The following is a 72,089-nucleotide window of genomic DNA, read 5'->3' as shown; positions in this document are numbered from 1 at the left end:
CCAGAGAGAAGCATTGCTTTGTCTGGATCCTATCAGACTAAATATGGCAAGAAGTCTATCGATGGGTCTGTAATGTGGGATGCAGACAGAGACACATCCAAGAAAATTGGTGCCAGTGCCAGCCTTACTCCTCAAGGAGACTCTATGAAAGCTGATGTGTCCTTTGAAATCCCAAGCATTGGCAAGGTAACTACTATTAATTGTGAAAATATCGTTTTTGAACATTTAAAGACTGAATCAAAATTGTTTTACTAACTGATAAATATTAAATGTTTCTTTTTTACAAGGATGTGAAATTAGACTCTGAAATGACCCTGAAGCAAGGAAGCGTTGTTTTCGATGGGAAGACAGAATTCAAATATTCTAAAGACGAAGACAAGACCGTTGTCATCAACTCCAGAATTGAAGACATCTCAAGAGGATCCAACAAAAACTATACCTTTAGCTTCGGACTGAGGCACATCTTCAGCAGTGTTGATGTTCAGTTTAAATCACATGTTGGAATGTCAGATGAAAAGTACTCCAGCGGAATCAAGGTTGACTACCTAACATCGAAACGTATCAATAAAAACTTTGCTCTGATGGGAGAAATCGACAGCCTTCGTCGCCAAATAAATGTTGAGGTAAATAGTAGGTTAAATTAATGGACTTCCTTCCAATATCTTTGCTTCTATTTTGTTGTAATTATTTTGCAATATTCTTTTATATTCCAGGTGACCTCACCCATTAAATCGATGATTATGTCCGGAAAGATCGAAACCAAACCATACAGACTGAGTTTGCGCAACATGTACGATAACACAAAGGAAATTGACTCTCGCATCACTTTCGACCCTGAAAACAAATTACTGGATGCACAAATTAACTATGACATAGGTAAAGTGTAATTTCATTGGATACTCTCGACAATATACTGGTTACTTTTTTTTCAAAGATTAACAAAATATTTGTTTGTTCAGATAACCCAGCGAATGTGTTGCACTTCATTGCTAAGTACGTGAACGACAGTGCCATTCTTGCCGAGGTGTACCGAGATGAAAATTCTCGTAGAATTACAGATAATCTCCTAGCAATGAGATTGAATACATCAAGAATCCTGCACACTCGTATTCATTGGAGACCTACCATGATCCAGGATCTCAAAGTAAGTAATACCTGGATTCCATTTATAAGGAAAAGTTGTTTTTTCTATTTCGCTAGACTCGTTTCTTGTGTTTGAAATCACTCTAATTTATTTCTTATCTTCATATTCAAAGGTATCTGGACTTGCAAAGATAGCTCTGGCTAGCAGGCAAATGAACACCGCTTTCTCTGAAGCAGCCAAAGCCGTGGGTGACGAACTGAATTCCAAATACAATTTGATCCGTCAGGCTGCCAGTGAGGGATACCGCCCATATGGTAAATTGATGGAGGAGATCATGACTGAAATCGAAAAGAATTATCCCAGTGTTGATATGACACTCATCAGGTATTTCACTACACACCATTCAAGAAATGAGAAAAGAAAACACAATCAAACTGCAACAAAATACGAAATAAAGCTTGGAAGACTTCTTAATTATTTTACATTCGGTTTGTCTTTCATTTCAGAAAGATAATTAAAAGCAACCCTGTTGAATGGCAGAATTTTCCAGGTAAAGAAGCGTACAACGTTTACGTGGAGGCCACCAAGGAAATAATTACAGTAAGACATGTTTTCCCCAAACGTTGTATGCTCTGTTTGGTGATATTATGCAGAAAGTATACTGTTTCTGTTTTGTTTTTAAGCTGATGGAATCAAGAGGCAGCAAGAATTATGCTGAACTGATGAATTTCATTGAACAACAGTTTGTTGAATTGTCTGCTGTCATTGAAAGTTCTATGAAAAAATACCAAGGTAGTTTTAAGATTTTTTATTACTAGGTTAATATTGATCTAAATGAATGCTTATGTTGCACCTTTTCCCTCTATTTATTATTTCCATCTTCCTCATTGAAGCTGCGGTGTCCACATTATCAGGAAACCACGTATCTGAGTACTTAAAATCAAAGTACGATGTATATTCAAGAACACTTAGTGAAATGGAAGTGCCAGATATGGCTAGTCAGTATACAAACGCCATCTACAATGCCAGGGACCAAATCGCTTCTAGAATGAATGGACCTGTATTAAAAACCATTAAACAGGCTGGAGATCAAAGTTATCAACTGGTTAGGACAATTTGCTTTTATCGTAAGATTTTAAAATCGCAATATTAAATCTCTGTTTCGGAATGAATATATTACATGTATCTCATACATTTGTAGGCTAAAAACGCATACAAATTTTGGGAAGTGGAGGAAAATATCAAATCTGTCATGACCAACATCTTTGATATGATCAAAAAAGACATTGAGGAGGAGTTTGCGATTCTCAAGACTTCCATTTCCAACCTTCAAAACTCTAGGATTACTGTTTTTAACCCCAAATCAGGGGAAATACAAATGGACACTTACCTGCCTTTAGCTATGCCGTCTTTGAGGGAACTGCCTAAAATATCAGTCGCCAAGTATGTCAATCGATTCCACTCCTATGTCCCAAAATATTCCAACAAATGGGGATCTCTGTCGGAGTACATTCCCGATTCTGATGTTTCTAACTGGATTCCACCATTCAGAGGTACTGAAATGTCTTCGTAATACATGTATATCTTCTGGAATTAATTTGTTATTTCATTGTTGTAATTGGTATATATTCAGTTATGAATTAATATCATCGTTCTATTTCAGCTGTTGCTACTTTGAATGGCAACCGCGTCACAACCTTCGATGGTGAGGAGTACGCTTTCTCTGGAAAATGTTCATATGTTCTAGCACGAGACTACACTGATGGAAATTTCTCTGTCATCATGAATTTCCTCGGAAAAGACAAACAACAACTCATCATCATGACAGCCAATCAGAAACTACAAATCGCCCCCAATGGAAAGGTATGAATTTCTTTGAATAATTAAATTTATTTGCATTGAATTTCAATTGGGTATCATTCGTCCTTTCCCCCGACATAAAAAATTAAGATCCTTAACCAATTTCCAAAACTTTAAATTCTATTGCAGCTTCGTGTTGATGGAAAAATTATCAGCACCCCATACAGATCTCGAGAATTAAGTGTGGTTTCAGAGGAGCAGTCCTTTAACGTGTACGGCCGTGGATTCACCGTCAACTATAACATTCCAAGAGATCAACTTAAACTCGTTGTAAGTGGATGGTACCACGGAAAAGTAGGTGGACTTTTTGGAACCAACAACAATGAAGTGTATGACGACATGATGACATCATCACGGCGAACTGTAAACGATGTGGATCCGTTCGTTAACAGCTGGGAGGTTGACAGCAAATGCCGTTAAACTGAAAAACACTGTTAATACTAACTTTGATTTATCATTCAATTGTTAAATTATTAAATCCATGTTTTTGTTATATTGATTTCCCCAATCAATAAATAAATCATTTCAAGCAGTACATTGTTGTGTGTAATTACAGTGGCAGAGATGATATTGTAAAAAAAAAAAACATGGGAAAAGAAAACCTTTCTGATGTTTTGAAATTGAGTGGGTTTTTTCACATTGGTACCAAAGTTTTACCTTGAGCAAGATCTTAATGTCGATACGAAAGTCAAAAACTTGGTCAAATTAAAAGTCAAGGAATATTTCTCTTGCATCTGCATAAAGTTCCGAAAAGGAATTACTTTTTATAAATGATTAGCAAATCACCATGAATTTGTTAATGGGGAAAAAATCGAGTAGATCTTACTTTCATAAACAGTGTCGAAAATATTTTCTGTTCATCTGCACAAAAAGTATTTGGTTTTAACCAGGTGCTGTCTTGGCATTCCATCCGAAATCCACGGTTCCGTTTAATGTTACATGGAACTCCTGTTGCATAACAATTAAAAATTTCAATCACTGGGTTTTTGTCAACATTAAAATGGTGAGGGACATGTTGAAAGCTCACTGACAGGGACTAAGCCGTTTTTGAGCCCGAACTCTGTGATACCATAAAATAGAAAGGTGCCTAACTCTGACTCAGATAAAAAAAATTACCCATTCGCTTCAAATGTCTAAGAAATCAGAAACTACGTGTGATATGTATAATGTGCCCGTCTCCTTGAATATATTAATGTTTGAACTACTTGCATGCGAAATTTCAATCCACATGTTTTTCAAATAACAGAGATACGCGTCATCATTCTCTTGATTTCACGTGTTTATTTTTACTAGGACATTTACCGGTCCAGGTCATCGGATGAATTCTCGAGTATGACAGCAGCGAAATTCTGACTAATGTGGAAGATTTCGGACCTGTCAATTAAAATTTTACATCAATTATACGCTACTTACTTCCTCATACTTAAATAATGTTCTTCTTGAGTACGTTACACGACTCATTGTTTCCCCAGCAGCATCAACTGTTGACAAGATCTGCCATTTTAATGAGATCACTAAATACCCGATATATTTAAAATCTAAATGTCCTTAAAATTGATCAAAACATTATTTTTGTAATATTGCACCTACAGAAGGAAATTCAACATTAAGTTTTGGCTTCCTTAATTTTTTATTTTTCTTTATTTCATTTCATTTAGATTATTTTTACCCATTTTGCCCTTCTTTAAAGTTTTAGGTATTTCGGGTCTTTAGTGTGTTTCTCAAAATGGCAGATAGAGTCAGGAGTTGATGTTTTGTAAAATAAGCGACCTAGATACGGCGAACATAGAGAACTTTATTAAAGTATGAGGAAGTAAGTAGCGTATATTTCATGTGAAGTTTTAATTGATGAGTCCGAAATCTTCCACAGTAGTTTGAATTTCGCTACTGTCATAGGCGAGAATCCACCCGATGACCTGGACTGGGAAATGTCCTAGTAAAAACAAACACGTGAAATCGAGAGAATGGTGGTGTATATCTCTGTTATTTCAAGAACCTGTGGCTTGCAATTTCGCATGCAAGTAGTTCAAACATTAATCTATTCAAGGAGACCGGCAAGTTATGTATATCACATCTAGTTTCTGAATTGTAGGCATTTGAAGCGAGTGGGTAGTTTTTTATGTAAGTCAACTAAAAAATGCACGGTACCAATTTTGACGCAGCAGATGCGCATTTTGACAAATAATGTTTCTTCAGTGATGCTCAAGCAAACATTCTGAAAATCCGTAATAACAATAAACATGTAAGAAATAAAAGGAAAAACAGAGTGTCAAAGATTTGAGTCGAATTCATCTAGGGACCAGAGCTATGCATGAGGGAGATAATCATTAATTTTGAAATGAATTTCTAAATTTCATCACAGCAATTAAATATGCATCCGTATTTTCAAGATAGTAACGAAATACTTAGCTACTGGGCTGTAGAGACCCTCAGGGACTAACAGTCAACCAGCAGAGGACTCGACCCAAGGATCATAATGTAAAACTTATACGTTACCAATTTTGATGCATCAGATGCGCATTTCGACAAATAATGTCTCTTCATTGATGCTCAAGCCAAAATTTTGTAAATCCGAAAGAACAGTAAACTTGTAAGAACTAAAAAGAAAGACAGAGTGCCAAACACTGGAATCAAATTCGTCTAAAAATCAGAGCTAGGGATATATATATATATATATTTGTCGTTTTTTCGGGGTGTGTGTTATTTGTTTATGTTACATGTATATGTCTCTTGATAAAGACGCAGGTTGCGTCGAAAATTTGAATTTTGAATAACCAATAGTGTCGTGGCCTTTTTAGTGCTTTTATAAATTTCTGAACTGGCATTGTATCTTCTTCGATCCGACACTTCAAGAAAGTAGGGTGTTGTTGAGTTTCGTGCAAGGGTGTAAGAAACAAATAATCATGTTTTAGAACACTTTAAGGTTCATTAAAGTTAGTATTGAATCAAGTAAAGCAGATAGGTGAAGTCCTGAAATTTCACCTTTACTTGTCATAAAGTAAACTTCTAATGTATAGTGCAAATAAATAACATTCAACTGCTTATTTCCACTCTTGTTCCTTTTTCCACAATGGTGCGATACCCGTTATGACCCGATCATTTCAAAAATACGTTCAGGTGCGATTTGGAGATGAAATCCAAGCTAGATTTTCGTCAAATTTTCAATTTCGTACACGTCTAATGACTTTACTGGACTGTAAAGTGCATCATTACACATCTTTAATATTCCTAACTGGCTTTACTTGGAAGTAAATTTCATCTTTAATCATTTTTAATTGACATTACTTGAAAGTAAATTTGATCATTACTGAGAAGTAAAATTGACCATTTGTCATCTTTCATTCAACTTATCAAATTAAGATTAATCAAAAATGAAAAAAAAATGAGATTTCAATGAGCTTTTGTTATTCAAAGTAAGCTAACAAAGATATGCTCCTCCACCTCATCTTTATTCGGCAAGAGAAGGGTGAAGATGTTCAGGAAATATTCACAAGATACTGGAGGAATTAGAGGGGAGTGTATCCATGAAACTGGCCACTTTTTATCATTACAAAAGTACATAGATTTCTTTCTTTCTTAGTGAAAAGATGTTTTCATTTACGCAGCATAAATTATCCCAAGTAGCAATTTCTCATAATTAAATTTTGTAACTCTGTAGGCCATTAGAATTAGAAAAAACCCTGAGTATTTTTGTTTTGTTTTGTTTTTTTCCTTGGGTTGTACATAGTAAATATTCAGCAAAATGTAGGGGCGGATCCAGGAATTGCGGTTACGGTGAACGCCACTTTATGAAACAGGGGGTATGGGGGCCGCCTTGAGGCCACAGTGGCTTCAGGGCGACTCCCTGATGGGGGCCCAGGGGCGAAATCCCCGGAAGCTCCTGTACCTTATAGATTTTATAGGGCTTGAATTATGTCTCCTATTTAAGTCATTTGTACTACATGTATTTTCTAAAATTTTTGATAAGATGAAATCAGTAAAATTACGCATATTTTAAGGGTTTTTTTGAAAAATATTTAATTTGGCATTTATTTCTCCCGGAGTGAAAGAAATTATTGTTTCTTTTATTGTTTAGTACATTTTTCTAAACAAGCTACCAAGATTTACCTTAAATTTAAAACTTTTAGGGGGCGCGCGCTGGCTGCGCTCCCGCTTAGATCCGCCACTGCAATATCTTATGTATATCATTTGAAGTTTCAAAAAGACAAACACCAAATAATTATGCACTATATCAATATATTATTTTTAGCAAATGCATAATAAAAATACGTGAAATTTACCTATAAACACAGTCTATTTCTATGATTTTTTGTCTTTCAATCTAGGTACATATATTTACAATGACAGCCACCACTTCAGGAGAATGTAGCACAATGCCAGGCGGAATTAGTGGGGAGTAAATCCATGATACGCTCCCCTTTTCCCCAGGATAGGTTGTCCTAATTACACTGACAACGCAGGCAGGCAAAGGAACACGAGCTTTTCCCCGCTAATTATCCTCATCACTATACTGACTGTCGATATTCAATGTAGCACATTTGTCTACAAAAAGAACAAGAACTGTGATATAGCTACGTGCATATGTTAGTGAAATAAAATTGTTTATTTTTTTTAATGCATAATCTTTTTTCTTGCTGCTGTAGATTTTGTGACTATGCGTTCTAACTGAGCTACGAGTTCTTGGGATTTAATCACCTGTAAATTTAACTGATGCAATTATTTATAAATAGTTATTTAGGATGTGGGTCTTTTATGTAAAACTTATACGGTATCAATTTTGATGCACCAGATGCGCATTTCGACAAATTATGTCTCTACAATGATGCTCAACCGAAATGTTTGAAATCCGAAATAACAATGAAGTTTTAGAGTTATTATAAGGAAAAACAGAGTGCCAAAAAAGTGGAATCAAATTTTCTAAGGATAAGAGCTATGCGTGAGGGAGATAATTATGTACTCAGAAGTTTTAATGTAACTAATCAGAGCTTGCAAGAATTTTCCCCCGGGGTTCTAACTTATAGCTAAAAAAGATCCCCCTCCCGTATAATATCTATTATGAAAAGCGTTTTCTTTGAAGTATCATACTAATCTTAAGGGGACATGGACACGATTTGAGATGAACATTTTCAAATTATATTTCCATTTTTAAAGTATAGAATGCTTTAATAAGTTATTTCTAATGTTTAGGAAAATTTGAATGTCAGTTGTCGAGATAAATGGGAGATATAGAGCTCACAATTCTTTCTTATGTAAACAAGGCTCGTGCCATGTATTTGTTTACATAGGTTAAACGTATTTGTAAAAGTTTCGTTTAAAGCAGATTTTTCAAATTACAAGTTAATTCTGAACACCATTAAAAAGTTTAAAGTGTTTAACACATCTCATTTTGTTTTAAACATCATATTTTCTAGTAAGCAATCTACATGTATATGTAAACAAAAACATGACACGAGCCTTGTTCACATATCAAAGAATTGCAAGTGCTGTGTCTCACCTGTAACTCAACAACTGATATTGAAATTTCGGTTTACGATTAGAAAAACTTCAGTTAAGTATTGCAAATATTAGACATGGAAAAATAAAATTTGAAATTTGAAACTTTTTCAGCTGAAATCCTGTCCATGTCCCTTTACCTGTTGACCCTAAAATAAAAAAAATCGAACTTGAAATGGTTAAGCTAGTGTATCAAACCTTCCTCGGCATGTGAAAATTACTTAAGTGTATTGATACTGTAATACCCCCATCCTGAATGAAATTCTTTCCAGAATTTGTTTTAGGTTTATCTATATTCAATTGTTCTGCATCCACTACAACAGTCAGTAGTGTACATATAAAGCTGTTGAATGACAACATACCGCTATCTAAATGAAGTATGGATGAAAGTTGTTTCATCGCCCACCAATGAATATCAAAATAGAATCCATTACTTTGTAAATGGAAGATATCAATCATTCCGATATGCCTTACTTTCAGAATATGTTATTCGTAGGTTCTGACCTCATTACTTGATGCACAAATTATCACTGCTATGACTTGTTGAATTTCCTAACAACAGATATACTTCTGTTGACATTGAAGAACAATGGCCGCAAGTATATCTGGTTTAGTCAAAACATGCAAGATATATAACATTTGACTTTCCCTTTACTGAAAAACTAATGCCTTCACGTCATAAGTATCGGTTCTTAATGTATTGGGAGCTCAATATTCACTCCTTCATATGCGCACCATCAGGGGTAAGGCCTTCAAAGCCATTATCGTGTTTCATTTTTAGAAACAGTCTTATTTGTCATGTCTCTTTCTCATTTGATTGATGTGCAAACAAACTATTAAAACTACATGTATTGTAATTCTTTATTTGATAGCAAAAACGTATCGATAGATTATAATGAACTAACCAGTTATTCAATAACGTATTGTTTCCAACTCGCTCTTCCTGGGTTGTAGGGCTGTTTTGAGGTGAACAATTTTGGTCAAGGTCAGCCCCGGCTCGAAAAGGTATGGTAGTGTCTCCAATTCGAAATCAGAACCTTCAATTATTCTGAATCCGATGAAATAACTCTAAAAGCACTGCATAAACTACTGTTGGTCTCTATATCTTTCATACTACCCACCATATGTGATCCCAGTTTGACATCACAGCTGAATAGCCTCGTTTTCCGTTGATTCTCTATTTCCTTGATTGTATTTTGAAAGCAGGTAAAAATATCCACTTCACAATACGATCGATAGGCATTTCTGCTATGTTACTCTACATTACCTTTTAATACCTGGAATATTGTATCTTGATATGTAATGTTGATGATATAGCTGAAAACGAGGACCTCAAATCATTAATTCTAAAAGGCCCAAATACAAAGAACCTCGGTCATTCACTTGGGGACAGAATTTCACTTCTATTCTGAATTCTGACGAAGATTATGCCAGACGATGTCTAAATATGAAAACAATGAACATGATACATTGTCAGAATGGAATAAAAGTATGCTTACTCTCCCTATGCACCTGATCCCACCTCTGGTGTGCCCAGGGATCCGTGTTTGTCCACCTATCAAATTTGTGTTACTTATAGGAATTATGAATGAGCTTGATCACTATTCGTTATCTTCACTTTTCATGAGAGGAATATTAATATCCTGTATTAGACACATCAAAATAAAAGTACGTACCATTAATCCATCTGTGTTCAGTAAACCAGAAGTGATAGAAGAATTAGATAGGTTCCAGCTAACAAAACTTGTAACAACATTGTCTTTGTTTGTAAGGCGCATTATTACAACTGTATTTTAAACGAATTTGGCATTACGTCCACTTTTGGTAATGATACATATACCCCAACTGCCCTTTCAAAAGATAAAATTTTTCAAAACCATGCTGCCGTTCTAGACACATTTAATGTCCTAGTCAATGATTCGGTTGAATATCAGTTACCGTACCTATACTGAATTCCTAAATTTCATAAACACCCTTACAAAGATACATTACTGGATTGAGTAAGTGTTCTTGCTAGTCTCTATCGTTGCTCCGCACGAAAGTATTAAAAGCTCTCAAGGAGAAAATTCAAACGTACTGTTCAACTACATGTGCCAGAAGTGGTGTATTGGTTGATTTTATCTTGCTTAAGGAAGTTAGCTCCTGAGCTTTTGAGTACAACTGCGCAGGATGCTACAACTAAGTATTCATTGGTTCAATAATGATCCCATTGGTGCAAAGATATTGCACATCTCTTGCTGAACCCTATCCAGTTGAAACATTTTGTGTCAATTGAAATTTTGAAAGGGTTTGACAGGGACTATATTTTGTGGCGGAAGTTACAGTTTCTGTTCCATCCAATGAATCGTCTATTTTTATACCCCTATACGTGTATTTCAGTTTTATAATTTATGATACAGGTAGTTGAGACTTGGAACTAGTTCAAATGTTGTAATTTATTAACTTGTTTGATATATTTTTCCAAACAGAAGGCCAATTATTTAAAAAGTTTTAATTAATTTACTCGAAATTTTGTATAAAAATTCAGTATTTTCGCCAATAATTCAAAAATGTCTCTAATCCCCACTTTTGTAAGTCGCATTTTAAATTGGAAGACCAGACCTTGAAAATTATCTAAAATTTTAGAAAATGACATTACTCCTAATACGTCCTTTTAAACTCTCAATTTTGATATCATAAAGTTTTTCGTATATTAAGTGCAAAAAGGTCATTATTTATTTCCTTTACTAGTATTAATTTCTCTTTTCATTTGTAGTGTTAAAGGACATGATCATGTATCTATTTTATGTAATGATTGATTTGTGTTGCTTATGTTGTGTTGACACTAACAGAAAAATCAAGTTTAATTGAATAAATTTTAAGTGCAAAAAAGTCATGTTTAGAACACTATAGCTCAATAACAAGCACTGCAACCCCAGTTTTCTCTTTAATTTCCTAATTCTCCTTCAATTTAGAAATAAAAAATACACTTCCCAAAAAATTGACATTACTCCAAATGTCAGGTGCGAGCCTCTTTAACGCCTCGCTCAAGAATTTTCACTCATATGGAAAAGAAACCAAGACCGTTGAAGGGCTTCAAATTTAGGCCTATGCTCGGCGCTTACTGCCATTGAGCAGTGGGGGTTCTTTAGTGTGCCACACCTACTGTAAAATGGGACATCTGTTTTCAAGGTCATCTCCGAGGACCGTGACATTCACATCTGATGCTGAGTGCTCGCGATGAAACTGTCACTTCTTGTTTTAACGACTTAGGTCTGGCGTGGCCGGGATTCGAATCCCGGCCTTCTGCATGTGGGGCGAACGCTCTAACCTCTTGGCCACCGCTGCGGTCGCCAAAAGTGGTGTAAATCAAATGTGGATTATAAAAAGTTTTAAAGACCACTTAGTAAACTTGAAATCTCAGAAGTTTTCTCAAATGAACAACATCAAAACGTATGACTTTTCAACACTTTACACAACCATTCCTCACGGTATCTAAAAGACTATGTTTTTTGATATTATATATAGTTGATTCTTCAATAAAAATGGAAAACGGAAATTATATTCATATCTAGTGATCAGTCATCCAAAATATTACTTTGTTAAACACCACTCTGATTTCACGCGCTACAAGTACTCTGAAATCGAAATAAAAAATATGCTGGAGTTCCTCATTGACAATATCGTCGAAGTTGTTGGTTATCAGGTCTTCCAACAGTCTGTTGGAATTTCCATGGGCATAAATTGTGTTGCTTTGTTAGCTGACCTGGTTTTTTTTATATTCTTATGAAGTGGATGCTATTCAAGAATTTCTACATGAGAAGAAAAGATGTCTTGCTTTGGCCTCCAATGCGATATTTAGATATATCGACCATGATTTATCTATTAACAATAATAAATTTCATTCAGATGTCGATCGATATATCTCAGTGAACTCGAAATAAAAGACACCACTGAGTCCTCTACTTGTGCTTCATACTTTCATATTTTATTGAATATTGGCAAACTAACAACTCAACTTTATGATAAACGTTTACTGATCAAGACATAGGGCTCACGACGGGTATGACTGGTTGACAGAGAATGCTTCCTCTTCCTAGCCACCTGATCCCATTTCTGGTATATCCAGGGGTCAGGGTTTGCTTAACTCTCGATTTTGTATTGCATATGGGAATGAAGAGATTGATCACTGTTCGTTATCTTCACATTTAATTCAGAGTTGGCAGAGTACATATGTTTTAGGGACTACAACATTCTCGTTTCTAGTCATCAATTCGCAAATTCTCTGTTCGTCACAATGATCTTATTTACAAATACAGCCTGTCAGTAGGTCGAAGGCTGTCTTACGTGTTTCTTGCTAATTGTTAGGTCGTTCCCTGTATACTAATTTTGACTGCGGATTACTCCCGTTTACCTGACCAAGAGAAGGGGCTCACGGCGAGTGTGACTGGGCAACGTGGATCCTTACTCCTCCTAGGCACCTAAGCTCACATCTGATGTGTCCGGGGATCTGTGTATTGCCTATTTTTAATGTTACATCCTTTATCGGATTTTTTTTAAAATTGACCACTGTTCTTTATCTTCACTTTTCATCAACAGTATGATTACCATTAACTTGATAGTTAATTGTTATTGAATTCTTCCATTTAGAATGCTTGGGCTTTAACAAAACCATAAAAACCCACTCTGTAAAATGTAAACAACTGTGCACTTCTAGAATTAGACGTGAATAAAATGTGCCCTTCTTAAGCCGTTCCGCGGTAAAGTCGACCTAACTTACAATAAATAATTGTCTCAAGATTAAATAAAACTTGTATCTATTTAAAACATTAAATGAAAGTTTATACAAAAGTAGCTATAGAAAATGAAAGCTTGATAGTGATCACCAGAGTAGATATTAACGATGTAATGATATTTAGTATTGTAAACAAAAGAGGATAAATCGCATCAGTTCTATAAAAAGGTTGTTCAACTCTAATATAATTCACTACTAGCTCTAAAAGCTAATCAATTATACTTATGTAGTTAGTATCTTAGTATTTTTAACGTAACTCGTATTTACTGAAAGTGGAAAATGGAATTCTAAAAAAAGGAAAAGAGTGGAATTTTTTCTATACACAAGTCTATAATATTTGTATAAAATATTTACTATATAAAATACCATTCAGAAAGAAGCACTCAAAATTTTCCGACAAATTACAAAATAGATAGCAGAATTTGAAAGAATTCTAAACATTTTAGCTTGTGGTACGTAAGTTTGTACGAACGCAAAAACTGCAATTAACTTCCGATTGCACCACAGATTAGTAATTTATATTTGATATGCAGTATCTCTATAATGAATTGAATTTGTCGATAAACGCTATTATTTGAATTGATGAAAACTTTGTACCAAAGATCTGATAACGCTACATACACACAATTAGTATCAGGACTGGTGTCCCCTCGTCATCATTTCTTATCATCGTACTTTACTCTCACTGGATTAGTATAAATTCACGACCGTACAATCCAGATACTAAAACACAGAAAAGCAACCGTCAAGCTCCCACGATGGAGCGAACGTTACTTTTACTTCTAGCCTTAACGGCAGGAATATGGGCGGGTAAGTTCTTAAATCTTATTTTTAGTATATAAATTATGATATCATTAAGAGATATGATTCGATTGAAATCAAACAGAATATACTATTATCATTTTAAAAAATTTTAAATAACTTTCTGGTTTATGATTGTTCTCTGTCTTTCTTTAATCAAGATGAAATACATTTCATAATAACATGTACTTTTCACTAGTGTTGAACCTTTTTATATATAATATTGTATTATTTAGATTACACTCATTACTTAATAATACTTGCATTAAAATGAGTCATAATCGTGTTTGGGCATTTATATTTGGATAGATATCTCATAAACATATGTACTTTTTACAAGTGTTGAATTATTATGATCTTACATAATATCATATTTAAATCATACTCGTTAGTTAACAATATCTCAAGTTAAAATCAGCCGACTACAAATCGTATGTAGGCATGTGTACATGTATATAAAATGTATATCTCATTAAAACATATTTTTGACAAGTGTTCAATTATCATGATGTTGCATGATATTGTATTATTTGAATTTCATTAATTAGTTAACAATATGTAAAGTACATCAACTGACTCCCAGTCGTGTGTAGGAATGTTTATTACGATTGTGTCGTGTAATGATTGTTGTTCATATGGAAAGTAGTGAACATGTTTGTTGACTTTGAACCTTGCCCTGTAATGCACACTAAAGCAATAACATTTTAAGAACTTGTGATTAGTTTAGTGCGTGAACAAAGACTTTTTTATAATTACACTAACCATCTACCTACTCCAACATAGTACTCTGTGTTAAAATATTTAAACACGATATATCTCGTAGTTATCTAAAATTAACTTGACTATATATTTAGCAACGTAAAGATTGTTATAATATACATGTAAAGTCAATTTTATTCTAACATTTTCAACCTGGAACTTGATAATGACGATCTATAAAATTCAACATTAATTACTCTAATTTCACTTTTTCTATTTTACTTTTTCATACATACCTATGCTTTTTCTTTCTAATCTACAGGACCTATAAATGATATAGCATCAGGTGATACATGCTCAACAACATGCACAGGTACATATTGAACTTTGTGTTCTCATTATGTCTACGATTGCTGTGTAGTATTTTCTGCAAAATATTCGGGACATGACAGTTAGAGCATAAATCATTCCTTTTTCAGACTCTACAAAATTCGGATATCAACCTGGAACTACTTACGAATACGACTACGATGTGGACACAACCACTCTCATTCAGGGGGCGTCTGAAGGGAAATCGGGAATGAAAATGACCACCAAAGTTCAAGTGGAAGTTCTGTCAAAGTGTGACCTTGTTCTGAAGGTCAAGAATGTACAGCTTCACGAGCGAAACCCCGAGTCACCAGAAAATTTTGTCCTGTCAGCCATGTCCGGAGAATTCAGCAAACAGTTGGAGGAGAATTCACTGAGATTCTCTTTCCAAGATGGTCGCATTGAGTCTCTGTGTCCAACTGAGAGTGAGAAGACCTGGGTTCTCAACATCAAACGAGGTATCCTTTCCCTCATTCAAAACACAATGGAAGATCTACAGGTTGACCAGAAAGTCAAGGAGGTAAGCATCAAAGACAGTTTATTGGTTTTTTTTTTCATCTTAACTAAGTGATGAAGAGAAAGCGACACGGATATAAGCATGAGAAATCGATATGAATATCTGTACATTAATTCCAGGCTGACGTGACAGGAACATGTGATGCTGACTACACAGTGTCCGAGAATGGGTGGTACACCGTGACCATTAAGAAGCACAAGAATCTTTTAGGCTGCACAGAACGCCAAGGATTCCAAACAGCTCTGCAAGGAACACCATACAGAGTTCCATCGGTAGGATATCGGGTTCTGTTTATGGTTTAGTTGTTGTTTAGTGTCATTTCCTTTCACTGATGCAATTATCATACACTCGGTTCCTTCTCTTTAGGAAATCCAGTCTTTGCCTGTCATGAAGAGTAGTCACTCTTGCCAGCAGGAAATTAGCAAATCTGGAATCCTGAAAGGATCTTCCTGTACAGAACAGCATCTGTTTAGACCGTTTTCACGAGAATCAAGTGGCGCTATCACAGAGAGCAGACAGACACTGAAATACACGACCGAGAAAAGTGGAGTATCATCAGCAAGTAAGTTCAATATTGGTACACTACGTTGCTTGAAAAGCAGTGATCAATGTGAATATGTTCAACCTAACTGAATTCTTTTCAATTTTGACAGGATCTGTGAGCAGGAAGACTGACATGAACTTTGAGCACTACTCAGATGCTGCCAGTAGCATGAAAACTCGCAAAGACATTGAAAGACAATTGGTCAATATTTGCATCCAAACAAAGGAGGATATTCGCCCTGAGACACCTCGTCTTTTCTCCGATCTTGTGTATATCATGCGAGCAGCCGACTCTCAAACTCTGAATGACGTTTATTCAAACATACAGAGTGGTACACTTTGCAGTGACAACAACCAGAAAGTCAGGTAACATGTAAATCTCTCTCAAAGCAACTGTCTTATTATAAAACATTACGTTACTTGTATTATATTGATATAATTAAATGTTTCAATAACTATTCCAGAAAGTTTTTCATGGATGCAGTTCCCATGGTTGGAACATCAGCCTCTGTTGTCATGCTTACCAAAATGATCAACGACAATGAGGTGACAGGAATGGAGGCCGACATGTGGTTGACGACCTTGGCCTTTATCCAAAGTCCTTCGAAGGATATGATCAGAGAAGTCTTGGTAAGAATTTGTACATGTGAAAATACATTATCTTTATTTCATATGAAAGAAATATTCTAACACTTGTCTCCATCACAGCCTCTTCTGAAGAAGAATGGTAAGGCATTGCTGGCTGTGAGCTCCTTAGTCAACACCTATTGCAAGAACGCTGCTTGTGAAAACGATTTGGACATCGCTAATGTCATTTCTGCTCTGGAGGATAAAATTGGATACGGCTGCTACGTTGACGAAAACAACAAAGACAATGTTAGTATGATTTTGAACCATTTTGAGAAGTAATCCTTGATTAATATCAATATTGCATTTTCATCTTTTCATTTTTCATCTGCTTTCGTTTATTATTTTTCAGATCATCTTGACGCTTCGCGCTCTTGGGAATTCTGGTTACATTAGCTCAGCTACTGCAACACTCAACAGCTGCATCTCCCGAAAAGACAACCCAATTGAAGTACGAATTGCTGCAATCGAGGCCTTCCGTCGTGCATCTTGTGAGAATGACGTACGTACTATATTAATTAATTTAGGACATTGAATGAAAATATGTACAAACAAAACTAGTATAAATGACTTCTAATATTACGACGATTCTTCATTACAGAGAAGTCAGGCTTTGAAAGTTTTCAATGACAAAGAAGAAGACTCTGAATTAAGAATAGCCGCCTACTTGGCCCTGATGCAATGTCCATCTAAAAGCATTCTGTCTACGTTTCAATACGCTCTGGAGAAAGAAGAGGTTAACCAAGTCGGTTCTTTCATCTGGTCTCATCTCACAAATCTGATGGAATCCTCCAGTCCACTGAAACAGGACATCAGATCCATCCTGGAAAACGAGTACCTGAAAAAAGAATTTGATATGGACAAGAGAAAGTTTTCTAGAAATTACGAAGGATCCTTCTTCCTCGAGAAAATCAACACAGGGGCTTCAGTTGAAAGTAATTTGATCTGGTCGTCGAAATCATTCATTCCGCGATCACTGATGGCTAACCTGACAGTAGACTTGTTCGGAAGATCTGTTAACATTCTTGAAATAGGAGGACGAGTTGAAGGTCTGGAGTTTTTCTTGGAATCCTACTTTGGACCCAATGGGTATTTTACCGAAAAGGATGTCAAGAAGGCAACCAGCCAGGTTGTTAAAGGTATTGATGCCAAGAAAATGAAGAAAATCGACAGCCAGGTATACATTTTTACATTTTACATTCATATTCTTTTTATGTGACTTTTTGGATATTTTTAACTCTCTGAAAAGATCATATACAAGGTTTATTTTATACATGTAGTTCGGTATGGGAATGGATCAACTAAAAGGAGCTCTATACATGCGAATGTTTGGAAACGAATTATCCTACAACAGTTTCAACGGATTTGAGAGTCTTTTGAGTGGAGATAGTTTCAACATTCTAGAGATGTTGATCAGCATGTCTAAAAACCACGACTATTCCTTCACACAGAACATCATGTTCTTGGACACTTCCATGATTATTCCAACCAGTGCTGGATTCCCATTGAATTTGACAATTAACGGAACAGCCACAATTGACATGAAAGCCTCCGGAAAGGCTGATCTCCGAAAGCTGGGTACAAGTCCGAGTAGTCTTCTTATTAGTGGATCAATTCAACCCAGGTTAGAGCATTGCTTTTGCCTTCAAACAAATCGTCTTATCTATCTGTGACATTTAAGTAAAACTCGCATTGCAACGTACATTTCATCCAGATAACAAAAGAATGATACACTAATACACTAAATTGAGAATATATATAATATTTTGTTTGTAGTGCTGCAGTCGAGATCTCTAGTATGATGAGTGTCGATGCTTTTGTGACAAAGAGCGGATTGAAAATGGTGTCAACTGTTCACTCCAGCACGCTGCTAAAAGGTCATTTAGAATTGCAAGATGGAAAAATTTTCAATGCCAACTTGGACATGCCGAAAGACAAAATGGAAATATTTAGCCTGAAGTACGGTATTTTCTAAGATTGCTATTTATTGACTGATTACAAGTATTTACAGAGCAAAAAGGGAATTTTTTTGAAATGAAATATTTGTAGGACTGCTTTCTTTACTGTTCACCGAGATGCGGAAAAAGAACAAAAAATGATCACAAAAAATAGGCAGACTCACAAAACATGCACTGGATCCCGTCTTTCCAAAGTCACTGGACTGAAATTGTGCGGAGAAATTCAATTTCCCAATGCATCTCTTGATGCCAACGCCCCGTACTTCCCTCTGACTGGACCAGTGAATATTGATCTATCCCTGTTGAAAGCTGATTCGCACAAGTCATATAATATAGAGGCTAGGTTTACCTCGGTAAAGTATTTATGTTTTCCACACGTACAGTTATAGCATTGACAATTATTTCTCTTTTGAGGAAACGAACCCAAATTTGTATCATTATTTTCTGTCACTAGAGCAAGAAGGACGTTAACATCCGTATGGCTTTTGACACACCAGGATCACGAATTGACAGGGCTCTTTCCGCAGAATTTCTTCTGAACAAAGCGGACTCTAAAATTCAGCTTGGTTTACAGTCACCATGGAGTAAATATGCCTTTACAGGTATGCTACAAAATATCAAGCTAATATACAATGAATTATAATCCCCGTTTGACAGACATAATTCACAATACTCTTTGAATGTTTAACATAGGTAAACTCCAGAATCAAAAAAATCTGAAACATGTTAGTGGAAAATTCGTCCACAATAAGAGGGAATACTCAGTAGTTGCAGAACTGGCAAAAAAGAGGAAGGGTAACTCTTATACTTATACACCTAATGTGGAGATATCTGCTCCCAAAATGAAACCCATCCAACTTAAAGGAGGAATCAACTACGAAGGAATGAAAGTTTTAGACGCTAATTTGGTGTTAAGCGGAGTATCCAAACAACCAATTAAGATTTCAGGTAATATTTAGTTCACACTTTGAAAAATTGTCACTTCTTAATCACGTTTCTTTACAATTATTTTCGGGGTTTTTTTTCTCTCGGATTGATGGCCTAAACTTTCAGGATTATATATTTCGTTTCAGTAAATTATGCTACAAAGCGCGTGGTGGTGTTAGCTAAAGCCAGTATCAGCTTTGAGAAGAAGAAAGAGTATGTGATTGAGTCCAGAGTTCAGAAATATGCTACTAAGAAAGCTGCTAAGTATAGACCATATCTATCCATCAAAACACCTGAAAAGGAACTCATAAGCTTTGGAGGTTCAGCTGAATACAGAAGCGGAAAGGCTTTAAAGGTCGATTTAACCGTTGATCGCATCGTTTCCAAACCCATGAAATTCTTCGGTAAGTTAATCATGCAGAAATAGTCAATGTTAGATGATACTTTCGCTAGCTTTTATCTGACTTCAGTATACTCACAAATGTTCATCTATCGTTCCAGTTCAACTGAGAGATGCTAGTAACAAAAAGAGTACAGGAATACGATCCAAAATCGACATCAAATCTCCCATCTTAACAACAAAGTTAACTTCCATGTTCCTGTTGAAAAATAAGAAAATAGCCATAGTACGATCAACACTTGATTACGTCATTCCCCGTGTCAAAAGAGACAGGGTCACTCTAAATGGAAAACTTAATGTTGCCAACACGAAGAGCCTTTCAGCTGCAAAAGGAAACATGTAAGATTAAAATAACTCCGGATTAGGGCAAAAATTTGTATCCATAAATACTGATATTTTACAAATCATATATATATATATATATATATATATATATATATATATATATATAGGCTGCATGCAATACGCATGAGATATATTTAAATGTTTTTCAATTAAAAATGTTATTTGATTCAGGATTCTGAGCTTCAAACAGCAATCTGACTGCAACGTCAACGTCAACTTCGATATCAGCAAGAACTGGAAACACTCCGAGGCCACTGTCATTGTTCAATACGGAGCAAACAAGAAAGATATGAAGAAGCGGATTGAGATTGCCACTGCAATGAATCATATTCTGAATAAGAAACAGAAGAAGTTCAATCTTGACGCTAACACCAAATTCATCTTCCCGTACCTTGTAAGTAAAATCCCAAGTACCAGGGTTTGCTTCCATATCATTTAATTCAATATTCAGTACTATGTTCCTAGTTTTCTTGAGATATCAATATTGATTTTTTATATACTTACAGGGTGTGAACTATCAAATGAAAGGAAAACATGTTCAGACTTCCAAATCAATTGATTCTTCCTTGGATGTCCTCTTTGACACGAAATCCTCCTACAGTGCTTCTTTGGAGCTTAAAGACAAATCCAAGAAATTTAGAAGTCTGGTAGGTAAACTAGGCATTTCTATTCCAGGCAGAGATATTGTCATCAGCAATATCTTTGATCAAACCAACGCCAAGAAATGCAGCAACGTTATCACAATTCAACTGGAAAACGGAAAGAAATGCGTCATCCAAACAAAGGTACGCCAAGTTGCAGTAAAGGAATACGACATCTCTACCTCTTTCAACATTCCCTCCTACGAAATGTTGACTGTCTCAGGACAGTACAGACTCATTCCTACAAATCTACAGGCCAACTCTGAAGTTCAATATGGCAAAACAAAATATGCAGTTTCCCTGTCCTCTCTGGTCCGTCCTGGATCTAAAATCCAGTTGGCAGCTGATATCGAAAATCCCGCCCGCAAAATCATAGCGGAGTTTGACACTCGAATGAAATCGCCAGTGTACTCCAGCAAATTGGATGTTAAATGGGATGCAAATAAAGACCCTTCAAAACAACTGATGCTACAAGGCGACATTACCTTTGAAGGAATTGAGAACTTGGAAGCTACAATTTCAAAAGTAAGTCCTTTGGGATCGGGCAGTATTAATCTGAAACACCAGAGTGGAGCTAAATATACTACCCATGCCCATGCTGAATGGAATAAAAAGAAAGTTTCCGTAGACTCTATGTTTGGTAAGGAAAAGAATGGCTACAAGGCTGGTCTGAAAATTGCATCTCCATTCAAAGACTACAAATCCATTAATATCAATGCTGGTCATCAACTTGACAAAACACAATCTTCGACAAACATAGAGATTGACTGGAAACCAATGAAGCGCATGTCTTCCACCCTCTCCGTGAAACGGCCATTGCAATGGGATGATTTTGAAGCAAGTCTTGATTTAAAAACACCAGTTCCAGGATTTGAAAGATCTGGAGTCGAAATGAAGCACAAGAAGACCGGACGAATTGAAAGTATGATCAAATTGTCTTGGAACAAGGATTTCCTTCAAGCGGATATGCTTGCTGCTGACCAAACGACGTCTTCTTCCAGAGATATCACAGGAAGACTGAGTCTGAAATCAACTCTGCAACAAATAGCATCTCTCTACCTTGCTGCAAAACATGTTGACACCGGAAAGAGATTTGAAAATAGCCTTACTTTCGAGCACAACGGAAACACTTACAGCTACCTTGGAAAGGTAATGCATTTTCGAAATGGATGGAATTTACAGAGCAGTGGCAATGTCAAGCTAAGCAGTCCATCAAGACAAGTAGAATCCTCCTGGGCTCACAGAAACACATTTGAAGAGATCCAAACTATTTTCAAATTTGGATCCGATGGTAGCATCGTTGACTTCAGTGTAAATGCAAAGCAGAGTATGTCAATTCCACGTGGAACACTATCTTTCGATACAACTTTGCGTTCTCCCTTTAGCATTGCTGAAGACATTGCTCTGACGATTTCGCATGAACACGGTGTTGGAATGATCGATAACCAGATCAATTACAGTAGTAAAGGAAGGAAAGTCCTCTCTTTGGTGAACATCTATAAACGACACAACGGAGTTGCTACATCAAGTCACACTCTTTCATGCCATGGAGACACTAAGAGCCTGTCAATCTCCTCTCAATATGATCGCTATCCTCTAACAGGTAAAGTTGAATATCTTTCTAACAAGAAATCCCTTGGTATGATAGATGGACATTTTGATTTCCTTCCAACTGGACTGATGAGCGGAAGAGTCGAACTAGTAAGTCAGATACCTGGAGTAGAAAAGTTGAAGCTTAGTATGGACCAATCCAACGAAAGAGGTGAAACTGTTACAAGATCATCCATCGTCCTACCATCTGGAGATTCCATCACGATGGAAAATCGTGGACAATGGAATAACAAGAAGAGTTTTAACACTGTTTTAACGACACCACATAGAAATCTTCGCAAAATGACCATTGGTGCCGAGTTCTCAGGCAATTCCAAATCATTCCATACCAGTGCTAATTTGATGGTCGATCCTTTAGTTGGAGCTATGTCCGTTACTTCTCAATGGAGTTCATACGGTGGAATAATAGCAAGCATCCAGGTCAAAACCCCATTTGAGCAGTATAAACAAAGCAGTGTCTCATTTACACATAATGACCAAAAGGCAAAGAAAGTTACCGAACTGAGTATTGAATATTTGCCAGGTAAAACAATTAAGGTGGAGTCTACTTTACGCCCAAATCTTCAAAATCTTGAAGGCAGTATTGCTCTCACAACACCTTTCCAAGAGCTTCCCTATTCTGCAGCATTGATTCGTCATACCGGCAATAGTCGTCAATTCCAATGTCATGGTGAGATTGAATACACCCGAGGAAAGAAAATTCAAGGAGACTTAACCTTTTCCAATGATAAGAAGTTAGAAGGAACTTTGGTACTAAGATCTCCCTTTGCAAAAGATTTTATTGCTGCATTCAACCACGAAGGGTCCATTTCCCAATTCTCTTCCCACGCTGAAATGCAGTATGGAAAGTCAAAGAAATACGAAATTACTGGAAATTATGGCAAATCAGCTGGTAGTATTTTGATTAAATCTCCACTCCATGATGATATAGCCGCTTCTTTCAAACATATGGGTACCATATCCGATTTTAGCTCACATTTGGATGCTTTATATGGCAGAGGAAAGAAATATGAATTGGATGCCAAATATAGCCAACAAACGGGTAGTATTAGCATCAAATCCCCTTTGTCAGAAGACATGAGAGCGTCATTCCAGCATAAAGGAGAAATGACAGATTTTGTATCTCAGGCTGAATTTCAGTATGGCAAATCCAAGAAGTACGAGGCCAATGCTAAGCTTTCACTCGCCAAAACATGGACAGGGTCCTTATCATTTGACTCTCCAGTCACAGATGACTTTGCAACATCTTTTTCACATGCTGGTAAAGTTAAGGACTTCAAAATCACTGCCGATGCTAAATATGGTAAACATAAAGGGTCAATCACTGCAATGTTCAAAAATGCAAAGAAGACTATCGGATCTTTGGAATTCAAATCTTCCTTTGTGGATGATATGACGGCTGCATTTTCTCACGAAGGCTCACTTAAGACTTTCGATACCAGTGCGTCACTGAAAAAAGGAAGAAAGGTTATATATGAAACATCTGTTGCATTCTCAAACGGAAAGAAATTGATTGGATCAGCTACACTAAAAACGCCATTCCATAAGGATGTATCAGCAACATTCAAACACTCCGGATATCTTTCAGGCTTTTCAACGACAGGTGCTGTAAAAGTAGACAAGAAAATGCAGTTTAAATTGAATGCGGATTTGGTAAATAAGAAGAACACTAAAGCAAAAATTCAGATTCAAAATCCATTCACCGAAACCATCACACTTACTCTTGTCAAGAAAGGTAAACCAACGAATATGAGAGTAATTACAAACGCACTTCTAGGCAAAGGAAACAAATATACAGCCGATATTACCATGAAACGAGGATCAGCTTCTGTTGTTATTGTCAACATGGCCACCCCAATTCCCGGGTACAAGAAGATGAAGGGAATCTGGAAGTTCAGCGGAAATAAGAGGAGTTTCAAAACAAGCGTTCGTGGTTCAATTGGAAAGGAATTTATCACTGCAGATCTTAAGATGTCTATCCGACCAAATTTCAAAGCTGATATTTCCTTTGAAACACCGTTTAAGGGACTGAAAAAGGCAGGAGTCATCCTTTCTCATCAAGGGACTCTTCGTGATTTTAAATGTCACGGAGAAGTAACATTAGGAAAGAAGAAACTATATAATGGAGATATTATATTCACCATAGATCCAAAGATCGCTGTCTCAATTGCACTTCAAACTCCATTCAGGAAGTTTGAAAATACTGAACTGTCCGTGACACATGATGGGTCCTTACAAAATTTCAACAACCAAGTAAATATCATGTTCCTGAATAAAAAGAGAATTGCCTCGAGCCTGAAAATGGATTTTGAGTCTGATATTTCAGTTGAAATGTCAGTCCAAACACCGTTCAAAGATTATGAAATGCTACAAGGATCGTTTTCTCACAAAGGCACATGGAAGAAGTTCCAAATCCATGCCGAAGGGTCTGATGGGTCCAACAAGAAATTTACCGGTGACATTGACATGGACGTAATTGATCACATCAAAGGAAATATGCAGTTGACAACTCCTTTTCAATTCATGCATCGTCTGAAAGGCAGTATTTCGCATGACGGAACATTCAACAACTTCAGAAGCCATCTCCAATTTCAACACAACAACGACAAATCTGAAATGGACGTGAATTTCAGTTCTTTGGCCAACCTGGAAGGAAAAGTAATTGTCAAGTCGCCATACATCAAAACAATTGAGGGTACCTTTCTTCATAAAAGTTCTCCTATGTTTACTTCTTCAACAATCAAATACGGAGGTAAAAGTCTTTTGGATGGAAGATTCTCTCTGAAGTCCTCTCCGGTGCAGGGATTACTCATCTTAGATACAATTTACACAAAACCTCTGAAAGCCACTATAAAACACTCGGGTACAAGTAGACAATTCAAGACAGATGTACAAATGAATTATGGCAAACAGAATATTATATTTACAACAGAGTTCGACTCAACTAACGACATCTCTGGCAGAGCAGCAGTGACTACCACATTCGGAAAAATCAACAGTTTATCTGCTTCATTTTCCCATGCAGGAAGAATAAGCAACTTCAAATGCCATGCTGAGGTATCTGCTAATGGTGAAAAAGTGGAGGGTGACGTGACCTTTAACAGCCTTGGTCCAATTGAGGGAACACTGGCCATACGCACGCCGTTTACTGATTATCGAGAGAGTGACTTTTCCTTCCGACATAATGGAGGAATATGGAATTTTAACAGTCATGCCGATTATTCACTTGAAGGCCAGAAATCCGAAGTTCAGTTGACCGTAGACACCGACAGAAAAGTAAACATTGATGGCTTCATCAAACGGCCATCTTCTGATGATATCATTTTTAAACTAAATCATGCTGGATCAGGTCAGAGATTCAAGAGCGGCACTGAATTGACTTATGGCGGGGAGAAGAAAATCCAAGGAAACCTTTCCTTTAACACCGTTTCTTCGTTATCCTTCGAAGCTTCCCTGAAATCAAAATGTCCAGTGGTGAAGAACATTCAAGTCTCCGTGTCACAAGATGGTACTTCAGAGAATTTCAATATCCAGTCTTCAGGCAGTTTCAACGGTAAGAAAGTGACAGCTAATTTCGGACTCGATCGACGCAGTGGGATGAATGGCTTCGTGACTCTGAAAACTCCATTCTCTGAAGATATCAAAGTCATGCTGAAACATAATGGAGCAGTTACAAACTTTAAAACTGTAGGAGAAATTTCGTATAGTGGAAGAAAACAAATAGAAATTGACACCTCCCTCGATGTCCTGTCGTCAGTCAGCGGACAAATGTCTTTGAAAACTCCACTCCGTCAATTAGATGATGTTCAAGTTCATTTCCGCCATGATGGAGATCTGAACAACTTTAGATGCAATGGAAAAATCAGTTTATCCGGAAAGGAAATGCTATCTGCTGATATTTCTTATGACTTCAAACCTATTTCTGTATCTTTCAACATCAAAAGCATAGCTGGAAAATTGTCTGGAGCTTTCACCCATGCACAGTCAACAAGCTCCATGCAATCCCACGCTGAACTGAATGTCAATGGAGAAAATACTCAAGCAGATATTACCTATTCTAATAATGGAATTAAAGAAGGAACTGTAAGATTATCAACTCCATTCAGTGAAACTAGTGGTGCCTCGTTCACTCACGAAAACAAGGATGGCCAAATTAAAAGCAGTATAAACATGCATTCAGGAGACAAATCTATCATCAGTGCTGCTGAAATTGCTTTTGATGATGGAATGAGTGGTAAATTCATCATCACAACACCGTTTGAAGGATTTAGAGAATCTAAGGCTGACTTTACTTACTCTCTTTCTTCCTCCGGATTAAAGACGACAACTAAAGCTACCTTCCGTCAAAAGAGTATTTCTGCAGATCTTAGCTTCGACAAAACGCCACTCCAAGGTAGCATTGTGTTGAAAACTCCTTTCAATGGGTTTGAGGAAATGAAATTGGCCTTTAACCATATCAGCTCTGGATGGGGATTCAGAAATCATGTGGAAGGAACTATGAGAGGTAAAACAGTTGAAATGGATACCGCCTTCAACAACAAGAAATCCATATCTGCAAGTGCAACTATCAAAACTCCGATAGCAGGAATGAACATGTTTACCGCTTCTTTCAACCATGAAGTAAATGCTAATGGTATCTCGAGTGTTGCCAAAGTCGGAATTGAAAAGGATGAAATTTCTGTTGAGGCTACATTGAACAAAAGACCAGGTTCGACTAGTTCTGTCATAATCACAACACCATACTCTGGCTACGAAAAGCAATCAGCATCCTTTGTCCACAGTTTTGAAAAGACTGGCATCCAATCGCATTTCGAGGCTTCAGCCCGTGGCAAGAAAGTGGAAGTCGATGCAAATGTGGATTTTGAGGCGGGTAATCTATTGATAAGGACTCCATTTGAAGGATTCGAAACACAAGAAATACTCTTCACTGTAAACGGAGAGACCCTTCAAGTAAAGGGAACATTTAGAGGAAAGATTGTTCAGCTCGAGTACTCCATTTTCACCAGAAATGGAATCCAACACACGCTTTCATTAAAAACACCTTTCCCAGGATTTGAAGAACAAGCAATTTCCATAGATAACGAGAGAACCCTTCGTGGGTATCAAACGCGTGCAGAAGTTACCTACCAGAGGAAGAAGATTGAACTTACAGCCAGTTTGAATATCGATACAATTGTTGACGTAGATCTGCAAATCATTACTCCATACACTGGTTTCGAAAGTCAGAGACTTTCCTTCAGAGTTGAAAGTGGTAAGGTTCATGCCATCGTGTCAGTCATGCAAGAAACGATCGAGTTTAACGGCGAGCTCTCATCCAATCAAGGATTGTTGTCTCTTAAATCGACTCTCAAAGGTTTTGAGACCCAAAGTTTAAGCTTTACATTTGATGATAAGAAAGTCCATGCACAAGGCAGCTACAGGCAAAAATCAATTGAAGTTGATGGCGAACTTTCAGCAAAGAAAGGGAGTCTCTCGATCAAAACGCCGTTTACTGATTTGGAGAATCAGAACATTAAGTTTATTAAGAAAGGACCAAAAATTCAAGTGGAAGGAACACTCATGCGAAAAACTGTAGAAATGGACATCTCATTTAGAAACAACAGAAAAATGGAGGGAAATATTGCAGTAAGAACACCTTTCTTAGGTTATCAGGAACAAGAAGTTTTGTTCTCTCATGACACTACAGGTGAGGGTTGCCAAACACACGTCGAAGTACTTTTCAACCAAGAGAAATCTGAATTTGATCTCACTGTCATTAATGGATTAAAGAAGGAGTTTAAGGTATCTCTGAAAACCCCATTCAAAGATTTCGAAGAGCAGGATTTCAGTGTCGATATTGTAAAATCTTCCGATGGTCTTCGAGGACATGCCGAAGGAAACTTTAATAGAAAGAAAATTGAAAGTGACATCAGTTTTGATCTTCAACCCCAAATGTCAGCCAATCTCGTCGTAAAGACGCCTTTCGTGGGATTTGAGAAACAAAACATGAAGTTCACCCATGAGCTGACATCACGGGACATCATTTCCCATCTGGAGGGAACATTCCGCAATCAAAAATTAGAAGCCGATCTATCTGTCTCTCTTCGAGATTCAAGCCTGAACGCCAACTTTAACATGAAGACCCCTATCAATGATTTTGAAGTTTTGAGTGCTTCAACATCAAACACATGGTCCTCCAATGGATACACTACTCATTTGGAAGTTGGAAACAATATAAAAAAGATCGAATTCGATAGCTCCTTGGATACCTCTGACGCAGTATCAGTCTCAATGTCTCTTAAGACTCCTTTCACTGGTTTCGAATCTACAGTTTTTACATTGAACAAAGATGGAGCTTTGGAAAACTTACAAGTGTCCAGCAACCTTGTCTATGGATCCTCCCAAACTGTATCAGTCTCATTGCGTAACATAGTCAGCGATTCTTCACGAGAACACTCCTTGAAACTCCAAAGTCCTTATAATGATATCTCTACCACGTACACACAGTCGTCAGATAACGGTATATTTCAATCACAAACGGACTTTTCCGTTGGAAGTCAATACAGTTTCAGTCAAACAAATACTTTACAGTACAATGATGCTTCGTTGGTTGACTTCACAGCGACAACTACATACACCATAGACGGAATATCTTCCACTACAATGACCAAACTACATCATGAGGGAACACTTGGTGACTTCAAGACCGATTTCTCCACAAGGTATGGAACTGAGGAAGCAATTGTATCAGTACAGTTCAAAAACACAGACGCTATTGAGGGCTCACTGTCAGTCAAATCACCGGTACCATACCTTCGTAATATTGATGCTAAATTTTCACATAGCGGGGACCTTGACCAGTTTAGAACAAGCGCTGATTTCCAGCATGAAAACACGGGGAAAATGGAGGGAACACTTAATTTTTTCAGGCGAAACTGGCGTCGCATCAGCTCTATCTTGGTTATTAAAACCCCATTCAGTGGATTTGAGCAAACAAAGCTTACTGTAAAACATGGGGCAAACAGGAACAGCATCGAATCAATTGTTTCTGTTGGATACGGCAACGATCAACATATCAGAGCTGCATGGAAGGTCTCCCTCAGTCCAATGGAAGTAGATATCCTTTTCAAATCGCCATTCGATGGTATGAAAAATCTGAAAGCAACTGTCAAAACTACCACAACTGGAAGAAAATACAACTCCGAAATGACCTTGTCTAGGGAAGACCATACCATCAATTTGCAGTCTACGATCGATCTTGAATCAACACCTATGTCATTCAATGTTGCTTTATCTACTCCGTTTTCTGGTTTGAAATCCACAAAACTGATGGTTTCTCACAACGGACGTCCCCTGGACTTCACCACTAGTGTCAATGTACAAACATCGATTGGAAATGCAAAATCTGATGCTAGATTCAGATACATGTCTATGTCAGATATCGACAGCTCATTTGAGTTCAACAGTGATATTAGTGGACTTGAAAACGTCAGGTTCAGTGTTAAAAACGATAAAAATGGCAATGAATACAGAAACCACATGAAAGCCTCATGGATGAAAGGACATACCATTGTGTCTGATGCAACCTATTCCACAAGTGAGACATGGAGAATCACCACCCACAAAGCTGGACTAACAATCAGCACCCCCTTTAGCAAATTGAGAAGTCTTAACATCCAAGGAAGCAGCGAAAAATCCAGCGACTCTGCCAAACAATCCCTCCTTGCCGAAATTAATGATGAAAAATTACTGGACACGGAATTTGCTTATGCTAAAGATTCAAAACACTCTATGTCTTTCGTGATGAGAGAGCCACAACCAATGAAATTCGATGGGGAAGCAGAGATGTCCGAGTCCGTCAAATATGCCCTTGTTTCCATTAACTTGGACACAGCATCAACAGAGAGACAAGCGAAATTTGAAACTAAATATGTCACCGATTCTTATAATCAGAGAAAAGAAGTTACAGTTAAAGTTTCCACACCATCCAAATCCGTTGAAATCAAGGGATCAGGAGAAATGTCATCTTCCCGCATGCTTTCGTCATGGGATATCCTTATTGATGATTCTCAAATTTTTGGAATCGATGCTGAACATTCACTAGTCCACAGTCGAAGCAACTATGAAAATGGAAACAACCTGAAGCTGAGATTTCCAGAGAGAAGCATTGCTTTGTCTGGATCCTATCAGAATAAATATGGCAAGAAGTCTATCGATGGGTCTGTAATGTGGGATGCAGACAGAGACACATCCAAGAAAATTGGTGCCAGTGCCAGCCTTACTCCTCAAGGAGACTCTATGAAAGCTGATGTGTCCTTTGAAATCCCAAGCATTGGCAAGGTAACTACTATTAATTGTGAAAATATCGTTTTTGAACATTTAAAGACTGAATCAAAATTGTTTTACTAACTGATAAATATTAAATGTTTCTTTTTTACAAGGATGTGAAATTAGACTCTGAAATGACCCTGAACCAAGGAAGCGTTGTTTTCGATGGGAAGACAGAATTCAAATATTCTAAAGACGAAGACAAGACCGTTGTCATCAACTCCAGAATTGAGGACATCTCAAGAGGATCCAACAAAAACTATACCTTTAGCTTCGGACTGAGGCACATCTTCAGCAGTGTTGATGTTCAGTTTAAATCACATGTTGGAATGTCAGATGAAAAGTACTCCAGCGGAATCAAGGTTGACTACCTAACATCGAAACGTATAAATAAAAACTTTGCTCTGATGGGAGAAATCGACAGCCTTCGTCGCCAAATAAATGTTGAGGTAAATAGTAGGTTAAATTAATGGACTTCCTTCCAATATCTTTGCTTCTATTTTGTTGTAATTGTTTTGCAATATTCTTTTATATTCCAGGTGACCTCACCCATTAAATCGATGATTATGTCCGGAAAGATCGAAACCAAACCATACAGACTGAGTTTGCGCAACATGTACGATAACACAAAGGAAATTGACTCTCGCATCACTTTCGATCCTGAAAACAAATTACTGGATGCACAAATTAACTATGACATAGGTAAAGTGTAATTTCATTGGATACTCTCGACAATATACTGGTTACTTTTTCTGAAAGATTAACAAAATATTTGTTTGTTCAGATAACCCAGCGAATGTGTTGCACTTCATTGCTAAGTACGTGAACGACAGTGCCATTCTTGCCGAGGTGTACCGAGATGAAAATTCTCGTAGAATTACAGATAATCTCCTAGCAATGAGATTGAATACATCAAGAATCCTGCACACTCGTATTCATTGGAGACCTTCCATGATCCAGGATCTCAAAGTAAGTAATACCTGGATTCCATTTATAAGGAAAAGTTTTTTTTTCTATTTCGCTAGACTCTTTTCTTGTGTTTGAAATCACTCTAATTTATTTCTTATCTTCATATTCAAAGGTATCTGGACTTGGAAAGATAGCTCTGACCAGCAGGCAAATGAACACCGCTTTCTCTGAAGCAGCCAAAGCCGTGGGTGACGAACTGAATTCCAAATACAATTTGATCCGTCAGGCTGCCAGTGAGGGATACCGCCCATATGGTAAATTTATGGAGGAGATCATGACTGAAATCGAAAAGAACTATCCCACTGTTGATATGATACTCATCAGGTATTTCACTACACACCATTCAAGAAATGAGAAAAGAAAACACAATCCAACTGCAACAAAATACGAAATAAAGCTTGGAAGACTTCTTTATTATTTTACATTCGGTTTGTCTTTCATTTCAGAAAGATAATTAAAAGCAACCCTGTTGAATGGCAGAATTTTCCCGGTAAAGAAGCGTACAACGTTTACGTGGAGGCCACCAAGGAAATAATTACAGTAAGACATGTTTTCCCCAAAAGTTGTATGCTATGTTTGGTGATATTATGCAGAAAGTATACTGTTTCTGTTTTGTTTTTAAGCTGATGGAATCAAGAGGCAGCAAGAATTATGCTGAACTGATGAATTTCATTGAACAACAGTTTGTTGAATTGTCTGCTGTCATTGAAAGTTCTATGAAAAAATACCAAGGTAGTTTTAAGATTTTTTATTACTAGATTAATATTGATCTAAATGAATGCTTATGTTGCACCTTTTCCCTCTATTTATTATTTCCATCTTCCTCATTGAAGCTGCGGTGTCCAAATTATCAGGAAACCACGTATCTGAGTACTTAAAATCAAAGTACGATGTATATTCAAGAACACTTAGTGAAATGGAAGTGCCAGATATGGCTAGTCAGTATACAAACGCCATCTACAATGCCAGGGACCAAATCGCTTCTAGAATGAATGGACCTGTATTAAAAACCATTAAACAGGCTGGAGATCAAAGTTATCAACTGGTTAGGACAATTTGCTTTTATCGTAAGATTTTAAAATCGCAATATTAAATCTCTGTTTCGGAATGAATATATTACATGTATCTCATACATTTGTAGGCTAAAAACGCATACAAATTTTGGGAAGTGGAGGAAAATATCAAATCTGTCATGACCAACATCTTTGATATGATCAAAAAAGACATTGAGGAGGAGTTTGCGATTCTCAAGAATTCCATTTCCAACCTTCAAAACTCTAGGATTACTGTTTTCAACCCAAAATCAGGGGAAATACAAATGGACACTTACCTGCCTGTAGCTATGCCGTCTTTGAGGGAACTTCCTAAAATATCAGTCACCAAGTATGTCAATCGATTCCACTCCTATGTCCCAAAATATTCCAACAAATGGGGATCTCTGTCGGAGTACATTCCCGATTCTGATGTTTCTAACTGGATTCCACCATTCAGAGGTACTGAAATGTCTTCGTAATACATGTATATCTTCTGGAATTAATTTGTTATTTCATTGTTGTAATTGGTATATATTCAGTTATGAATTAATATCATCGTTCTATTTCAGCTGTTGCTACTTTGAATGGCAACCGCGTCACAACCTTCGATGGTGAGGAGTACGCTTTCTCTGGAAAATGTTCATATGTTCTAGCACGAGACTACACTGATGGAAATTTCTCTGTCATCATGAATTTCCTCGGAAAAGACAAACAACAACTCATCATCATGACAGCCAATCAGAAACTACAAATCGCCCCCAATGGAAAGGTATGAATTTCTTTGAACAATTAAATTTATTTGCATGGAATTTCAATTGGGTATCATTCGTCCTTTGCCCCGACATAAAAAATTAAGATCCTTAACCAATTTCCAAAACTTTAAATTCTATTGCAGCTTCGTGTTGATGGAAAAATTATCAGCACCCCATACAGATCTGGAGAATTAAGTGTGGTTTCAGAGGAGCAGTCCTTTAACGTGTACGGCCGTGGATTCACCGTCAACTATAACATTCCAAGAGATCAACTTAAACTCGTTGTAAGTGGATGGTACCACGGAAAAGTAGGTGGACTTTTTGGAACCAACAACAATGAAGTGTATGACGACATGATGACATCATCACGGCGAACTGTAAATGATGTGGATCCGTTCGTTAACAGCTGGGAGGTTGACAGCAAATGCCGTTAAACTGAAAAACACTGTTAATACTAACTTTGATTTATCATTCAATTGTTAAATCCATGTTTTTGTTATATTGATTTCCCCAATCAATAAATAAATCATTTCAAGCAGTACATTGGTGTGTGTAATTACAGTGGCAGAGATGATATTGTAAAAAAAAAAAAAAAACACGGGAAAAGAAAACCTTACAGATGTTTTGAAATTGAGTGGTTTTTTACACATTGGTACCAAAGTTTTACCTTGAGCAAGATCTTAATGTCGATACGAAAGTCAAAAACTTGGTGAAATTAAAAGTCAAGGAATATTTCTCTTGCATCTGCATAAAGTTCCGAAAAGGAATTACTTTTTATAAATGATTAGCAAATCACCATGAATTTGTTAATGGGAAAAAATCGAGTAGATCTTACTTTCATAAACAGTGTCGAAAATATTTTCTGTTCATCTGCACAAAAAGTATTTGGTTTTAACCAGGTGCTGTCTTGGCATTCCATCCGAAATCCACGGTTCCGTTTAATGTTACATGGAACTCCTGTTGCATAACAATTAAAAATTTCAATCACTGGGTTTTTGTCAACATTAAAATGGTGAGGGACATGTTGAAAGCACACTGACAGGGACTAAGCCGTTTTTGAGCCCGAACTCTGTGATACCATAAAATAGAAAGGTGCCTAACTCTGACTCAGATAAAAAAAATTACCCATTCGCTTCAAATGCCTAAGAAATCAGAAACTACGTGTGATATGTATAATGTGCCCGTCTCCTTGAATATATTAATGTTTGAACTACTTGTATGCGCAATTTCAATCCACATGTTTTTCAAATAACAGAGATACGCGTCATCATTCTCTTGATTTCACGTGTTTATTTTTACTAGGACATTTACCGGTCCAGGTCATCGGATAAATTCTCGAGTATGACAGCAGCGAAATTCTGACTAATGTGGAAGATTTCGGACCTGTCAATTAAAATTTTACATCAATTATACGCTACTTACTTCCTCATACTTAAATACTGTTCTTCTTGAGTACGTTACACGACTCATTGTTTCCCCAGCAGCATCAACTGTTGACAAGATCTGCCATTTTAATGAGATCACTAAATACCCGATATACTTAAAATCTAAATGTCCATAAAATTGATCAAAACATTATTTTTTGTAATATTGCACCTACAGAAGGAAATTTAACATTAAGTTTTGGCTTCCTTAATTTTTTATTTTTCTTTATTTCATTTCATTTAGATTATTTTTACCCATTTTCCCCTTCTTTAAAGTTTTAGGTATTTCGGGTCTTGAGTGTGTTTCTCAAAATGGCAGATAGAGTCAGGAGTTGATGTTTTGTAAAATAAGCGACCTAGATACGGCGAACATAGAGAACTTTATTAAAGTATGAGGAAGTAAGTAGCGTATATTTCATGTGAAGTTTTAATTGATGAGTCCGAAATCTTCCACAGTAGTTTGAATTTCGCTACTGTCATAGGCGAGAATCCACCCGATGACCTGGACTGGGAAATGTCCTAGTAAAAACAAACACGTGAAATCGAGAGAATGGTGGTGTATATCTCTGTTATTTCAAGAACCTGTGGCTTGCAATTTCGCATGCAAGTAGTTCAAACATCAATCTATTTAAGGAGACCGGCAAGTTATGTATATCACATCTAGTTTCTGAATTGTAGGCATTTGAAGCGAGTGGGTAGTTTTTTATGTAAGTCATCTAAAAAATTCACGGTACCAATTTTGACGCAGCAGATGCGCATTTTGACAAATAATGTTTCTTCAGTGATGCTCAAGCAAACATTCTGAAAATCCGTAATAACAATAAACATGTAAGAAATAAAAGGAAAAACAGAGTGTCAAAGATTTGAGTCGAATTCATCTAGGGACCAGAGCTATGCATGAGGGAGATAATCATTAATTTTGAAATGAATTTCTAAATTTCATCACAGCAATTAAATATGCATCCGTATTTTCAAGATAGTAACGAAATACTTAGCTACTGGGCTCAGGGACTAACAGTCAACCAGCAGAGGACTCGACCCAAGGATCATAATGTAAAACTTATACGGTACCAATTTTGATGCATCAGATGCGCATTTCGACAAATAATGTCTCTTCATTGATGCTCAAGCCAAAATTTTGTAAATCCGAAAGAACAGTAAACTTGTAAGAACTAAAAAGAAAGACAGAGTGCCAAACACTGGAATCAAATTCGTCTAAAAATCAGAGCTAGGGATATATATATATTTGTCGTTTTTTCGGGGTGTGTGTTATTTGTTTATGTTACATGTATATGTCTCTTGATAAAGACGCAGGTTGCGTCGAAAATTTGAATTTTGAATAACCAATAGTGTCGTGGCCTTTTTAGTGCTTTTATCAATTTCTGAACTGGCATTGTATCTTCTTCGATCCGACACTTCAAGAAAGTAGGGTGTTGTTGAGTTTCGTGCAAGGGTGTAAGAAACAAATAATCATGTTTTAGAACACTTTAAGGTTCATTAAAGTTAGTATTGAATCAAGTAAAGCAGATAGATGAAGTCCTGAAATTTCACCTTTACTTGTCATAAAGTAAACTTCTAATGTATAGTGCAAATAAATAACATTCAACTGCTTATTTCCACTCTTGTTCCTTTTTCCACAATGGTGCGATACCCGTTATGACCCGATCATTTCAAAAATACGTTCAGGTGCGATTTGGAGATGAAATCCAAGCTAGATTTTCGTCAAATTTTCAATTTCGTACACGTCTAATGACTTTACTGGACTGTAAAGTGCATCATTACACATCTTTAATATTCCTAACTGGCTTTACTTGGAAGTAAATTTCATCTTTAATTATTTTTAATTGACATTACTTGAAAGTAAATTTGATCATTACTGAGAAGTAAAATTGACCATTTGTCATCTTTCATTCAACTTATCAAATCAAGATTAATCAAAAATGAAAAAAAAATGAGATTTCAATGAGCTTTTGTTATTCAAAGTAAGCTAACAAAGATATGCTCCTCCACCTCATCTTTATTCGGCAAGAGAAGGGTGAAGATGTTCAGGAAATATTCACAAGATACTGGAGGAATTAGAGGGGAGTGTATCCATGAAACTGGCCACTTTTTATCATTACAAAAGTACATAGATTTCTTTCTTTCTTAGTAAAAAGATGTTTTCATTTACGCAGCATAAATTATCCCAAGTAGCAATTTCTCATAATTAAATTTTGTAACTCTGTAGGCCATTAGAATTAGAAAAAACCCTGAGTATTTTTGTTTTGTTTTGTTTTTTTCCTTGGGTTGTGCATAGTAAATATTCAGCAAAATGTAGGGGCGGATCCAGGAATTGCGGTTACGGTGAACGCCACTTTATGAAACAGGGGGTATGGGGGCCGCCTTGAGGCCACAGTGGCTTCAGGGCGACTCCCTGATGGGGGCCCAGGGGCGAAATCCCCGGAAGCTCCTGTACCTTATAGATTTTATAGGGCTTGAATTATGTCTCCTATTTAAGTCATTTGTACTACATGTATTTTCTAAAAATTTTGATAAGATGAAATCAGTAAAATTACGCATATTTTAAGGGGTTTTTTTGGAAAAATATTTAATTTGGCATTTATTTCTCCCGGAGTGAAAGAAATTATTGTTTCTTTTATTGTTTAGTACATTTTTCTAAACAAGCTACCAAGATTTACCTTAAATTTAAAACTTTTAGGGGGCGCGCGCTGGCTGCGCTCCCGCTTAGATCCGCCACTGCGATATCTTATGTATATCATTTGAAGTTTCAAAAAGACAAACACCAAATAATTATGCACTATATCAATATATTATTTTTAGCAAATGCATAATAAAAATACGTGAAATTTACCTATAAACACAGTCTATTTCTATGATTTTTTGTCTTTCAATCTAGGTACATATATTTACAATGACAGCCACCACTTCAGGAGAATGTAGCACAATGCCAGGCGGAATTAGTGGGGAGTAAATCCATGATACGCTCCCCTTTTCCCCAGGATAGGTTGTCCTAATTACACTGACAACGCAGGCAGGCAAAGGAACACGAGCTTTCCCCCGCTAATTATCCTCATCACTATACTGACTGTCGATATTCAATGTAGCACATTTGTCTACAAAAAGAACAAGAACTGTGATATAGCTACGTGCATATGTTAGTGAAATAAAATTGTTTATTTTTTTTAATGCATAATCTTTTTTCTTGCTGCTGTAGATTTTGTGACTATGCGTTCTAACTGAGCTACGAGTTCTTGGGATTTAATCACCTGTAAATTTAACTGATGCAATTATTTATAAATAGTTATTTAGGATGTGGGTCTTTTATGTAAAACTTATACGGTATCAATTTTGATGCACCAGATGCGCATTTCGACAAATTATGTCTCTACAGTGATGCTCAACCGAAATGTTTGAAATCCGAAATAACAATGAAGTTTTAGAGTTATTATAAGGAAAAACAGAGTGCCAAAAAAGTGGAATCAAATTTTCTAACGATAAGAGATATGCGTGAGGGAGATAATTATGTACTCAGAAGTTTTAATGTAACTAATCAGAGCTTGCAAGAATTTTCCCCCGGGGTTCTAACTTATAGCTAAAAAAGATCCCCCTCCCGTATAATATCTATTATGAAAAGCGTTTTCTTTGAAGTATCATACTAACCTTAAGGGGACATGGACACGATTTGAGATGAACATTTTCAAATTATATTTCCATTTTTAAAGTATAGAATGCTTTAATAAGTTATTTCTAATGTTTAGGAAAATTTGAATGTCAGTTGTCGAGATAAATGGGAGATATAGAGCTCACAATTCTTTCTTATGTAAACAAGGCTCGTGCCATGTGTTTGTTTACATAGGTTAAACGTATTTGTAAAAGTTTCGTTTAAAGCAGATTTTTCAAATTACAAGTTAATTCTGAACACCATTAAAAAGTTTAAAGTGTTTAACACATCTCATTTTGTTTTAAACATCATATTTTCTAGTAAGCAATCTACATGTATATGTAAACAAAAACATGACACGAGCCTTGTTCACATATCAAAGAATTGCAAGTGCTGTGTCTCACCTGTAACTCAACAACTGATATTGAAATTTCGGTTTACGATTAGAAAAACTTCAGTTAAGTATTGCAAATATTAGACATGGAAAAATAAAATTTGAAATTTGAAACTTTTTCAGCTGAAATCCTGTCCATGTCCCTTTACCTGTTGACCCTAAAATAAAAAAAATCGAACTTGAAATGGTTAAGTTAGTGTATCAAACCTTCCTCGGCATGTGAAAATTACTTAAGTGTATTGATACTGTAATACCCCCATCCTGAATGAAATTCTTTCCAGAATTTGTTTTAGGTTTATCTATATTCAATTGTTCTGCATCCACTACAACAGTCAGTAGTGTACATATAAAGCTGTTGAATGACAACATACCGCTATCTAAATGAAGTATGGATGAAAGTTGTTTCATCGCCCACCAATGAATATCAAAATAGAATCCATTACTTTGTAAATGGAAGATATCAATCATTCCGATATGCCTTACTTTCAGAATATGTTATTCGTAGGTTCTGACCTCATTACTTGATGCACAAATTATCACTGCTATGACTTGTTGAATTTCCTAACAACAGATATACTTCTGTTGACATTGAAGAACAATGGCCGCAAGTATATCTGGTTTAGTCAAAACATGCAAGATATATAACATTTGACTTTCCCTTTACTGAAAAACTAATGCCTTCACGTCATAAGTATCAGTTCTTAATGTATTGGGAGCTCAATATTCACTCCTTCATATGCGTACCATCAGGGGTAAGGCCTTCAAAGCCATTATCGTGTTTCATTTTTAGAAACAGTCTTATTTGTCATGTCTCTTTCTCATTTGATTGATGTGCAAACAAACTATTAAAACTACATGTATTGTAATTCTTTATTTGATAGCAAAAACGTATCGATAGATTATAATGAACTAACCAGTTATTCAATAACGTATTGTTTCCAACTCGCTCTTCCTGGGTTGTAGGGCTGTTTTGAGGTGAACAATTTTGGTCAAGGTCAGCCCCGGCTCGAAAAGGTATGGTAGTGTCTCCAATTCGAAATCAGAACCTTCAATTATTCTGAATCCGATGAAATAACTCTAAAAGCACTGCATAAACTACTGTTGTTCTCTATATCTTTCATACTACCCACCATATGTGATCCCAGTTTGACATCACAGCTGAATAGCCTCGTTTTCCGTTGATTCTCTATTTCCTTGATTGTATTTTGAAAGCAGGTAAAAATATCCACTTCACAATACGATCGATAGGCATTTCTGCTATGTTACTCTACATTACCTTTTTATACCTGGAATATTGTATCTTGATATGTAATGTTGATGATATAGCTGAAAACGAGGACCTCAAATCATTAATTCTAAAAGGCCCAAATACAAAGAACCTCGGTCATTCACTTGGGGACAGAATTTCACTTCTATTCTGAATTCTGACGAAGATTATGCCAGACGATGTCTAAATATGAAAACAATGAACATGATACATTGTCAGAATGGAATAAAAGTATGCTTACTCTCCCTATGCACCTGATCCCACCTCTGGTGTGCCCAGGGATCCGTGTTTGTCCACCTATCAAATTTGTGTTACTTATAGGAATTATGAATGAGCTTGATCACTATTCGTTATCTTCACTTTTCATGAGAGGAATATTAATATCCTGTATTAGACACATCAAAATAAAAGTACGTACCATTAATCCATCTGTGTTCAGTAAACCAGAAGTGATAGAAGAATTAGATAGGTTCCAGCTAACAAAACTTGTAACAACATTGTCTTTGTTTGTAAGGCGCATTATTACAACTGTATTTTAAACGAATTTGGCATTACGTCCACTTTTGGTAATGATACATATACCCCAACTGCCCTTTCAAAAGATAAAATTTTTCAAAACCATGCTGCCGTTCTAGACACATTTAATGTCCTAGTCAATGACTCGGTTGAATATCAGTTACCGTACCTATACTGAATTCCTAAATTTCATAAACACCCTTACAAAGATACATTACTGGATTCAGTAAGTGTTCTTGCTAGTCTCTATCGTTGCTCAGCACGAAAGTATTAAAAGCTCTCAAGGAGAAAATTCAAACGTACTGTTCAACTACATGTGCCAGAAGTGGTGTATTGGTTGATTTTATCTTGCTTAAGGAAGTTAGCTCCTGAGCTTTTGAGTACAACTGCGCAGGATGCTACAACTAAGTATTCACTGGTTCAATACTGATCCCATTGGTGCAAAGATATTGCACATCTCTTGCTGAACCCTATCCAGTTGAAACATTTTGTGTCAATTGAAATTTTGAAAGGGTTTGACAGGGACTATATTTTGTGGCGGAAGTTACAGTTTCTGTTCCATCCAATGAATCGTCTATTTTTATACCCCTATACGTGTATTTCAGTTTTATAATTTATGATACAGGTAGTTGAGACTTGGAACTAGTTCAAATGTTGTAATTTATTAACTTGTTTGATATATTTTTCCAAACAGAAGGCCAATTATTTAAAAAGTTTTAATTAATTTACTCGAAATTTTGTATAAAAATTCAGTATTTTCGCCAATAATTCAAAAATGTCTCTAATCCCCACTTTTGTAAGTCGCATTTTAAATTGGAAGACCAGACCTTGAAAATTATCTAAAATTTTAGAAAATAACATTACTCCTAATACGTCCTTTTAAACTCTCAATTTTGATATCATAAAGTTTTTCGTATATTAAGTGCAAAAAGGTCATTATTTATTTCCTTTACTAGTATTAATTTCTCTTTTCATTTGTAGTGTTAAAGAACATGATCATGTATCTATTTTATGTAATGATTGATTTGTGTTGCTTATGTTGTGTTGACACCAACAGAAAAATCAAGTTTAATTGAATAAATTTTAAGTGCAAAAAAGTCATGTTTAGAACACTATAGCTCAATAACAAGCACTGCAACCCCAGTTTTCTCTTTAATTTCCTAATTCTCCTTCAATTTAGAAATAAAAAATACACTTCCCAAAAAATTGACATTACTCCAAATGTCAGGTGCGAGCCTCTTTAACGCCTCGCTCAAGAATTTTCACTCATATGGAAAAGAAACCAAGACCGTTGAAGGGCTTCAAATTTAGGCCTATGCTCGGCGCTTACTGCCATTGAGCAGTGGGGGTTCTTTAGTGTGCCACACCTACTGTAAAACGGGACATCTGTTTTCAAGGTCATCTCCGAGGACCGTGACATTCACATCTGATGCTGAGTGCTCGCGATGAAACTGTCACTTCTTGTTTTAACGACTTAGGTCTGGCGCGGCCGGGATTCGAATCCCGGCCTTCTGCATGTGGGGCGAACGCTCTAACCTCTTGGTCACCGCTGCGGTCGCCAAAAGTGGTGTAAATCAAATGTGGATTATAAAAAGTTTTAAAGACCACTTAGTAAACTTGAAATCTCAGAAGTTTTCTCAAATCAACAACATCAAAACGTATGACTTTTCAACACTTTACACAACCATTCCTCACGGTATCTAAAAGACTATGTTTTTTGATATTATATATAGTTGATTCTTCAATAAAAATGGAAAACGGAAATTATATTCATATCGAGTGATCAGTCATCCAAAATATTACTTTGTTAAACACCACTCTGATTTCACGCGCTACAAGTACTCTGAAATCGAAATAAAACATATGCTGGAGTTTCTCATTGACAATATCGTCGAAGTTGTTGGTTATCAGGTCTTCCAACAGTCTGTTGGAATTTCCATGGGCATAAATTGTGTTGCTTTGTTAGCTGACCTGGGTTTTTGTTATATTCTTATGAAGTAGATGCTATTCAAGAATTTCTACATGAGAAGAAAAGATGTCTTGCTTTGGCCTCCAATGCGATATTTAGATATATCGACCATGATTTATCTATTAACAATAATAAATTTCATTCATATGTCGATCGATATATCTCAGTGAACTCGAAATAAAAGACACCACTGAGTCCTCTACTTGTGCTTCATACTTTCATATTTTATTGAATATTGGCAAACTAACAACTCAACTTTATGATAAACGTTTACTGATCAAGACATAGGGCTCACGACGGGTATGACTGGTTGACAGAGAATGCTTCCTCTTCCTAGCCACCTGATCCCATTTCTGGTATATCCAGGGGTCAGGGTTTGCTTAACTCTCGATTTTGTATTGCATATGGGAATGAAGAGATTGATCACTGTTCGTTATCTTCACATTTAATTCAGAGTTGGCAGAGTACATATGTTTTAGGGACTACAACATTCTCGTTTCTAGTCATCAATTCGCAAATTCTCTGTTCGTCACAATGATCTTATTTACAAATACAGCCTGTCAGTAGGTCGAAGGCTGTCTTGCGTGTTTCTTGCTAATTGTTAGGTCGTTCCCTGTATACTAATTTTGACTGCGGATTACTCCCGTTTACCTGACCAAGAGAAGGGGCTCACGGCGAGTGTGACTGGGCAACGTGGATCCTTACTCCTCCTAGGCACCTAAGCTCACATCTGATGTGTCCGGGGATCTGTGTATTGCCTATTTTTAATGTTACATCCTTTATCGGATTTTTTTTAAATTGACCACTGTTCTTTATCTTCACTTTTCATCAACAGTATGATTACCATTAACTTGATAGTTAATTGTTATTGAATTCTTCCATTTAAAATGCTTGGGCTTTAACAAAACCATAAAAACCCACTCTGTAAATGCGCGGTACTATTCTATTGTAATTTTGACGTCACATCTGCTTATATAAATCGGTGATTGTAACACCATATTCTCAGTAATGATGATAGATAAAACACTTCGTCTGATACATAAAATGTAAACAACTGTGCACTTCTAGAATTAGACGTGAATAAAATGTGCCCTTCTTAAGCCGTTCCGCGGTAAAGTCGACCTAACTTACAATAAATAATTGTCTCAAGATTAAATAAAACTTGTATCTATTTAAAACATTAAATGAAAGTTTATACAAAAGTAGCTATAGAAAATGAAAGCTTGATAGTGATCACCAGAGTAGATATTAACGATGTAATGATATTTAGTATTGTAAACAAAAGAGGATAAATCGCATCAGTTCTATAAAAAGGTTGTTCAACTCTAATATAATTCACTACTAGCTCTAAAAGCTAATCAATTATACTTATGTAGTTAGTATCTTAGTATTTTTAACGTAACTCGTATTTACTGAAAGTGGAAAATGGAATTCTAAAAAAAGGAAAAGAGTGGAATTTTTTCTATACACAAGTCTATAATATTTGTATAAAATATTTACTATATAAAATACCATTCAGAAAGAAGCACTCAAAATTTTCCGACAAATTACAAAATAGATAGCAGAATTTGAAAGAATTCTAAACATTTTAGCTTGTGGTACGTAAGTTTGTACGAACGCAAAAACTGCAATTAACTTCCGATTGCACCACAGATTAGTAATTTATATTTGATATGCAGTATCTCTATAATGAATTGAATTTGTCGATAAACGCTATTATTTGAATTGATGAAAACTTTGTACCAAAGATCTGATAACGCTACATACACACAATTAGTATCAGGACTGGTGTCCCCTCGTCATCATTTCTTATCATCGTACTTTACTCTCACTGGATTAGTATAAATTCACGACCGTACAATCCAGATACTAAAACACAGAAAAGCAACCGTCAAGCTCCCACGATGGAGCGAACGTTACTTTTACTTCTAGCCTTAACGGCAGGAATATGGGCGGGTAAGTTCTTAAATCTTATTTTTAGTATATAAATTATGATATCATTAAGAGATATGATTCGATTGAAATCAAACAGAATATACTATTATCATTTTAAAAAATTTTAAATAACTTTCTGGTTTATGATTGTTCTCTGTCTTTCTTTAATCAAGATGAAATACATTTCATAATAACATGTACTTTTCACTAGTGTTGAACCTTTTTATATATAATATTGTATTATTTAGATTACACTCATTACTTAATAATACTTGCATTAAAATGAGTCATAATCGTGTTTGGGCATTTATATTTGGATAGATATCTCATAAACATATGTACTTTTTACAAGTGTTGAATTATTATGATCTTACATAATATCATATTTAAATCATACTCGTTAGTTAACAATATCTCAAGTTAAAATCAGCCGACTACAAATCGTATGTAGGCATGTGTACATGTATATAAAATGTATATCTCATTAAAACATATTTTTGACAAGTGTTCAATTATCATGATGTTGCATGATATTGTATTATTTGAATTTCATTAATTAGTTAACAATATGTAAAGTACATCAACTGACTCCCAGTCGTGTGTAGGAATGTTTATTACGATTGTGTCGTGTAATGATTGTTGTTCATATGGAAAGTAGTGAACATGTTTGTTGACTTTGAACCTTGCCCTGTAATGCACACTAAAGCAATAACATTTTAAGAACTTGTGATTAGTTTAGTGCGTGAACAAAGACTTTTTTATAATTACACTAACCATCTACCTACTCCAACATAGTACTCTGTGTTAAAATATTTAAACACGATATATCTCGTAGTTATCTAAAATTAACTTGACTATATATTTAGCAACGTAAAGATTGTTATAATATACATGTAAAGTCAATTTTATTCTAACATTTTCAACCTGGAACTTGATAATGACGATCTATAAAATTCAACATTAATTACTCTAATTTCACTTTTTCTATTTTACTTTTTCATACATACCTATGCTTTTTCTTTCTAATCTACAGGACCTATAAATGATATAGCATCAGGTGATACATGCTCAACAACATGCACAGGTACATATTGAACTTTGTGTTCTCATTATGTCTACGATTGCTGTGTAGTATTTTCTGCAAAATATTCGGGACATGACAGTTAGAGCATAAATCATTCCTTTTTCAGACTCTACAAAATTCGGATATCAACCTGGAACTACTTACGAATACGACTACGATGTGGACACAACCACTCTCATTCAGGGGGCGTCTGAAGGGAAATCGGGAATGAAAATGACCACCAAAGTTCAAGTGGAAGTTCTGTCAAAGTGTGACCTTGTTCTGAAGGTCAAGAATGTACAGCTTCACGAGCGAAACCCCGAGTCACCAGAAAATTTTGTCCTGTCAGCCATGTCCGGAGAATTCAGCAAACAGTTGGAGGAGAATTCACTGAGATTCTCTTTCCAAGATGGTCGCATTGAGTCTCTGTGTCCAACTGAGAGTGAGAAGACCTGGGTTCTCAACATCAAACGAGGTATCCTTTCCCTCATTCAAAACACAATGGAAGATCTACAGGTTGACCAGAAAGTCAAGGAGGTAAGCATCAAAGACAGTTTATTGGGTTTTTTTTTCATCTTAACTAAGTGATGAAGAGAAAGCGACACGGATATAAGCATGAGAAATCGATATGAATATCTGTACATTAATTCCAGGCTGACGTGACAGGAACATGTGATGCTGACTACACAGTGTCCGAGAATGGGTGGTACACCGTGACCATTAAGAAGCACAAGAATCTTTTAGGCTGCACAGAACGCCAAGGATTCCAAACAGCTCTGCAAGGAACACCATACAGAGTTCCATCGGTAGGATATCGGGTTCTGTTTATGGTTTAGTTGTTGTTTAGTGTCATTTCCTTTCACTGATGCAATTATCATACACTCGGTTCCTTCTCTTTAGGAAATCCAGTCTTTGCCTGTCATGAAGAGTAGTCACTCTTGCCAGCAGGAAATTAGCAAATCTGGAATCCTGAAAGGATCTTCCTGTACAGAACAGCATCTGTTTAGACCGTTTTCACGAGAATCAAGTGGCGCTATCACAGAGAGCAGACAGACACTGAAATACACGACCGAGAAAAGTGGAGTATCATCAGCAAGTAAGTTCAATATTGGTACACTACGTTGCTTGAAAAGCAGTGATCAATGTGAATATGTTCAACCTAACTGAATTCTTTTCAATTTTGACAGGATCTGTGAGCAGGAAGACTGACATGAACTTTGAGCACTACTCAGATGCTGCCAGTAGCATGAAAACTCGCAAAGACATTGAAAGACAATTGGTCAATATTTGCATCCAAACAAAGGAGGATATTCGCCCTGAGACACCTCGTCTTTTCTCCGATCTTGTGTATATCATGCGAGCAGCCGACTCTCAAACTCTGAATGACGTTTATTCAAACATACAGAGTGGTACACTTTGCAGTGACAACAACCAGAAAGTCAGGTAACATGTAAATCTCTCTCAAAGCAACTGTCTTATTATAAAACATTACGTTACTTGTATTATATTGATATAATTAAATGTTTCAATAACTATTCCAGAAAGTTTTTCATGGATGCAGTTCCCATGGTTGGAACATCAGCCTCTGTTGTCATGCTTACCAAAATGATCAACGACAATGAGGTGACAGGAATGGAGGCCGACATGTGGTTGACGACCTTGGCCTTTATCCAAAGTCCTTCGAAGGATATGATCAGAGAAGTCTTGGTAAGAATTTGTACATGTGAAAATACATTATCTTTATTTCATATGAAAGAAATATTCTAACACTTGTCTCCATCACAGCCTCTTCTGAAGAAGAATGGTAAGGCATTGCTGGCTGTGAGCTCCTTAGTCAACACCTATTGCAAGAACGCTGCTTGTGAAAACGATTTGGACATCGCTAATGTCATTTCTGCTCTGGAGGATAAAATTGGATACGGCTGCTACGTTGACGAAAACAACAAAGACAATGTTAGTATGATTTTGAACCATTTTGAGAAGTAATCCTTGATTAATATCAATATTGCATTTTCATCTTTTCATTTTTCATCTGCTTTCGTTTATTATTTTTCAGATCATCTTGACGCTTCGCGCTCTTGGGAATTCTGGTTACATTAGCTCAGCTACTGCAACACTCAACAGCTGCATCTCCCGAAAAGACAACCCAATTGAAGTACGAATTGCTGCAATCGAGGCCTTCCGTCGTGCATCTTGTGAGAATGACGTACGTACTATATTAATTAATTTAGGACATTGAATGAAAATATGTACAAACAAAACTAGTATAAATGACTTCTAATATTACGACGATTCTTCATTACAGAGAAGTCAGGCTTTGAAAGTTTTCAATGACAAAGAAGAAGACTCTGAATTAAGAATAGCCGCCTACTTGGCCCTGATGCAATGTCCATCTAAAAGCATTCTGTCTACGTTTCAATACGCTCTGGAGAAAGAAGAGGTTAACCAAGTCGGTTCTTTCATCTGGTCTCATCTCACAAATCTGATGGAATCCTCCAGTCCACTGAAACAGGACATCAGATCCATCCTGGAAAACGAGTACCTGAAAAAAGAATTTGATATGGACAAGAGAAAGTTTTCTAGAAATTACGAAGGATCCTTCTTCCTCGAGAAAATCAACACAGGGGCTTCAGTTGAAAGTAATTTGATCTGGTCGTCGAAATCATTCATTCCGCGATCACTGATGGCTAACCTGACAGTAGACTTGTTCGGAAGATCTGTTAACATTCTTGAAATAGGAGGACGAGTTGAAGGTCTGGAGTTTTTCTTGGAATCCTACTTTGGACCCAATGGGTATTTTACCGAAAAGGATGTCAAGAAGGCAACCAGCCAGGTTGTTAAAGGTATTGATGCCAAGAAAATGAAGAAAATCGACAGCCAGGTATACATTTTTACATTTTACATTCATATTCTTTTTATGTGACTTTTTGGATATTTTTAACTCTCTGAAAAGATCATATACAAGGTTTATTTTATACATGTAGTTCGGTATGGGAATGGATCAACTAAAAGGAGCTCTATACATGCGAATGTTTGGAAACGAATTATCCTACAACAGTTTCAACGGATTTGAGAGTCTTTTGAGTGGAGATAGTTTCAACATTCTAGAGATGTTGATCAGCATGTCTAAAAACCACGACTATTCCTTCACACAGAACATCATGTTCTTGGACACTTCCATGATTATTCCAACCAGTGCTGGATTCCCATTGAATTTGACAATTAACGGAACAGCCACAATTGACATGAAAGCCTCCGGAAAGGCTGATCTCCGAAAGCTGGGTACAAGTCCGAGTAGTCTTCTTATTAGTGGATCAATTCAACCCAGGTTAGAGCATTGCTTTTGCCTTCAAACAAATCGTCTTATCTATCTGTGACATTTAAGTAAAACTCGCATTGCAACGTACATTTCATCCAGATAACAAAAGAATGATACACTAATACACTAAATTGAGAATATATATAATATTTTGTTTGTAGTGCTGCAGTCGAGATCTCTAGTATGATGAGTGTCGATGCTTTTGTGACAAAGAGCGGATTGAAAATGGTGTCAACTGTTCACTCCAGCACGCTGCTAAAAGGTCATTTAGAATTGCAAGATGGAAAAATTTTCAATGCCAACTTGGACATGCCGAAAGACAAAATGGAAATATTTAGCCTGAAGTACGGTATTTTCTAAGATTGCTATTTATTGACTGATTACAAGTATTTACAGAGCAAAAAGGGAATTTTTTTGAAATGAAATATTTGTAGGACTGCTTTCTTTACTGTTCACCGAGATGCGGAAAAAGAACAAAAAATGATCACAAAAAATAGGCAGACTCACAAAACATGCACTGGATCCCGTCTTTCCAAAGTCACTGGACTGAAATTGTGCGGAGAAATTCAATTTCCCAATGCATCTCTTGATGCCAACGCCCCGTACTTCCCTCTGACTGGACCAGTGAATATTGATCTATCCCTGTTGAAAGCTGATTCGCACAAGTCATATAATATAGAGGCTAGGTTTACCTCGGTAAAGTATTTATGTTTTCCACACGTACAGTTATAGCATTGACAATTATTTCTCTTTTGAGGAAACGAACCCAAATTTGTATCATTATTTTCTGTCACTAGAGCAAGAAGGACGTTAACATCCGTATGGCTTTTGACACACCAGGATCACGAATTGACAGGGCTCTTTCCGCAGAATTTCTTCTGAACAAAGCGGACTCTAAAATTCAGCTTGGTTTACAGTCACCATGGAGTAAATATGCCTTTACAGGTATGCTACAAAATATCAAGCTAATATACAATGAATTATAATCCCCGTTTGACAGACATAATTCACAATACTCTTTGAATGTTTAACATAGGTAAACTCCAGAATCAAAAAAATCTGAAACATGTTAGTGGAAAATTCGTCCACAATAAGAGGGAATACTCAGTAGTTGCAGAACTGGCAAAAAAGAGGAAGGGTAACTCTTATACTTATACACCTAATGTGGAGATATCTGCTCCCAAAATGAAACCCATCCAACTTAAAGGAGGAATCAACTACGAAGGAATGAAAGTTTTAGACGCTAATTTGGTGTTAAGCGGAGTATCCAAACAACCAATTAAGATTTCAGGTAATATTTAGTTCACACTTTGAAAAATTGTCACTTCTTAATCACGTTTCTTTACAATTATTTTCGGGGTTTTTTTTCTCTCGGATTGATGGCCTAAACTTTCAGGATTATATATTTCGTTTCAGTAAATTATGCTACAAAGCGCGTGGTGGTGTTAGCTAAAGCCAGTATCAGCTTTGAGAAGAAGAAAGAGTATGTGATTGAGTCCAGAGTTCAGAAATATGCTACTAAGAAAGCTGCTAAGTATAGACCATATCTATCCATCAAAACACCTGAAAAGGAACTCATAAGCTTTGGAGGTTCAGCTGAATACAGAAGCGGAAAGGCTTTAAAGGTCGATTTAACCGTTGATCGCATCGTTTCCAAACCCATGAAATTCTTCGGTAAGTTAATCATGCAGAAATAGTCAATGTTAGATGATACTTTCGCTAGCTTTTATCTGACTTCAGTATACTCACAAATGTTCATCTATCGTTCCAGTTCAACTGAGAGATGCTAGTAACAAAAAGAGTACAGGAATACGATCCAAAATCGACATCAAATCTCCCATCTTAACAACAAAGTTAACTTCCATGTTCCTGTTGAAAAATAAGAAAATAGCCATAGTACGATCAACACTTGATTACGTCATTCCCCGTGTCAAAAGAGACAGGGTCACTCTAAATGGAAAACTTAATGTTGCCAACACGAAGAGCCTTTCAGCTGCAAAAGGAAACATGTAAGATTAAAATAACTCCGGATTAGGGCAAAAATTTGTATCCATAAATACTGATATTTTACAAATCATATATATATATATATATATATATATATATATATATATATATAGGCTGCATGCAATACGCATGAGATATATTTAAATGTTTTTCAATTAAAAATGTTATTTGATTCAGGATTCTGAGCTTCAAACAGCAATCTGACTGCAACGTCAACGTCAACTTCGATATCAGCAAGAACTGGAAACACTCCGAGGCCACTGTCATTGTTCAATACGGAGCAAACAAGAAAGATATGAAGAAGCGGATTGAGATTGCCACTGCAATGAATCATATTCTGAATAAGAAACAGAAGAAGTTCAATCTTGACGCTAACACCAAATTCATCTTCCCGTACCTTGTAAGTAAAATCCCAAGTACCAGGGTTTGCTTCCATATCATTTAATTCAATATTCAGTACTATGTTCCTAGTTTTCTTGAGATATCAATATTGATTTTTTATATACTTACAGGGTGTGAACTATCAAATGAAAGGAAAACATGTTCAGACTTCCAAATCAATTGATTCTTCCTTGGATGTCCTCTTTGACACGAAATCCTCCTACAGTGCTTCTTTGGAGCTTAAAGACAAATCCAAGAAATTTAGAAGTCTGGTAGGTAAACTAGGCATTTCTATTCCAGGCAGAGATATTGTCATCAGCAATATCTTTGATCAAACCAACGCCAAGAAATGCAGCAACGTTATCACAATTCAACTGGAAAACGGAAAGAAATGCGTCATCCAAACAAAGGTACGCCAAGTTGCAGTAAAGGAATACGACATCTCTACCTCTTTCAACATTCCCTCCTACGAAATGTTGACTGTCTCAGGACAGTACAGACTCATTCCTACAAATCTACAGGCCAACTCTGAAGTTCAATATGGCAAAACAAAATATGCAGTTTCCCTGTCCTCTCTGGTCCGTCCTGGATCTAAAATCCAGTTGGCAGCTGATATCGAAAATCCCGCCCGCAAAATCATAGCGGAGTTTGACACTCGAATGAAATCGCCAGTGTACTCCAGCAAATTGGATGTTAAATGGGATGCAAATAAAGACCCTTCAAAACAACTGATGCTACAAGGCGACATTACCTTTGAAGGAATTGAGAACTTGGAAGCTACAATTTCAAAAGTAAGTCCTTTGGGATCGGGCAGTATTAATCTGAAACACCAGAGTGGAGCTAAATATACTACCCATGCCCATGCTGAATGGAATAAAAAGAAAGTTTCCGTAGACTCTATGTTTGGTAAGGAAAAGAATGGCTACAAGGCTGGTCTGAAAATTGCATCTCCATTCAAAGACTACAAATCCATTAATATCAATGCTGGTCATCAACTTGACAAAACACAATCTTCGACAAACATAGAGATTGACTGGAAACCAATGAAGCGCATGTCTTCCACCCTCTCCGTGAAACGGCCATTGCAATGGGATGATTTTGAAGCAAGTCTTGATTTAAAAACACCAGTTCCAGGATTTGAAAGATCTGGAGTCGAAATGAAGCACAAGAAGACCGGACGAATTGAAAGTATGATCAAATTGTCTTGGAACAAGGATTTCCTTCAAGCGGATATGCTTGCTGCTGACCAAACGACGTCTTCTTCCAGAGATATCACAGGAAGACTGAGTCTGAAATCAACTCTGCAACAAATAGCATCTCTCTACCTTGCTGCAAAACATGTTGACACCGGAAAGAGATTTGAAAATAGCCTTACTTTCGAGCACAACGGAAACACTTACAGCTACCTTGGAAAGGTAATGCATTTTCGAAATGGATGGAATTTACAGAGCAGTGGCAATGTCAAGCTAAGCAGTCCATCAAGACAAGTAGAATCCTCCTGGGCTCACAGAAACACATTTGAAGAGATCCAAACTATTTTCAAATTTGGATCCGATGGTAGCATCGTTGACTTCAGTGTAAATGCAAAGCAGAGTATGTCAATTCCACGTGGAACACTATCTTTCGATACAACTTTGCGTTCTCCCTTTAGCATTGCTGAAGACATTGCTCTGACGATTTCGCATGAACACGGTGTTGGAATGATCGATAACCAGATCAATTACAGTAGTAAAGGAAGGAAAGTCCTCTCTTTGGTGAACATCTATAAACGACACAACGGAGTTGCTACATCAAGTCACACTCTTTCATGCCATGGAGACACTAAGAGCCTGTCAATCTCCTCTCAATATGATCGCTATCCTCTAACAGGTAAAGTTGAATATCTTTCTAACAAGAAATCCCTTGGTATGATAGATGGACATTTTGATTTCCTTCCAACTGGACTGATGAGCGGAAGAGTCGAACTAGTAAGTCAGATACCTGGAGTAGAAAAGTTGAAGCTTAGTATGGACCAATCCAACGAAAGAGGTGAAACTGTTACAAGATCATCCATCGTCCTACCATCTGGAGATTCCATCACGATGGAAAATCGTGGACAATGGAATAACAAGAAGAGTTTTAACACTGTTTTAACGACACCACATAGAAATCTTCGCAAAATGACCATTGGTGCCGAGTTCTCAGGCAATTCCAAATCATTCCATACCAGTGCTAATTTGATGGTCGATCCTTTAGTTGGAGCTATGTCCGTTACTTCTCAATGGAGTTCATACGGTGGAATAATAGCAAGCATCCAGGTCAAAACCCCATTTGAGCAGTATAAACAAAGCAGTGTCTCATTTACACATAATGACCAAAAGGCAAAGAAAGTTACCGAACTGAGTATTGAATATTTGCCAGGTAAAACAATTAAGGTGGAGTCTACTTTACGCCCAAATCTTCAAAATCTTGAAGGCAGTATTGCTCTCACAACACCTTTCCAAGAGCTTCCCTATTCTGCAGCATTGATTCGTCATACCGGCAATAGTCGTCAATTCCAATGTCATGGTGAGATTGAATACACCCGAGGAAAGAAAATTCAAGGAGACTTAACCTTTTCCAATGATAAGAAGTTAGAAGGAACTTTGGTACTAAGATCTCCCTTTGCAAAAGATTTTATTGCTGCATTCAACCACGAAGGGTCCATTTCCCAATTCTCTTCCCACGCTGAAATGCAGTATGGAAAGTCAAAGAAATACGAAATTACTGGAAATTATGGCAAATCAGCTGGTAGTATTTTGATTAAATCTCCACTCCATGATGATATAGCCGCTTCTTTCAAACATATGGGTACCATATCCGATTTTAGCTCACATTTGGATGCTTTATATGGCAGAGGAAAGAAATATGAATTGGATGCCAAATATAGCCAACAAACGGGTAGTATTAGCATCAAATCCCCTTTGTCAGAAGACATGAGAGCGTCATTCCAGCATAAAGGAGAAATGACAGATTTTGTATCTCAGGCTGAATTTCAGTATGGCAAATCCAAGAAGTACGAGGCCAATGCTAAGCTTTCACTCGCCAAAACATGGACAGGGTCCTTATCATTTGACTCTCCAGTCACAGATGACTTTGCAACATCTTTTTCACATGCTGGTAAAGTTAAGGACTTCAAAATCACTGCCGATGCTAAATATGGTAAACATAAAGGGTCAATCACTGCAATGTTCAAAAATGCAAAGAAGACTATCGGATCTTTGGAATTCAAATCTTCCTTTGTGGATGATATGACGGCTGCATTTTCTCACGAAGGCTCACTTAAGACTTTCGATACCAGTGCGTCACTGAAAAAAGGAAGAAAGGTTATATATGAAACATCTGTTGCATTCTCAAACGGAAAGAAATTGATTGGATCAGCTACACTAAAAACGCCATTCCATAAGGATGTATCAGCAACATTCAAACACTCCGGATATCTTTCAGGCTTTTCAACGACAGGTGCTGTAAAAGTAGACAAGAAAATGCAGTTTAAATTGAATGCGGATTTGGTAAATAAGAAGAACACTAAAGCAAAAATTCAGATTCAAAATCCATTCACCGAAACCATCACACTTACTCTTGTCAAGAAAGGTAAACCAACGAATATGAGAGTAATTACAAACGCACTTCTAGGCAAAGGAAACAAATATACAGCCGATATTACCATGAAACGAGGATCAGCTTCTGTTGTTATTGTCAACATGGCCACCCCAATTCCCGGGTACAAGAAGATGAAGGGAATCTGGAAGTTCAGCGGAAATAAGAGGAGTTTCAAAACAAGCGTTCGTGGTTCAATTGGAAAGGAATTTATCACTGCAGATCTTAAGATGTCTATCCGACCAAATTTCAAAGCTGATATTTCCTTTGAAACACCGTTTAAGGGACTGAAAAAGGCAGGAGTCATCCTTTCTCATCAAGGGACTCTTCGTGATTTTAAATGTCACGGAGAAGTAACATTAGGAAAGAAGAAACTATATAATGGAGATATTATATTCACCATAGATCCAAAGATCGCTGTCTCAATTGCACTTCAAACTCCATTCAGGAAGTTTGAAAATACTGAACTGTCCGTGACACATGATGGGTCCTTACAAAATTTCAACAACCAAGTAAATATCATGTTCCTGAATAAAAAGAGAATTGCCTCGAGCCTGAAAATGGATTTTGAGTCTGATATTTCAGTTGAAATGTCAGTCCAAACACCGTTCAAAGATTATGAAATGCTACAAGGATCGTTTTCTCACAAAGGCACATGGAAGAAGTTCCAAATCCATGCCGAAGGGTCTGATGGGTCCAACAAGAAATTTACCGGTGACATTGACATGGACGTAATTGATCACATCAAAGGAAATATGCAGTTGACAACTCCTTTTCAATTCATGCATCGTCTGAAAGGCAGTATTTCGCATGACGGAACATTCAACAACTTCAGAAGCCATCTCCAATTTCAACACAACAACGACAAATCTGAAATGGACGTGAATTTCAGTTCTTTGGCCAACCTGGAAGGAAAAGTAATTGTCAAGTCGCCATACATCAAAACAATTGAGGGTACCTTTCTTCATAAAAGTTCTCCTATGTTTACTTCTTCAACAATCAAATACGGAGGTAAAAGTCTTTTGGATGGAAGATTCTCTCTGAAGTCCTCTCCGGTGCAGGGATTACTCATCTTAGATACAATTTACACAAAACCTCTGAAAGCCACTATAAAACACTCGGGTACAAGTAGACAATTCAAGACAGATGTACAAATGAATTATGGCAAACAGAATATTATATTTACAACAGAGTTCGACTCAACTAACGACATCTCTGGCAGAGCAGCAGTGACTACCACATTCGGAAAAATCAACAGTTTATCTGCTTCATTTTCCCATGCAGGAAGAATAAGCAACTTCAAATGCCATGCTGAGGTATCTGCTAATGGTGAAAAAGTGGAGGGTGACGTGACCTTTAACAGCCTTGGTCCAATTGAGGGAACACTGGCCATACGCACGCCGTTTACTGATTATCGAGAGAGTGACTTTTCCTTCCGACATAATGGAGGAATATGGAATTTTAACAGTCATGCCGATTATTCACTTGAAGGCCAGAAATCCGAAGTTCAGTTGACCGTAGACACCGACAGAAAAGTAAACATTGATGGCTTCATCAAACGGCCATCTTCTGATGATATCATTTTTAAACTAAATCATGCTGGATCAGGTCAGAGATTCAAGAGCGGCACTGAATTGACTTATGGCGGGGAGAAGAAAATCCAAGGAAACCTTTCCTTTAACACCGTTTCTTCGTTATCCTTCGAAGCTTCCCTGAAATCAAAATGTCCAGTGGTGAAGAACATTCAAGTCTCCGTGTCACAAGATGGTACTTCAGAGAATTTCAATATCCAGTCTTCAGGCAGTTTCAACGGTAAGAAAGTGACAGCTAATTTCGGACTCGATCGACGCAGTGGGATGAATGGCTTCGTGACTCTGAAAACTCCATTCTCTGAAGATATCAAAGTCATGCTGAAACATAATGGAGCAGTTACAAACTTTAAAACTGTAGGAGAAATTTCGTATAGTGGAAGAAAACAAATAGAAATTGACACCTCCCTCGATGTCCTGTCGTCAGTCAGCGGACAAATGTCTTTGAAAACTCCACTCCGTCAATTAGATGATGTTCAAGTTCATTTCCGCCATGATGGAGATCTGAACAACTTTAGATGCAATGGAAAAATCAGTTTATCCGGAAAGGAAATGCTATCTGCTGATATTTCTTATGACTTCAAACCTATTTCTGTATCTTTCAACATCAAAAGCATAGCTGGAAAATTGTCTGGAGCTTTCACCCATGCACAGTCAACAAGCTCCATGCAATCCCACGCTGAACTGAATGTCAATGGAGAAAATACTCAAGCAGATATTACCTATTCTAATAATGGAATTAAAGAAGGAACTGTAAGATTATCAACTCCATTCAGTGAAACTAGTGGTGCCTCGTTCACTCACGAAAACAAGGATGGCCAAATTAAAAGCAGTATAAACATGCATTCAGGAGACAAATCTATCATCAGTGCTGCTGAAATTGCTTTTGATGATGGAATGAGTGGTAAATTCATCATCACAACACCGTTTGAAGGATTTAGAGAATCTAAGGCTGACTTTACTTACTCTCTTTCTTCCTCCGGATTAAAGACGACAACTAAAGCTACCTTCCGTCAAAAGAGTATTTCTGCAGATCTTAGCTTCGACAAAACGCCACTCCAAGGTAGCATTGTGTTGAAAACTCCTTTCAATGGGTTTGAGGAAATGAAATTGGCCTTTAACCATATCAGCTCTGGATGGGGATTCAGAAATCATGTGGAAGGAACTATGAGAGGTAAAACAGTTGAAATGGATACCGCCTTCAACAACAAGAAATCCATATCTGCAAGTGCAACTATCAAAACTCCGATAGCAGGAATGAACATGTTTACCGCTTCTTTCAACCATGAAGTAAATGCTAATGGTATCTCGAGTGTTGCCAAAGTCGGAATTGAAAAGGATGAAATTTCTGTTGAGGCTACATTGAACAAAAGACCAGGTTCGACTAGTTCTGTCATAATCACAACACCATACTCTGGCTACGAAAAGCAATCAGCATCCTTTGTCCACAGTTTTGAAAAGACTGGCATCCAATCGCATTTCGAGGCTTCAGCCCGTGGCAAGAAAGTGGAAGTCGATGCAAATGTGGATTTTGAGGCGGGTAATCTATTGATAAGGACTCCATTTGAAGGATTCGAAACACAAGAAATACTCTTCACTGTAAACGGAGAGACCCTTCAAGTAAAGGGAACATTTAGAGGAAAGATTGTTCAGCTCGAGTACTCCATTTTCACCAGAAATGGAATCCAACACACGCTTTCATTAAAAACACCTTTCCCAGGATTTGAAGAACAAGCAATTTCCATAGATAACGAGAGAACCCTTCGTGGGTATCAAACGCGTGCAGAAGTTACCTACCAGAGGAAGAAGATTGAACTTACAGCCAGTTTGAATATCGATACAATTGTTGACGCAGATCTGCAAATCATTACTCCATACACTGGTTTCGAAAGTCAGAGACTCTCCTTCAGAGTTGAAAGTGGTAAGGTTCATGCCATCGTGTCAGTCATGCAAGAAACGATCGAGTTTAACGGCGAGCTCTCATCCAATCAAGGATTGTTGTCTCTTAAATCGACTCTCAAAGGTTTTGAGACCCAAAGTTTAAGCTTTACATTTGATGATAAGAAAGTCCATGCACAAGGCAGCTACAGGCAAAAATCAATTGAAGTTGATGGCGAACTTTCAGCAAAGAAAGGGAGTCTCTCGATCAAAACGCCGTTTACTGATTTGGAGAATCAGAACATTAAGTTTATTAAGAAAGGACCAAAAATTCAAGTGGAAGGAACACTCATGCGAAAAACTGTAGAAATGGACATCTCATTTAGAAACAACAGAAAAATGGAGGGAAATATTGCAGTAAGAACACCTTTCTTAGGTTATCAGGAACAAGAAGTTTTGTTCTCTCATGACACTACAGGTGAGGGTTGCCAAACACACGTCGAAGTACTTTTCAACCAAGAGAAATCTGAATTTGATCTCACTGTCATTAATGGATTAAAGAAGGAGTTTAAGGTATCTCTGAAAACCCCATTCAAAGATTTCGAAGAGCAGGATTTCAGTGTCGATATTGTAAAATCTTCCGATGGTCTTCGAGGACATGCCGAAGGAAACTTTAATAGAAAGAAAATTGAAAGTGACATCAGTTTTGATCTTCAACCCCAAATGTCAGCCAATCTCGTCGTAAAGACGCCTTTCGTGGGATTTGAGAAACAAAACATGAAGTTCACCCATGAGCTGACATCACGGGACATCATTTCCCATCTGGAGGGAACATTCCGCAATCAAAAATTAGAAGCCGATCTATCTGTCTCTCTTCGAGATTCAAGCCTGAACGCCAACTTTAACATGAAGACCCCTATCAATGATTTTGAAGTTTTGAGTGCTTCAACATCAAACACATGGTCCTCCAATGGATACACTACTCATTTGGAAGTTGGAAACAATATAAAAAAGATCGAATTCGATAGCTCCTTGGATACCTCTGACGCAGTATCAGTCTCAATGTCTCTTAAGACTCCTTTCACTGGTTTCGAATCTACAGTTTTTACATTGAACAAAGATGGAGCTTTGGAAAACTTACAAGTGTCCAGCAACCTTGTCTATGGATCCTCCCAAACTGTATCAGTCTCATTGCGTAACATAGTCAGCGATTCTTCACGAGAACACTCCTTGAAACTCCAAAGTCCTTATAATGATATCTCTACCACGTACACACAGTCGTCAGATAACGGTATATTTCAATCACAAACGGACTTTTCCGTTGGAAGTCAATACAGTTTCAGTCAAACAAATACTTTACAGTACAATGATGCTTCGTTGGTTGACTTCACAGCGACAACTACATACACCATAGACGGAATATCTTCCACTACAATGACCAAACTACATCATGAAGGAACACTTGGTGACTTCAAGACCGATTTCTCCACAAGGTATGGAACTGAGGAAGCAATTGTATCAGTACAGTTCAAAAACACAGACGCTATTGAGGGCTCACTGTCAGTCAAATCACCGGTACCATACCTTCGTAATATTGATGCTAAATTTTCACATAGCGGGGACCTTGACCAGTTTAGGACAAGCGCTGATTTCCAGCATGAAAACACGGGGAAAATGGAGGGAACACTTAATTTTTTCAGGCGAAACTGGCGTCGCATCAGCTCTGTCTTGGTTATTAAAACCCCATTCAGTGGATTTGAGCAAACAAAGCTTACTGTAAAACATGGGGCAAACAGGAACAGCATCGAATCAATTGTTTCTGTTGGATACGGCAACGATCAACATATCAGAGCTGCAGGGAAGGTCTCCCTCAGTCCAATGGAAGTAGATATCCTTTTCAAATCGCCATTCGATGGTATGAAAAATCTGAAAGCAACTGTCAAAACTACCACAACTGGAAGAAAATACAACTCCGAAATGACCTTGTCTAGGGAAGACCATACCATCAATTTGCAGTCTACGATCGATCTTGAATCAACACCTATGTCATTCAATGTTGCTTTATCTACTCCGTTTTCTGGTTTGAAATCCACAAAACTGATGGTTTCTCACAACGGACGTCCCCTGGACTTCACCACTAGTGTCAATGTACAAACATCGATTGGAAATGCAAAATCTGATGCTAGATTCAGATACATGTCTATGTCAGATATCGACAGCTCATTTGAGTTCAACAGTGATATTAGTGGACTTGAAAACGTCAGGTTCAGTGTTAAAAACGATAAAAATGGCAATGAATACAGAAACCACATGAAAGCCTCATGGATGAAAGGACATACCATTGTGTCTGATGCAACCTATTCCACAAGTGAGACATGGAGAATCACCACCCACAAAGCTGGACTAACTATCAGCACCCCCTTTAGCAAATTGAGAAGTCTTAACATCCAAGGAAGCAGCGAAAAATCCAGCGACTCTGCCAAACAATCCCTCCTTGCCGAAATTAATGATGAAAAATTACTGGACACGGAATTTGCTTATGCTAAAGATTCAAAACACTCTATGTCTTTCGTGATGAGAGAGCCACAACCAATGAAATTCGATGGGGAAGCAGAGATGTCCGAGTCCGTCAAATATGCCCTTGTTTCCATTAACTTGGACACAGCATCAACAGAGAGACAAGCGAAATTTGAAACTAAATATGTCACCGATTCTTATAATCAGAGAAAAGAAGTTACAGTTAAAGTTTCCACACCATCCAAATCCGTTGAAATCAAGGGATCAGGAGAAATGTCATCTTCCCGCATGCTTTCGTCATGGGATATCCTTATTGATGATTCTCAAATTTTTGGAATCGATGCTGAACATTCACTAGTCCACAGTCGAAGCAACTATGAAAATGGAAACAACCTGAAGCTGAGATTTCCAGAGAGAAGCATTGCTTTGTCTGGATCCTATCAGACTAAATATGGCAAGAAGTCTATCGATGGGTCTGTAATGTGGGATGCAGACAGAGACACATCCAAGAAAATTGGTGCCAGTGCCAGCCTTACTCCTCAAGGAGACTCTATGAAAGCTGATGTGTCCTTTGAAATCCCAAGCATTGGCAAGGTAACTACTATTAATTGTGAAAATATCGTTTTTGAACATTTAAAGACTGAATCAAAATTGTTTTACTAACTGATAAATATTAAATGTTTCTTTTTTACAAGGATGTGAAATTAGACTCTGAAATGACCCTGAACCAAGGAAGCGTTGTTTTCGATGGGAAGACAGAATTCAAATATTCTAAAGATGAAGACAAGACCGTTGTCATCAACTCCAGAATTGAGGACATCTCAAGAGGATCCAACAAAAACTATACCTTTAGCTTCGGACTGAGGCACATCTTCAGCAGTGTTGATGTTCAGTTTAAATCACATGTTGGAATGTCAGATGAAAAGTACTCCAGCGGAATCAAGGTTGACTACCTAACATCGAAACGTATCAATAAAAACTTTGCTCTGATGGGAGAAATCGACAGCCTTCGTCGCCAAATAAATGTTGAGGTTAATAGTAGGTTAAATTAATGGACTTCCTTCCAATATCTTTGCTTCTATTTTGTTGTAATTATTTTGCAATATTCTTTTATATTCCAGGTGACCTCACCCATTAAATCGATGATTATGTCCGGAAAGATCGAAACCAAACCATACAGACTGAGTTTGCGCAACATGTACGATAACACAAAGGAAATTGACTCTCGCATCACTTTCGACCCTGAAAACAAATTACTGGATGCACAAATTAACTATGACATAGGTAAAGTGTAATTTCATTGGATACTCTCGACAATATACTGGTTACTTTTTCTGAAAGATTAACAAAATATTTGTTTGTTCAGATAACCCAGCGAATGTGTTGCACTTCATTGCTAAGTACGTGAACGACAGTGCCATTCTTGCCGAGGTGTACCGAGATGAAAATTCTCGTAGAATTACAGATAATCTCCTAGCAATGAGATTGAATACATCAAGAATCCTGCACACTCGTATTCATTGGAGACCTTCCATGATCCAGGATCTCAAAGTAAGTAATACCTGGATTCCATTTATAAGGAAAAGTTTTTTTTTCTATTTCGCTAGACTCTTTTCTTGTGCTTGAAATCACTCTAATTTATTTCTTATCTTCATATTCAAAGGTATCTGGACTTGCAAAGATAGCTCTGACCAGCAGGCAAATGAACACCGCTTTCTCTGAAGCAGCCAAAGCCGTGGGTGACGAACTGAATTCCAAATACAATTTGATCCGTCAGGCTGCCAGTGAGGGATACCGCCCATATGGTAAATTTATGGAGGAGATCATGACTGAAATCGAAAAGAACTATCCCACTGTTGATATGACACTCATCAGGTATTTCACTACACACCATTCAAGAAATGAGAAAAGAAAACACAATCCAACTGCAACAAAATACGAAATAAAGCTTGGAAGACTTCTTTATTATTTTACATTCGGTTTGTCTTTCATTTCAGAAAGATAATTAAAAGCAACCCTGTTGAATGGCAGAATTTTCCAGGTAAAGAAGCGTACAACGTTTACGTGGAGGCCACCAAGGAAATAATTACAGTAAGACATGTTTTCCCCAAAAGTTGTATGCTATGTTTGGTGATATTATGCAGAAAGTATACTGTTTCTGTTTTGTTTTTAAGCTGATGGAATCAAGAGGCAGCAAGAATTATGCTGAACTGATGAATTTCATTGAACAACAGTTTGTTGAATTGTCTGCTGTCATTGAAAGTTCTATGAAAAAATACCAAGGTAGTTTTAAGATTTTTTATTACTAGGTTAATATTGATCTAAATGAATGCTTATGTTGCACCTTTTCCCTCTATTTATTATTTCCATCTTCCTCATTGAAGCTGCGGTGTCCAAATTATCAGGAAACCACGTATCTGAGTACTTAAAATCAAAGTACGATGTATATTCAAGAACACTTAGTGAAATGGAAGTGCCAGATATGGCTAGTCAGTATACAAACGCCATCTACAATGCCAGGGACCAAATCGCTTCTAGAATGAATGGACCTGTATTAAAAACCATTAAACAGGCTGGAGATCAAAGTTATCAACTGGTTAGGACAATTTGCTTTTATCGTAAGATTTTAAAATCGCAATATTAAATCTCTGTTTCGGAATGAATATATTACATGTATCTCATACATTTGTAGGCTAAAAACGCATACAAATTTTGGGAAGTGGAGGAAAATATCAAATCTGTCATGACCAACATCTTTGATATGATCAAAAAAGACATTGAGGAGGAGTTTGCGATTCTCAAGAATTCCATTTCCAACCTTCAAAACTCTAGGATTACTGTTTTCAACCCAAAATCAGGGGAAATACAAATGGACACTTACCTGCCTGTAGCTATGCCGTCTTTGAGGGAACTTCCTAAAATATCAGTCGCCAAGTATGTCAATCGATTCCACTCCTATGTCCCAAAATATTCCAACAAATGGGGATCTCTGTCGGAGTACATTCCCGATTCTGATGTTTCTAACTGGATTCCACCATTCAGAGGTACTGAAATGTCTTCGTAATACATGTATATCTTCTGGAATTAATTTGTTATTTCATTGTTGTAATTGGTATATATTCAGTTCAGAATTAATATCATCGTTCTATTTCAGCTGTTGCTACTCTGAATGGCAACCGCGTCACAACTTTCGATGGTGAGGAGTACGATTTCTCTGGAAAATGTTCATACGTTCTAGCACGAGACTACACTGATGGAAATTTCTCTGTCATCATGAATGTCCTCGGAAAAGACAAGAAACAACTCATCATCATGACAGCCAATCAGATACTCCAAATCGCCCCTAATGGGAAGGTATGAATTTCTTTAAATAATCAAATTAATCTGCATGGAATTTGAATTGGGTATCATTCTTCCTTTACCCCGACATAAAAAATTAAGATCCTTGACCAATTTCCAAAACTTTAAATTCTATTGCAGCTTCGTGTTGATGGAAAAATTATCAGCACCCCATACAGATCTCGAGAATTAAGTGTGGTTTCAGAGGAGCAGTCCTTTAACGTGTACGGCCGTGGATTCACCGTCACCTACAACATTCCAAGAGATCAACTTAAACTCGTTGTAAGTGGATGGTACCACGGAAAAGTAGGTGGACTTTTTGGAACCAACAACAATGAAGTGTATGACGACATGATGACATCATCACGGCGAACTGTAAACGATGTGGATCCGTTCGTTAACAGCTGGGAGGTTGACAGCAAATGCCGTTAACCTGAAAAACACTGTTAATACTAACTTTGATTTATCATTCAATTGTTAAATTGTTAAATCCATGTTTTTGTTATATTGATTTCACCAATCAATAAATACAATCATTTCAAGCAGTATATACAGTGTTTGTGTGTAATTACAATGGCAGAGATGATATCGTAAAAAAAAAAAAAAAAAAAAAAAACACGGAAAAAGAAAACCTTTCTGATGTTTTGAGACTGAGTGGTTTTGTTCACATTGGTATCATATAAGTTTTACACTGAGCAAGATTTTAATGTCAATACGAAAGTCAAAAACTTTATCAAAAGAAAAGTCAAGGAATATTTCTCTTGCATCAGATTAAGTTCCGTAAAGGAATTACTTTTCATAAATTATGAGCTCAGCAAATTACCATGAATTTGTCCTCCGTTTCCATGACAACCAATGAATAAATGTTATATATGTTAGTACACATGTAGGAGAGCAGTCCTCCGTTTCCAGGACAACCGATGATCAAATGTTCTATAGGTTAATATACATGTAGGAGAGCAGTCCTCTGTTCCCATGCCAACCAATGATTAAATGTTATGTATGTTGATATGCATGTAGGAAAGCAGGCCTCCGTTCCCATGACAACCAATGATCAAACGTTATTATATATGTTGATATACATGTAGAAGAGTAGTCCTCTGTAAACAGATAACAGCCATACATTTATTAACTAAAATATCCAAAGTGCAGTTTTCCATTCTTCAAAAATGCCTTTCGATCCAGGGGAAAATAATTTTTTTTAGAATATTTAAACTTCAAAAAGTCTATGATAAAACCAATCAAAATTCCTGCCAGAAAATTGCCTAGCTATTTGTTAGCGTTGTAAAATCAAAATTTTGGTTCATCCTGAGAAAGCATGTTTGAAATCAAAGTAGATAACTTTTTAGTTGTAGTATGAACAATCCGGACCAAATGCAATTTGCAGGAAGTTACCCAACCATACCCGCTTTTAATCTCTCCAAGTGTTAATCTTAACACGTAATCATTATGGGTTTTCCACGGATATACCTATAAAACCGAGTTTTACTTCCATTCAAAGGCGAACCATTCTAAGCTTTTATTGGGTGGAAATACTTTTCTTGATGACTAAAAATATTTAAAACTTGGTGATATGTTATTGCAGTTAGCTTGGAAATAGCAAATCCAGTGGTATTTACATGTGATTTTATAGATGTATGCTTGAGTTCGCCAGTGCAAAACTACAGGTCGTAAGACTTTATGTGAAAATTTAAGCAGCCTCTTAACGCGAATGACAGGACTGTAAAAGTGAAATGTCGTACCGTGCCGTTGAAATTCGAAGAAAACCCTGTGTATTTAAAATTATCTGGGTAAATATTGATATGGGGAAAACCACTTGTCCTAGGATTTATCATACGCAATTGCCAAACCCACTGAAACGCTAGAAAGCAGTTGCCAACGTGTAGGAGGTCAAACGTCAATCTGGTATTCTTCTTGATAACATGTACATGGTTAGTGGGTTTACACAATAGGGTGGCTAGAAACAAAATTTGCTAAAAAACCAAGGATAGCCCTTTCAAAAAATTCTGTATTTGTTATTTAATAAAAGTACTTTACCGTGTAAAGTTATAACCAAAAGTAACAACGTTGACTATGTAGAAATCAGCTTTACGTTTTCCAAAATTTCAACAATTGTTTATCAATGATTGATGGTTACGATAGGTTTGACTCCACATTTTGGCACACTGTTTTTCCCTATAATAGCTCTAAAACTTCATTGTTATTTTGGATTTCAAACATTTCGGTTGAGCATCACTGAAGAGACATTATTTGTCGAAATGCGCAGCGGGTGCATCAAAATTGGTACCGTATAAATTTTACATGTAGCAGTAAATTCAGCTCTGCAATTTTCATTATTCAAATTAAAGTACTCAACTTCACTGCTGACTTGCTGTGGTTTGCTGATATGTTGAGTTGGAACGGTTCCAAAGTTGATTGTGTATTGACGCATGGCTTGCATCTGCTCGGTGTACAGACAAAACCTGACAAAATGAACCGAGAGCCTGCAGGAATGGCAGAGGTTTCCTATAACTCGGTGGAAATGCTCTTAAAGAATACTCTTGTCGAAATTCGAACTTGGCATTTCTGAGAAATAGCTGCTGATTGGAGAAACCATCGAATGCGCCGGATTTTCTATTTTAGCTGCGGTGGCTCTTGGTATAGCCGAGAAAATTTTGGCGGCATTCTCACTACTATCAGCAATGTCGGAAACAACTTATATTTTAACAGTGTTCCAAATATGATTTGTTGCTATGCATAAAAGTATATTCCGGTAGGAGAGCTTCCTTCTTAGAATTTAAATGCATCACTGAAATCTCAATTTGAACATGGGGTCAAAATTACAACGTCGAAATCTTCACCCATGATATTGGACCTAGCTCGTGGTTTTTCCATATCCTTCAACTCGTGTTATTTGTCTCGTTGTCTGACGACATTATATTCAAGGCTAAGTAGTAGTTATCCCATATGATATTGTTGGTTATGTGCAGATACCCGATGGGTGTGGTCATAATGACACGAGGGATCGTAGCTCCCGAGTGTCATTATGACCACGCCCATCGGGTATCTGCACATAATGAACAATATTATTTGGGGTAAGTGACTTGTACCATAGTTTACAATTATTCATTATATTTTGTTATAGCTTTCGGAAGCGCGGTCGCCTGTTTACAATATGATGCCAATTGTATGCCTTTACATTAAACTTTGTACACCATATTTTTATTTAACATTTACACGCATTCTCCGACTTTTAGTACCGGTATTGGCTTTAAAGAATTGAAATTTAAAAATTCAAATAAAATTCTAAGAACCCATATTCGTGCATTTTTCTGTTTAAAAATTTATCAATATATTCAACTGATGATTGTAGTTACTCTTTTGAAAATCCTATTTGATATCCTTCATTCTAATACATATTTTGACTAAATTGGCTGGAAAACCATTTACATGTATATACAATAGATTAAAAAAATGGTGAAACATAAGAGAGAGAGAAAAAAAAGAATTGTAAGATGCGAAACCATAAAAGAAACACAAGTCTGATTCACTCTGTCCGCTAAACAAGTTTATCTCTCAAACGCGTTCTTATCACATGACTGGGTCTTTTATATTTCTACGTATACGTGTTTCTCGACTTGAGGAGAATATGGAAATAGAAAGTCTTTGGGACGAGACCATTGAGGATATTAATTTGTATCAAGGTTTAAGTGAGATTCAGTGCGAATATCTATATTGTATTTGGAGTCTGAGTCAGTTTCTGTGTTTGATATGTGCAATTTTGATCTGGAGGAACTTCATACAGTGGACAGTGATGTTGTTGTTTTTTCTCTCGAGAATGTGGGCGGAGTTTGAAGGAAAGTGTGGGTTATGTACAGATAACCCACACTTTTAACAAAAGAAAGCACACCAAACTATGGTACAAGGCACAGAAATACAAAAGCGACCTTCGTTGCTTGTAACGAACTTCGCACTGCCCGAAAACTGACCAGTAGTAGTATATATACTAATTATAACGACCATAGAATTTGCGAAATGCTGATTTTAAACGAGACTGTTAGAACCCCTGCACCATCAACCCATTTGTCAGTAGCCGGCTTCGATTTAAAAACTGACCATACACAGAACAAACTATTGCGTATCGAAGCAGTTGAGAGAGGTAAACACCATATGCAGGTGATAATGGAATATTGCAGCATTGCTACATAAATATGGGATGTTGACGATGGAGAAGTTGAAATCATCCCGTTTGTCATAAAGTTGAGTTGTTAGTTTGCCGTTAATATAAGATATAAAGACATTTCCTTTGACTTTGCTTCAAGTTTGATTTCAAATTCCTTTTTGTCTTTTCTAAATGGGCAACTTTTCCCAGATTACATTCTGAATATAATATCGCATATGGTAGCTCGTCTAATATATGCGAATTTTATACAAGGGTATCAGTTTGCAATTCCGGAAATTTTGCGGCTGAGCAAACCAACCCCGGATGTTAGAATTCTCGCCACTTTCTCTTTCAAACCTATATTTAGATCGGGAAGACGTACCAAAATCCGCTCCTGAAAACATCCTTTGAAATCAACATTTATGCAGCTAATGTGTTTGAATTAGTTTATTTAGACATTTATTTTAACGTTTTACTGCTAGTGGTGTACGGATGGCTTGATTTTATTCAGATTGGAACGGATTGGGAAATTCGTTATACCAACGTGCCATCCCTCGCTGCACATTTAGTTCGTTCCCAACTACAATATCATTATATCTATACCGATAACTTGTATTTCCTATTTTATTATTATTATTATTATTAATTTCTATATTGTTACTGGTAACCATGCCTAAGACAAAACCCAAGAGATCCAGCCGGATAGCTAGAACTCTGCCCCAGCCGGAACCTCATGTCACACGCGGTCACCGCCGGCGGCAAGATCAATCCGCGGTGACCACACCTGAGCCACGGAAAAAGGCAGTCTGCTCCACTGACTTCAGCAGCGGGCAACGACACCCGACGTCGCGGACAGCAGGACCAACGCACGGAGTCCACGACAGCAAGTCGAGGCTCCCAGGCATCCTCACAGGCCCCACAGTTGGACAACTCGGACTCGGAAATCACAGAACAGAATCCGGGTATGGCTTATTTTGTTCCCCCAGTTGTACACCCTCCAAATTTAGCTAGTCAATTTCACACAATTGATACTGGGGTAAGTGCCTGCTCATCTAGCTTACCTAGGCCTATAGCACCTGATGTTAGCAATGTGCAAAATGCCCATCTTCCCTCTCCCCCCTTGCATGATTCTATTGATTTTCCCATTGGGTACCATGTAGACCATTCTACTAAGCAAAAAAATATCGCGGGGGAATTTGTCAACTTAGCGGTGCTGCTCGTTAGGAATCCAGTCAATACCCAGTCAGCTGCCACTCTAACCATTGACTCGTAGGGCAATCTCGTTACGCAACCAAAGTACTCCAACAAAATTGTTTCAATCGAGAGATGGTCTGATGCATTCCTTATTTATGCTAGCATCTACACGGCAGCACACCCACATAGAACACAGCAGTTGTTTAAATACTTGCACGATATTCGCTTAGGTTCTATGAAATCCATGGGGTGGGCTACCTACGACGAACAGTTTCGTCTAAGAATGGCGCACAACCCTTCTCGAGACTGGGGAACAGTAGATAGTGAACTGTGGCTACTCTATATGACCCCCACACCAGATAGGCCAGGCACTAATCCCCTTCACAAGTGCTTCGATTATAATCATAAGGGTGCATGTGACAAAGTGCAATGTGGGTATGCCCACCGCTGCCTGAAATGCAATGGCAAACACCCATCGCTGTCGTGCACCAACCCCAACATAGCCTCTAGTCAATCCAATGCTAGTTTCAATCATGCTTTTCGGGCACCAACAGCAAGCACTAACAAGTCGTTTCGCCACAAATCAGGCCCAGCGCAACAGTCATGGAATCGAAACCCCGCACAACACAAGCACATGGGACCTAGGCCTTTCCCCGGTAATTATTAACTCTTTACTGAAATATTTGGATAGTTACCCAGATCTAGTTACGGCTGAATATTTGTTAGATGGTTTTTGTCATGGATTTAGGCTTCAATACTCTGGGCCCCGAATTTCACTTTTTTCAAAAAATTTATCGTCGGCCTTGAATCATGAGCAAGTGCTTCATGAAAAAATTTTGAGTGAGGTTGCAGCTGGTCGTATGAGAGGTCCCTATCCTAGGCCACCTATGCATAATTTACATGTATCCCCAATTGGGGTTGTTCCCAAGTCAGATGGGGGTTGGAGAATGATTATGCATTTTTCTTACCCCCCGTCCTTTAGTATCAATCACAACATAGATCCGGCTTTCACCTCTGTCTCGTATACCCAATTTGACACAGTAGTTGAGACCATAGGTACATTAGGTAAGGGAGCTCTCCTAACAAAGGCTGTCATAAAAAATGCATTACGTTTATTGCCCATATACCCTGGTGATTTTGAGCTCTTGGGACTATATATTAAGGGTGCATATTTCATTGATAAATGCCTCCCCTTTGGTTGCTCAATATCATGTAAAATATTTGAAACTTTTTCCTCTTTTTTGGAATGGGTCGTTAAATTCAAAACGCATCTCAACACAGTACATCATTACTTGGATGATTTCATATTTGCCGGTCGACACAATTCAAACCACTGCCTCGCCTTGTTCCATAGTTTTCAAGATATTTGCGCCAAGTTAGGTGTACCCCTGAACCCAGACAAAACCATTGAGCCTACCACGCACCTCACTTTCCTGGGGTTAGATATAAATACGGTTAAGATGCAAATGCTGATACCAGTACACAAAATTGTTGAACTCCAACAACTATTACAAAGTGGGATTTCTCGCAAAAAAATCCGTTTTGCAGAATTGGAGACATTAGTTGGTAAGCTCAATTTCTTCAGCCGAGCTATACCTGGAAGTCGGGCTTTTATAAGACGGTTTTACAATGCATTATCAGGGACATATAAGCATTACCATCATATCGGAATCACTGAGCCCCTACGTCAGGACTTGTATATTTGGTTGGAATTTTTGAATAATTTTAATGGCATTGTGTATTTTCCTGAAAGTGAATGGGCGACTCCAGACACCTTGCGACTTTTCACAGATAGTGCCGGTTCTGTCAACCTGGGTTGTGGGTGTTACTTTCAAGGTCAGTGGGCTCATTTATCGTGGCCAACCAGTTGGTTAAGCACTCCAATTTTGAGGGACATAACTTTTCTGGAATTAGTGCCTATCGTCCTAGCCTTTACAATATGGGGCCTCAGTTTGCAAAACAAAAAAGTTATTCTTCACGTGGACAACCTTGCCCTGGTACACATTCTAAACAAACAGTCTGCTAAGTCACATAGGGTAATGCATTTTATTAGACCATTAGTACTTATGGCACTCAAACACAATATTCAGTTCAAAGCCGAACATATACCAGGCAAAGTTAATGTAATTGCTGACGCAATATCTCGTAAACAGTGGGACATCATGA

General features: G+C 37.1%; 3 protein-coding genes, 2 long non-coding RNA genes and 1 pseudogene across 5 annotated transcripts in view; 4 read left to right on the top strand and 2 right to left on the bottom strand.

Moving 5' to 3' along the window:
• The window catches only part of LOC130054813 (uncharacterized), a 20,324-nt gene extending 16,845 nt beyond the window's left edge, over positions 1-3,479 (top strand). Inside the window, exons 19-29 of the mRNA XM_056165726.1 lie at positions 1-186; positions 288-623; positions 714-876; positions 960-1,144; positions 1,257-1,468; positions 1,591-1,684; positions 1,768-1,876; positions 1,978-2,189; positions 2,286-2,637; positions 2,748-2,947; positions 3,074-3,479. The exon at positions 1-186 is cut by the window's left edge and continues 9,879 nt beyond it. Of these exons, the coding sequence (XP_056021701.1) occupies positions 1-186; positions 288-623; positions 714-876; positions 960-1,144; positions 1,257-1,468; positions 1,591-1,684; positions 1,768-1,876; positions 1,978-2,189; positions 2,286-2,637; positions 2,748-2,947; positions 3,074-3,364 (2,340 nt within the window). The 3' untranslated portion in view covers positions 3,365-3,479. The remainder of the gene's footprint in view (positions 187-287; positions 624-713; positions 877-959; positions 1,145-1,256; positions 1,469-1,590; positions 1,685-1,767; positions 1,877-1,977; positions 2,190-2,285; positions 2,638-2,747; positions 2,948-3,073) is intronic.
• Positions 3,480-13,942: 10,463 nt separating this feature from the next.
• Positions 13,943-34,252, top strand: LOC130054812 (uncharacterized). The gene is made up of 29 exons (XM_056165725.1): positions 13,943-14,021; positions 15,034-15,084; positions 15,191-15,600; positions 15,717-15,869; positions 15,964-16,159; positions 16,251-16,506; positions 16,605-16,770; positions 16,849-17,016; positions 17,120-17,269; positions 17,369-17,944; positions 18,048-18,391; positions 18,544-18,726; positions 18,817-19,078; positions 19,180-19,327; positions 19,419-19,673; positions 19,799-20,056; positions 20,154-20,391; positions 20,569-20,791; positions 20,904-30,968; positions 31,070-31,405; positions 31,496-31,658; positions 31,741-31,925; positions 32,038-32,249; positions 32,372-32,465; positions 32,549-32,657; positions 32,759-32,970; positions 33,067-33,418; positions 33,529-33,728; positions 33,855-34,252. Exons 1-29 carry the CDS (start codon positions 13,970-13,972, stop codon positions 34,143-34,145), a joined length of 16,308 nt encoding a protein of 5,435 aa, XP_056021700.1. The 5' UTR covers positions 13,943-13,969; the 3' UTR covers positions 34,146-34,252.
• On the bottom strand, positions 16,331-17,526 carry LOC130054814 (uncharacterized). Its single transcript, XR_008803152.1, has 2 exons — positions 17,435-17,526; positions 16,331-17,276 (listed from the first exon to the last, which is right to left on the bottom strand). It is a non-coding gene; the product is annotated as an uncharacterized LOC130054814 (long non-coding RNA).
• Positions 34,253-44,819: 10,567 nt separating the features above from the next.
• Positions 44,820-65,136, top strand: LOC125649899 (uncharacterized). Its single transcript, XM_056165724.1, has 29 exons — positions 44,820-44,898; positions 45,911-45,961; positions 46,068-46,477; positions 46,594-46,746; positions 46,841-47,036; positions 47,128-47,383; positions 47,482-47,647; positions 47,726-47,893; positions 47,997-48,146; positions 48,246-48,821; positions 48,925-49,268; positions 49,421-49,603; positions 49,694-49,955; positions 50,057-50,204; positions 50,296-50,550; positions 50,676-50,933; positions 51,031-51,268; positions 51,444-51,666; positions 51,779-61,843; positions 61,945-62,280; positions 62,371-62,533; positions 62,616-62,800; positions 62,913-63,124; positions 63,247-63,340; positions 63,424-63,532; positions 63,634-63,845; positions 63,942-64,293; positions 64,404-64,603; positions 64,730-65,136. The coding sequence occupies exons 1-29, from the start codon at positions 44,847-44,849 to the stop codon at positions 65,018-65,020; spliced, it is 16,308 nt and encodes a 5,435-aa protein (XP_056021699.1). The 5' UTR covers positions 44,820-44,846; the 3' UTR covers positions 65,021-65,136.
• Positions 47,208-48,403, bottom strand: LOC130054811 (uncharacterized). Its single transcript, XR_008803151.1, has 2 exons — positions 48,312-48,403; positions 47,208-48,153 (listed from the first exon to the last, which is right to left on the bottom strand). It is a non-coding gene; the product is annotated as an uncharacterized LOC130054811 (long non-coding RNA).
• Positions 65,137-68,995: 3,859 nt separating the features above from the next.
• Positions 68,996-70,590, top strand: LOC130054929 (uncharacterized; annotated as a pseudogene).
• The last annotated feature ends 1,499 nt before the right edge of the window (positions 70,591-72,089 follow it).

This window comes from Ostrea edulis, chromosome 5 (genome assembly GCF_947568905.1).
Source record: "Ostrea edulis chromosome 5, xbOstEdul1.1, whole genome shotgun sequence".
Classification (NCBI taxonomy): domain Eukaryota; kingdom Metazoa; phylum Mollusca; class Bivalvia; order Ostreida; family Ostreidae; genus Ostrea; species Ostrea edulis.
Note: the sequence above shows the minus strand (reverse complement) of the source record. Positions and strands in the feature narration are given on the sequence as shown.

What these genes read in the sequence shown, in the direction of transcription:
- LOC130054812 (XM_056165725.1), top strand. Translation starts at nt 13,970, where the DNA reads ATGGAGCGAACGTTACTTTTACTTCTAGCCTTAACGGCAGGAATATGG. An exon ending in TGAAGAAAATCGACAGCCAG is followed by an intron (nt 17,945 to 18,047) that starts GTATACATTTTT and finishes TTATACATGTAG; the next exon opens with TTCGGTATGGGAATGGATCA. An exon ending in TAGAGGCTAGGTTTACCTCG is followed by an intron (nt 19,079 to 19,179) that starts GTAAAGTATTTA and finishes TTCTGTCACTAG; the next exon opens with AGCAAGAAGGACGTTAACAT.
- LOC125649899 (XM_056165724.1), top strand. Translation starts at nt 44,847, where the DNA reads ATGGAGCGAACGTTACTTTTACTTCTAGCCTTAACGGCAGGAATATGG. An exon ending in AACGGCAGGAATATGGGCGG is followed by an intron (nt 44,899 to 45,910) that starts GTAAGTTCTTAA and finishes TCTAATCTACAG; the next exon opens with GACCTATAAATGATATAGCA. An exon ending in TTCTATGAAAAAATACCAAG is followed by an intron (nt 63,533 to 63,633) that starts GTAGTTTTAAGA and finishes TCCTCATTGAAG; the next exon opens with CTGCGGTGTCCAAATTATCA.